This window comes from Rutidosis leptorrhynchoides, chromosome 4, assembly GCF_046630445.1.
Source record: "Rutidosis leptorrhynchoides isolate AG116_Rl617_1_P2 chromosome 4, CSIRO_AGI_Rlap_v1, whole genome shotgun sequence".
NCBI classification, from domain to species: domain Eukaryota; kingdom Viridiplantae; phylum Streptophyta; class Magnoliopsida; order Asterales; family Asteraceae; genus Rutidosis; species Rutidosis leptorrhynchoides.
In genome coordinates, this window is record NC_092336.1 from 615456016 (window position 1) to 615528104 (window position 72089).

The window sequence follows — 72089 nt, forward strand, 5'->3', positions numbered from 1 at the left end:
AACTAATGAACTCACCAACTTTTTGGTTGACACTTTAAAGCATGTTTATTCTCAGGTATGAAAGAAATCTTCCGCTGTGCATTTGCTCATTTTAGAGATATTACTTGGAGTCATTCATGACATATTTCAAAAGACGTTGCATTCGAGTCGTTGAGTTCATCAAGAATATTATTAAGTCGTTTATAGTTGGATATATTCTGAAATGGTATGCATGCCTGTCAACTTTCGATGTAATGAAAGTTTGTCTTTTAAAAACGAATGCAATGTTTGTAAAATGTATCATATAGAGGTCAAGTACCTCGCGATGTAACCAAATGTAATGTATTCGTCCAGATGGATTAGGACTGGGCATTTCAGATTAAACCCAACATCTTCATCTACTAAAGACGACCGCAACAAAACCATACCTGAAGCAACCTCTTGTCTATCTTGATTAACCTCATCACACAACACTTCATCAATCCCGTCATCAATCACACCACCAACAGCAGCACCTTCAACTTCTTTCTGTCCATTAACATTAAATAGTTCGTTTAATTCAATTTCCGCTTGTACCAGGAGATCTCGATTCAAAGAAACGATCCACTCCGAGGATGTTCCACCATAAAGCATATGATTCAACAAGATCGGATCGTTCAATTCATTAACCCATACATTGGTATTAAGACAAACATTTGACTCAATCAAGGCTACCTCTAATAATTCGTAAATATGTTTCACGGCTCTTGTTTCGACAAAAACAAAAAAGGCACCAACATTTCCAAATAAAGAAGAAACGTTGGCAACAAATACCACCTCTCCGAAGTGGTTAGCAATCACCGAAGCATTTTTTTCCAACAAAAAGGCAACTGGAACATCTTGAATCTCCAATCACACATATCTAAAAAAGCCTCTTGCTTTATTTGCTAACGACACTGTCAAAACGAAGTCTGGCTCGGTCGAGGAACCAATTAATCTATCATAACCACCAGCATCCTCAACTTCGACACCTCAAGTGGCAATTTATCAACAAGAATCACACCTCGATCGAGCCCCTTGACCACCAATTGGTTTGGTTCGAGATTAAAATAAGCGCGTTTTTAGTTACATGAGAACCTTCGTTCTGAAGAAGCACGGTTCTTTGGCCACCCGACATAAATTGCTCGACCAAAAAAACCCGACCCATTAAGTTTAGTAACAGTAGCCCGTGCAAACTCAGGTGTAGAGTACGTCACAAAAGCATATCTTCTTGCATTTCAGAATTTAATTTCAGAAATTTCTGTGACGACCCGGAAAATTTTGATTAATTTTAAACCAAACTCTCGATACGATTTAATATTTTTGACACGATAAGAAAAGTCTGTTAGATTGAGTCTCAAAATTTTTGAACTGTTTCATACATTCAATTGGCTTTCGACCATTCTCGACGATTTACGAACAAATATTTGTAAATAAATACATATATATTTAAATATATAAATATATATACTAATTTGAAAAATAATTGGAAATAATATATGATTTGATTGTTGGAAATAATTATGTAAATAATAACTTAAAACGTTAATAGATATTAAACGTATAATGTTATACTTGAAACTTATTTATTTCAATACGTATTTAATATATTTAATTATGTAATAAAATGTATTGTACAATGTATTTTTTTTCATAAAGTATTGTTATACTTAAGAGTTATGAATTGATTATGGTTATGATCTTAGGTGTCGTTGGATTAGGATAGATATGTACAATGTGTTTTGTTGTGGTCTCTTATTCGAATATCACGGACTATCTCTATTATTTATATAGCTCATCTATAAAACTAATCATATCAATTATACTTACTTGTAGTAAAGTGTTTACAGCTCATGTCAATAATTGTGTAACTAAACGTTAGAGATAGACTAATAGAGCTTGGTTGTTAATCAATCACTTTTTTTTATTATGCACATGGTAATAGATAGAGGATACTATATTTATGTTGTTTTTCTTTCTTTTCTTCCGAACACAAACAAACCCATCATTTCCTTGTTGTCTACCATCACCCAAAAGTAGTTTCTTTATTTGATTGACACTTTAACTTTTATATATAATCATGGATCGACATATACTCATAGATATTTATTCCTTTTTCATATCTCTTACATGCATAATGATAAAGAGAAAATCACAAACCAACTCAAAACAGTGTACAACTGTTCGAATTCTGTTTTCTCCCGAATACAAACAATCAGTGTTTCTATTTTTGTTTTCTAACACCCACATGTTATATGATATATTATATTATACTACTATTCTTATTATATTATATATATTACAATCATGCAACTAGTATATCAATTGTGTTTCTTGTTTGATCGACCAAAATCAAGACATCATATCATCACTTTAAATCCACCACCTTTTTCTTCTTTAAGTTTACTTGAAGCAAACCCATCACACTTGCTTCTTGTTTATTTGGCCAACCAATAACCCACAATTCCTTCTTGTGGTGCTCAACACCATGGTTCAACAACCATCACCAACTAACCACCCTACTTCTATTCGTCTCCTGTTCTTGTTCGAAGACCCAGACAAACACCCACAAAACTGCTCATGATGGTTGCTGATGATTGCCTACTGTTTCACTATTCATGTTCGATCGTTGTCATCATCAAACCACCACCTTCATCAACCATCACCACCACACTCGTACATGATCACAACCTGCAACCACATCGACTGTTACTGTTGCTGCATATTCTTGTTTACCTGTTATCTGAAAATCACCAAACAAACACCTTCCTTGTGACTTGTTCGAACCTAGCTATTACTGCTATACACCGTCCATTTCTATTATTATGTTCAAGCAAAACTGAACCCATCACATACACACCATCAACTTTGAACGAAAACCATTTGTCTTCTCCGATTATCAACACCATCTTATTCGGTTTATTTTTCTGGGTTTCAGTTTCTGATGATACGATAATGATGATGATGTAAGGAAGATGAAGATACGATAATGATGATGATATAAGGAGGTGATGATACGAGTAATAATGATAAAGATGAATCAAAGCTCCTGCCTTGTTTGATGTTGCTGCTATCGGTTTAATTTCAAACCCAATATCTCGAACCCTCATGGCTACTAACATGTTTTCTATTCAGTTTCGAACCCACAACTAAAACCATCGTATTGTTACTTGTTAGCTACTATTTCCTGCTTCTATTTTCTGTCCACTGCTCGTTGGATACTTGTTCCTGTTTCTTTTAAACAAATAATGATGGAAGCATGATGATAATGGCGATACAAGATGATGATGATGATGAGAAAAAGGATGGTAACGAAGTGATAAGATGATGAGGTGACGATATGAGTATGGTCTTATGATTATACTTTTATGCGTATGAATAAAGAAAATGGTTAGATGAAACTGGGACAAAAATTATTACGCGTGCACTCCTTTTATTTTTACAATCTGACTCCATTTATTTTGGGCTGTACAATTTAAAATTTCAAATTGGGCTCATGAACGTGTTGGGCCGGAATTCTTTTTGTGGATGAGCCAACGAGTTAAAACAAAATAAGCTGTGTGTTATTTCGGAAAAATAAACTAGCTCAGATGGTTAAGGGTGTGTTGGCTTGAATGAGAGGTCGCGGGTTCAAGCTTGGGCTTGGCCATTTTACTTTCTTTTTGGAAGCTTTTTCCTTTTAAGGTAGTTTTATTATTATTATTATTATTATTATTATTATTATTATTATTATTATTATTATTATTATTATTATTATTATTATTATTATTATTATTATTATTATTATTATTATTTTTATTATTATTATTATTATTATTATTATTATTATTATTATCATTACTATTATTATTAATTTTATCTTTTTATAAGTATAATTATTATTTTTATTATTATTATTATTATTATTATTATTATTATTATTATTATTATTATTATTAACATCATTATTATTATTTTTATCATTATTATTATTACTACCATTATTATTATTATTATTATTATTATCAATATTACTATTAATATTATCATAATTGCTACAACAAATATTATTTAGAAAAGAACATATTACCTAGTATTATATTTTAAAATATTAAATAATACTAATTATATAATATTATGTGTAGTGACCCGAACTTTTCCATGTTTATATATATTAATTGAGATTGATATTTACATGATTAAATGTTTCCAACATGTTAAGCAATCAAACTTGTTAAGACTTGATTAATTGAAATATGTTTCATATAGACAATTGACCACCCAAGTTGACCGGTGATTCACGAACGTTAAAACTTGTAAAAACTATATGATGACATATATATGGATATATATATAGTTAACATGATACTATAATAAGTAAACATATCATTAAGTATATTAACAATGAACTACATATGTAAAAACAAGACTACTAACTTAATGATTTTTAAACGAGACATATATGTAACGATTATCGTTGTAAAGACATTTAATGTATATATATTATATTAAGAGATATTCATACATGATAATATCATGATAATATAATAATTTAAAATCTCATTTGATATTATAAACATTGGGTTAACAACATTTAACAAGATCGTTAACCTAAAGGTTTCAAAACAACACTTACATGTAACGACTAACGATGACTTAACGACTCAGTTAAAATGTATATACATGTAGTGTTTTAATATGTATTTATACACTTTTGAAAGACTTCAATACACTTATCAAAATACTTCTACTTAACAAAAATGCTTACAATTTCATCCTCGTTCAGTTTCATCAACAATTATACTCGTATGCACCCGTATTCGTACTCGTACAATACACAGCTTTTAGATGTATGTACTATTGGTATATACACTCCAATGATAAGCTCTTAGCAGCCCATGTGAGTCACCTAACACATGTGGGAACCATCATTTGGCAACTAGCATGAAATATCTCATAAAATTACAAAAATATGAGTAATCATTCATGACTTATTTACATGAAAACAAAATTACATATCCTTTATATCTAATCCATACACCAACGACCAAAAACACCTACAAACACTTTAATTCTTCAATTTTCTTCATCTAATTGATCTCTCTCAAGTTCTATCTTCAAGTTCTAAGTGTTCTTCATATATTCTACAAGTTCTAGTTACATAAAATCAAGAATACTTTCAAGTTTGCTAGCTCACTTCCAATCTTGTAAGGTGATCATCCAACCTCAAGAAATCTTTGTTTCTTACAGGAGGTTATCATTCTAATACAAGGTAATAATCATATTCAAACTTTGGTTCAATTTCTATAACTATAACAATCTTATTTCAAGTGATGATCTTACTTGAACTTGTTTTCGTGTCATGATTCTGCTTCAAGAACTTTGAGCCATCCAAGGATCCGTTGAAGCTAGATCCATTTTTCTCTTTTCAAGTAGGTTTATCCAAGGAACTTAAGGTAGTAATGATGTTCATAACATCATTCGATTCATACATATAAAGCTATCTTATTCGAAGGTTTAAACTTGTAATCACTAGAACATAGTTTAGTTAATTCTAAACTTGTTCGCAAACAAAAGTTAATCCTTCTAACTTGACTTTTAAAATCAACTAAACACATGTTATATATCTATATGATATGCTAACTTAATGATTTAAAACCTGGAAACACGAAAAACACCGTAAAACCGGATTTACGCCGTCGTAGTAACACCGCGGGCTGTTTTGGGTTAGTTAATTAAAAACTATGATAAACTTTGATTTAAAAGTTGTTATTCTGAGAAAATGATTTTTATTATGAACATGAAACTATATCCAAAAATTATGGTTAAACTCAAAGTGGAAGTATGTTTTCTAAAATGGTCATCTAGACGTCGTTCTTTCGACTGAAATGACTACCTTTACAAAAACGACTTGTAACTTATTTTTCTAACTATAAACCTATACTTTTTCTGTTTAGATTCATAAAATAGAGTTCAATATGAAACCATAGCAATTTGATTCACTTAAAACGGATTTAAAATGAAGAAGTTATGGGTAAAACAAGATTGGATAATTTTTCTCATTTTAGCTACGTGAAAATTGGTAACAAATCTATTCCAACCATAACTTAATCAACTTGTATTGTATATTATGTAATCTTGAGATACCATAGACACGTATACAATGTTTCGACCTATCATGTCGACACATCTATATATATTTCGGAACAACCATAGACACTCTATATGTGAATGTTGGAGTTAGCTATACAGGGTTGAGGTTGATTCCAAAATATATATAGTTTGAGTTGTGATCAATACTGAGATACGTATACAATGGGTCGTGGATTGATTCAAGATAATATTTATCGATTTATTTCTGTACATCTAACTGTGGACAACTAGTTGTAGGTTACTAACGAGGACAGCTGACTTAATAAACTTAAAACATCAAAATATATTAAAAGTGTTGTAAATATATTTTGAACATACTTTGATATATATGTATATATTGTTATAGGTTCGTGAATCAACCAGTGGCCAAGTCTTACTTCCGACGAAGTAAAAATCTGTGAAAGTGAGTTATAGTCCCACTTTTAAAATCTAATATTTTTGGGATGAGAATACATGCAGGTTTTATAAATGATTTACAAAATAGACACAAGTACGTGAAACTACATTCTATGGTTGAATTATCGAAATCGAATATGCCCCTTTTTATTAAGTCTGGTAATCTAAGAATTAGGGAACAGACACCCTAATTGACGCGAATCCTAAAGATAGATCTATTGGGCCTAACAAACCCCATCCAAAGTACCGGATGCTTTAGTACTTCGAAATTTATATCATATCCGAAGGGTGTCCCGGAATGATGGGGATATTCTTATATATGCATCTTGTTAATGTCGGTTACCAGGTGTTCACCATATGAATGATTTTTATCTCTATGTATGGGATGTGTATTGAAATATGAAATCTTGTGGTCTATTATTATGATTTGATATATATAGGTTAAACCTATAACTCACCAACATTTTTGTTGACGTTTTAAGCATGTTTATTCTCAGGTGATTATTAAGAGCTTCCGCTGTCGCATACTTAAATAAGGACGAGATTTGGAGTCCATGCTTGTATGATATTGTGTAAAAACTGCATTCAAGAAACTTATTTTGTTGTAACATATTTGTATTGTAAACCATTATGTAATGGTCGTGTGTAAACAGGATATTTTTGATTATCATTATTTGATAATCTACGTAAAGCTTTTTAAAACCTTTATTTATGAAATAAAGGTTATGGTTTGTTTTAAAAATGAATGCAGTCTTTGAAAAACGTCTCATATAGAGGTCAAAACCTCGCAACGAAATCAATTAATATGGAACGTTTTTAATCAATAAGAACGGGACATTTCAGTTGGTATCCGAGCGTTGGTCTTAGAGAACTAGAATTTTGCATTAGTGTGTCTTATCGAGTTTGTTAGGATGCATTAGTGAGTCTGGACTTCGATCGTGTTTACTTGAAAAATGATTGCTTAACAAATTTTGTTGGAAACTATATATTTTTAACATGTGAATATTATGTGATATATTAATCTCTTAACGCGTTTGATATTATGTGATAGATGTCTACCTCTAGAACAAGTCCCATTGACTCACCTAATAATAATGAAGAGTCAAATGTAAATTGGAATGATTCGTGGACTGATTCACAAGTTCCCGAAGAGGAACTGGAAGAAGAGTCGGAACCGAAAGAAGAATCGGAACCGGATGAAGAAATAGAACCGGTGGGGGAAATAATAAAACGGTTAAGTAAAAGAAAATCCTCAACCAACCGACCAAGGTTAATTATGGTCAATGGTGTTTCCGCCAAGGAAGCAAAATATTGGGAGGATTACCAATTCTCCGATGAATCGGATTCCGACGAGAATTCCGATGATGTTATAGAAATTACCCCAACTGAATTTAAAAAGGCAAAAGAAAATAATAAGGGAAAGGGCATAAAAATAGAGAAATCTAATTCCAACCCCTATGAACTTTATATGTATCGTCAACCCCCGAAGTCCTTAAGTTGTAACAATGACCCGGGAACCTCTAAACCACCAGGTTTTTCTAAACCAATGTGGAAAACGACGGCTCGTATTAGGGGAACATCATATATCCCTAGAAACTTGGCAAAACGAACCAAAACCGAAGAAGAAGAAACAATCGAGTCGGAATAAGATAGTTGTATTCGTGTGGTGTAATATATGTAATATAGTGTGCTTATGCTTTATGATATATGTAAAAATTGCTTGTATTAATAAGTATTTTTTTTTATGAATTTAACTCTTGTCTATTTTACAGTATAAAAACACAAAATGGATAGACAACCTAATATTTTAAGAGACCTACCCGGAGACATGATTGATGAAATCTTGTCTAGAGTCGGTCAGAATTCTTCGGCATAACTATTTAAGGCGAGATCAGTTTGTAGGACATTCGAAGAACGTTCCAAGAATGCTTTGGTTTATAAAAGGCTTTCGTTCGAAAGATGGGGGATATCACATTGGGAAATCCATAAGTTACGATGTGTTTACTTTGACGCATATATTGTGGGGAACCCAAATGCTATTTTACGCAATGGGTTAAGAAATTATTTTGACTAAATATATCCGAATATTGGACTTCGTGATTTAGAAAAAGCAGCTAACATGCAACATAAAGAAGCATGTTATGCTTACGGATTAGTAATGTTCGCTTCTCACCAAAGTGAGAACAAGAACATCGGGCTACAACTATTAAACAAAACGTTTCCACAAGTAACGGAGTCGGTAATTGGGGTAAGAAATGAGGTTTTTAGATTGTTACGGGACTGTTGGACATTACGTAACCCTCATCCCTTTGACGACGTTACAACACGCTGTCTTATCAACGGCCGTAACGGTTATGTTCCACAAGACCAAGGATGGGAAGTAATCCTAGTAAAACCAGAATGCATGACTTGTTTCTGGACGTATGAATTACGTGTCTTTATTTCCTTTGCTGAACGACTTGTGTACTAGCTAGAATTATCTTCACAACCATCTTGTATCAAATTTATTGTGTGCTATATTTCATGCTATATGTAAAATAAGCGGTATTGTAAGTTTGTAAAATATTGTGTAAAAGTTTGAACGCGAAATATTATTATAATCAGTTTTTCATATAGAATTGTAGTAGTTGAATTGTATATTAGCTACTAAGTATGAACTTAACGGGTAGGTACTACCCGAATTTAAACTTATAAAACGCTAATATGAAGAAAAAGCTTTTATAAATGAGTTCATATTATGCTATGAAATACTATTAACTACTCTTAATATTCTGTATGATTAACTTGTTTCATTTGACTATTTTGAAGGAAATGGCACCGACTACTCGACACACCGTGAATATGAATGAAGAGGAATTCCGTACTTTTCTAGCTTCAAACATAGCCGCAGTACAGGCTGCGCTACATACCAACAATAACCTTGGATCTAGCAGTACAGGAAATTGTGTAGGATGCACCTACAAAGAATTCACTGCCTGCAAACCTTTGGAATTTGATGGAACTGAAGGACCGATCGGATTGAAACGGTGGACCGAGAAGGTCGAATCGGTGTTTGCCATAAGTAAGTGTACTGAAGAGGACAAAGTGAAGTACGCTACGCACACCTTCACAGGTTCTGCGTTAACATGGTGGAATACCTATCTAGAGCAAGTGGGACAAGACGATGCGTACGCACTACCGTGGTCAGCATTCAAGCACTTGATGAACGAGAAGTACCGTCCCAGAACCGAGGTCAATAAGCTCAAGATATAACTTAGAGGGTTACGAACCCAAGGATTTGATATTACCACGTACGAAAGACGATTCACAGAATTGTGCCTATTGTGTCCGGGAGCATTCGAAGATGAGGAAGAGAAGATCGACGCGTTTGTGAAAGGATTACCGGAAAGAATCCAAGAAGATATAAATTCACACGAGCCCGCCTCCATACAACAGGCATGTAGAATGGCTCACAAACTAGTGAACCAGATTGAAGAAAGAATTAAAGAACAGACTGCTGAAGAGGCCAATGTAAAGTAAGTCAAAAGAAAGTAGGAGGAAAACAGTGATAAGAATCACCAATACAACAACAACAGCAATTACAACAATAATCGCAACAATTATCCCAACAATCGCAACATCAATCGCAACTACAACAAATGGCCCAACAACAACAACAACAACAGCAACTACAACAATCATCCCAACAACAATAATAACCGTAACAATAACAACAATCAGAAGCAGCTATGCCAAAGGTGTGAAAAGTATCACTCGGGGTTCTGCACCAAATTTTGCAACAAGTGTAAAAGAAATGGCCATAGCGCGGCAAAGTGTGAGGTCTACGGACCAGGGGTTAATAGAACGAAAGGAACAAATGGTGTCGGAACGAGTAATGGCGGAGCAAGTAGTGTCGGAGCAAGTTATGCCAATGTAGTTTGTTATAAATGTGGAAAACCGGGCCACATTATTAGAAATTTCCCGAACCAGGAGAACACGAATGGACAAGGCTGCGGAAGAGTTTTCAATATTAATGCGGCAGAGGCACAGGAAGACCCAGAGCTTGTTACGGGTACGTTTCTTATTGACAATAAATCTGCTTACGTTTTATTTGATTCGGGTGCGGATAGAAGCTATATGAGTAGAGATTTTTGTGCTAAATTAAGTTGTCCATTGACGCCTTTGGATAGTAAATTTTTACTCGAATTAGCAAATGGTAAATTAATTTCAGCAGATAATATATGTCGGAATCGAGAAATTAAACTGGTTAGCGAAACATTTAAGATTGATTTGATACCAGTAGAGTTAGGGAGTTTTGATGTGATAATCGGTATGGACTGGTTGAAAGAAGTGAAAGCAGAGATCGTTTGTTACAAAAATGCAATTCGCATTATACGAGAAAAAGGAAAACCCTTAATGGTGTACGGAGAAAAGGGCAACACGAAGCTACATCTTATTAGTAATTTGAAGGCACAAAAACTAATAAGAAAAGGTTGCTATGCTGTTCTAGCACACGTCGAGAAAGTACAAACTGAAGAAAAGAGCATCAATGATGTTCCCATTGTAAAAGAATTTCCCGATGTATTTCCGAAAGAATTACCGGGATTACCCCCACATCGATCCGTTGAATTTCAAATAGATCTTGTACCAGGAGCTGCACCAATAGCTCGTGCTCCTTACAAAATCGCACCCAGCGAGATGAAAGAACTATAAAGCCAATTACAAGAACTTTTAGAGCGTGGTTTCATTCGACCAAGCACATCACCGTGGGGAGCTCCTGTTTTGTTTGTCAAGAAGAAAGATGGTACATTCAGGTTGTGTATCGACTACCGAGAGTTGAACAAACTTACCATCAAGAACCGCTACCCACTACCAAGAATCGATGGCTTATTTGATCAACTACAAGGCTCGTCTATTTATTCAAAGATTGACTTACGTTCTGGGTATCATCAAATGCGGGTGAAAGAAGATGATATTCCAAAGACTGCTTTCAGAACACGTTACGGTCATTAGGAGTTTATGGTCATGCCGTTTGGTTTAACTAATGCACCAGCTGTGTTCATGGACCTTATGAACCGAGTGTGTGGACCATACCTTGACAAGTTTGTCATTGTTTTCATTGATGACATACTTATTTACTCAAAGAATGACCAAGAACACGGTGAACATTTGAGAAAGGTGTTAGAAGTATTGAGGAAGGAAGAATTGTACGCTAAGTTTTCAAAGTGTGCATTTTGGTTGGAAGAAGTTCAATTCCTCGGTCACATAGTGAACAAAGAAGGTATTAAGGTGGATCCGGCAAAGATAGAAACTATTGAAAAGTGGGAAACCCCGAAAACTCCGAAACACATACGCCAGTTTTTAGGACTAGCTGGTTACTACAGAAGGTTCATCCAAGACTTTTCCAGAATAGCAAAACCCTTGACTGCATTAACGCATAAAGGGAAGAAATTTGAATGGAATGATGAACAAGAGAAAGCGTTTCAGTTATTGAAGAAAAAGCTAACTACGGCACCTATATTGTCATTGCCTGAAGGGAATGATGATTTTGTGATTTATTGTGACGCATCAAAGCAAGGTCTCGGTTGTGTATTAATGCAACGAACAAAGGTGATTGCTTATGCGTCTAGATAATTGAAGATTCACGAACAAAATTATACGACGCATGATTTGAAATTAGGCGCGGTTGTTTTTGCATTAAAGACTTGGAGGCACTACTTATATGGGGTCAAAAGTATTATATATACCGACCACAAAAGTCTTCAACACATATTTAATCAGAAACAACTGAATATGAGGCAGCATAGGTGGATTGAATTATTGAATGATTACGACTTTGAGATTCGTTACCACCCAGGGAAGGCAAATGTGGTAGCGGATGCCTTGAGCAGGAAGGACAGATAACCCATTCGAGTAAAATCTATGAATATAATGATTCATAATAACCTTACTACTCAAATAAAGGAGGCGCAACAAGGAGTTTTAAAAAAGGGAAATTTAAAGGATGAAATACCCAAAGGATCAGAGAAGCATCTTAATATTCGGGAAGACGGAACCCGGTATAGGGCTGAAAGGATTTGGGTACCAAAATTTGGAGATATGAGAGAAATGGTACTTAGAGAAGCTCATAAAACCAGATACTCAATACATCCTGGAACGGGGAAGATGTACAAGGATCTCAAGAAACATTTTTGGTGGCCGGGTATGAAAGCCGATGTTGCTAAATACGTAGGAGAATGTTTGACGTGTTCTAACTTCAAAGCTGAGCATCAGAAACCATCAGGTCTACTTCAACAACCCGAAATCCCGGAATGGAAATGGGAAAACATTACCATGGATTTCATCACTAAATTGCCAAGGACTGCAAGTTGTTTTGATACTATTTGGGTAATAGTTGATCGTCTCATCAAATCAGCACACTTCCTGCCAATAAGAGAAGATGACAAGATGGAGAAGTTAGCACGACTGTATTTGAAGGAAGTCGTCTCCAGACATGGAATACCAATCTCTATTATCTCTGATAGGGATGGCAGATTTATTTCAAGATTCTGGCAGACATTACAGCAAGCATTAGGAACTCGTCTAGACATGAGTACTGCCTATCATCCACAAACTGATGGGCAGAGCGAAAGGACGATACAAATGCTTGAAGACATGCTACGAGCATGTGTTATTGATTTCAGAAACAGTTGGGATCGACATCTACCGTTAGCAGAATTTTCCTACAACAACAGCTACCATTCAAGCATTGAGATGGCGCCGTTTGAAGCACTTTATGGTAGAAAGTGCAGGTCTCCGATTTGTTGGAGTGAAGTGGGGGATAGACAGATTACGGGTCCGGAGATTATACAAGAAACTACCGAGAAGATCATCCAAATTCAACAACGGTTGAAAACCGCCCAAAGTCGACAAAAGAGCTACGTTGACATTAAAAGAAAAGATATAGAATTTGAAATTGGAGAGATGGTCATGCTTAAAGTTGCACCTTGGAAAGGCGTTGTTCGATTTGGTAAACAAGGGAAATTAAATCCAAGGTATATTGGACCATTCAAGATTATTGATCGTGTCGGACCAGTAGCTTACCGACTTGAATTACCTCAACAACTCGCGACTGTACATAACACTTTCCACGTCTCGAATTTGAAGAAATGTTTTGCTAAATAAGATCTCACTATTCCGTTAGATGAAATCCAAATCAACGAAAAACTTCAATTCATCGAAGAACCCGTCGAAATAATGGATCGTGAGGTTAAAAGACTTAAGCAAAACAAGATACCAATTGTTAAGGTTCGATGGAATGCTCGTAGAGGACCCGAGTTCACCTGGGAGCGTGAAGATCAGATGAAGAAGAAATACCCGCATCTATTTCCAGAAGATTCGTCAACACCTTCAACAGCTTAAAATTTCGGGACGAAATTTATTTAACGGGTAGGTACTGTAGTGACCCAAACTTTTCCATGTTTATATATATTAATTGAGATTGATATTTACATGATTAAATGTTTCCAACATGTTAAGCAATCAAACTTGTTAAGACTTGATTAATTGAAATATGTTTCATATAGACAATTGACCACCCAAGTTGACCGGTGATTCACGAACGTTAAAACTTGTAAAAACTATATGATGACATATATATGGATATATTTATAGTTAACATGATACTATGATAAGTAAACATATCATTAAGTATATTAACAATGAACTACATATGTAAAAACAAGACTACTAACTTAATGATTTTTAAACGAGACATATATGTAACGATTATCGTTGTAAAGACATTTAATGTATATATATATCATATTAAGAGATATTCATACATGATAATATAATAATTTAAAATCTCATTTGATATTATAAACATTGGGTTAACAACATTTAACAAGATCGTTAACCTAAAGGTTTCAAAACAACACTTACATGTAACGACTAACGATGACTTAACGACTCAGTTAAAATGTATATACATGTAGTGTTTTAATATGTATTTATACACTTTTGAAAGACTTCAATACACTTATCAAAATACTTCTACTTAATAAAAATGCTTACAATTTCATCCTCGTTCAGTTTCATCAACAATTATACTCGTATGCACCCGTATTCGTACTCGTACAATACACAGCTTTTAGATGTATGTAATATTAGTATATACACTTCAATGATCAGCTCTTAGCAGCCCATGTGAGTCACATAACACATGTGGGAACCATCATTTGGCAGCTAGCATGAAATATCTCATAAAATTACAAAAATATGAGTAATCATTCATGACTTATTTACATGAAAACAAAATTACATATCCTTTATATCTAATCCATACACCAACGACCAAAAACACCTAAAAACACTTTAATTCTTCAATTTTCTTCATCTAATTGATCTCTCTCAAGTTCTATCTTCAAGTTCTAAGTGTTCTTCATATATTCTACAAGTTCTAGTTACATAAAATCAAGAATACTTTCAAGTTTGCTAGCTCACTTCCAATCTTGTAAGGTGATCATCCAACCTCAAGAAATCTTTGTTTCTTACAGTAGGTTATCATTCTAATACAAGGTAATAATCATATTCAAACTTTGGTTCAATTTCTATAACTATAACAATCTTATTTCAAGTGATGATCTTACTTGAACTTGTTTTCGTGTCATGATTCTGCTTCAAGAACTTTGAGCCATCCAAGGATCCATTGAAGCTAGATCCATTTTTCTCTTTTCCAGTAGGTTTATCCAAGGAACTTAAGGTAGTAATGATGTTCATAACATCATTCGATTCATACATATAAAGCTATCTTATTCGAAGGTTTAAACTTGTAATCACTAGAACATAGTTTAGTTAATTCTAAACTTGTTCGCAAACAAAAGTTAATCCTTCTAACTTGACTTTTAAAATCAACTAAACACATGTTCTATATCTATATGATATGCTAACTTAATGATTTAAAACCTGGAAACACGAAAAACACCGTAAAACCGGATTTACGCCGTCGTAGTAACACCGCGGGCTGTTTTGGGTTAGTTAATTAAAAACTATGATAAACTTTGATATAAAAGTTGTTATTCTGGGAAAATGATTTTTATTATGAACATGAAACTATATCCAAAAATTATGGTTAAACTCAAAGTGGAAGTATGTTTTCTAAAATGGTCATCTAGACGTCGTTCTTTCGACTGAAATGACTACCTTTACAAAAACGACTTGTAACTTATTTTTCCGACTATAAACCTATACTTTTTCTATTTATATTCATAAAATAGAGTTCAATATGAAACCATAGCAATTTGATTCACTCAAAACGGATTTAAAATGAAGAAGTTATGGGTAAAACAAGATTGGATAATTTTTCTCATTTTAGCTACGTGAAAATTGGTAACAAATCTATTCCAACCATAACTTAATCAACTTGTATTGTATATTATGTAATCTTGAGATACTATAGACACGTATACAATGTTTCGACCTATCATGTCGACAAATCTATATATATTTCGGAACAACCATAGACACTCTATATGTGAATGTTGGAGTTAGCTATACAGGGTTGAGGTTGATTCCAAAATATATATAGTTTGAGTTGTGATCAATACTGAGATACGTATACACTGGGTCGTGGATTGATTCAAGATAATATTTATCGATTTATTTCTGTACATCTAACTGTGGACAACTAGCTGTAGGTTACTAACGAGGACAGCTGACTTAATAAACTTAAAACATCAAAATATATTAAAAGTGTTGTAAATATATTTTGAACATACTTTGATATATATGTATATATTGTTATAGGTTCGTGAATCAACCAGTGGCCAAGTCTTACTTCCCGACGAAGTAAAAATCTGTGAAAGTGAGTTATAGTCCCACTTTTAAAATCTAATATTTTTGGGATGAGAATACATGCAGGTTTTATAAATGATTTACAAAATAGACACAAGTACGTGAAACTACATTCTATGGTTGAATTATCGAAATCGAATATGCCCCTTTTTATTAAGTCTGGTAATCTAAGAATTAGGGAACAAACACCCTAATTGACGCGAATCCTAAAGATAGATCTATCGGGCCCAACAAGCCCCATCCAAAGTACCGGATGCTTTAGTACTTCGAAATTTATATCATGTCCGAAGGAGGATCCCGGAATGATGGGGATATTCATATATGCATCTTGTTAATGTCGGTTACCAGGTGTTCACCATATGAATGATTTTTATCTCTATGTATGGATGTGTATTGAAATATGAAATCTTGTGGTCTATTGTTATGATTTGATATATATAGGTTAAACCTATAACTCACCAACATTTTTGTTGACGTTTTAAGCATGTTTATTCTCAGGTGATTATTAAGAGCTTCCGCTGTCGCATACTTAAATAAGGACGAGATTTGGAGTCCATACTTGTATGATATTGTGTAAAAACTGCATTCAAGAAACTTATTTTGTTGTAACATATTTGTATTGTAAACCATTATGTAATGGTCGTGTGTAAACAGGATATTTTAGATTATCATTATTTGATAATCTACGTAAAGCTTTTTAAAACCTTTATCTATGAAATAAAGGTTATGGTTTGTTTTAAAAATGAATGCAGTCTTTGAAAAACGTCTCATATAGAGGTCAAAACCTCGCAACGAAATCAATTAATATGGAACGTTTTTAATCAATAAGAACGGGACATTTCATTATGCATATAAAAATTTTTATGAGAACCTTACTATATTAATAAACTTATTATAATAACAAATGTAAGTACTTAAAATGTATGAAACAAATATATATAAACATATAAAGTATTAAAATTATATATCACTAGTAATAATATATAAATTTGTTCGATTACGTGCTTTAATATATATACTTGATATAGGTTCGTGAATCCGAGGCCAACCCTGCATTGTTCAGTATCGTCGTATGCATATTTTTACTACAAAATATCGTATTGTGAGTTTCATTTACTCCCTTTTTAAATGATTTTGCAATATATATTTTTGGGACTAAGAATATATGCGCTGCTTTTATAAATGTTTTACGAAATAGACACAAGTAATCGAAACTACATTCTATGGTTGGATTATCGAATTGAATATGCCCCTTTTTAGCTTGGTAGCCTAAGAATTAGGGAAATGGCACCTAATTGACGCGAATCCTAAAGATAGATCTATGGACCTTGACACGTCCCATTCGGGTTACGAATGCTTTAGTACTTCGATTATCATATCCGATGAGAGTCCCAGAATGAAGGGGATATTCTATGTGCATCCTGTTAGTTCGGTTATCAAGCGTTCACCATATGAATGATTTTTAATTCGCGGGTTAAGCGTATTATTTTTGTGCTCGGGTTACGTGTACAATTAAATATCTGAAAATCTTGTGGTCTATTAAAATGATGAAAATGTAGGATTATGATAAACTAATGAACTCACCAACCTTTTGGTTGACACTTTAAAGCATGTTTATTCTCAGGTATGAAAGAAATCTTCCGCTGTGCATTTACTCATTTTAAAGATATTACATGGAGTCATTCATGGCATATTTAGGACAGTACCTCGCAATGGGACCAAATGTTGATGACTTCGTCCGGATGGATTAGGACGGGTCGCTACAGTTGGTATCAGAGCGGTGGTCTTAGCGAACCAGGTCTTGCATTAGTATGTCTAACTGATAGTTGTTAGGATGCATTAGTGAGTCTGGACTTCGACCTTAGCTGCATATTATAAGTTTTGTTTATCATTCCTTGTGGAAAAATTACCTGCTTATTATTCCTAACTCTTGACACGTGTTTTTGCATTTATTGCATACACGGTGTATAGACAAATCATATCCTATCATATCTATTACCGTGGATCTTATATGGCACTTTCTGAAATTTTCTACGTAAATTACGAAATCTTTTTGCTATATATATGTATTTGAGAATACGGAGATATCATCCAATCTTCAGCCCTCAATTCATATCATGAATCGTTTCATAACAAATGTGTTGGAAACATAAGACGTCAATTAGACTCCATACATTCCAAACCATGAGAATACTACTTTGACAAGTGCACTAAAAGGAAATAAAGACCAACCATCACAGTAGCATCTTCTACGAGTATTTAACATCTCTTTAGCATCTCCTCTTTATCTTCTCTTTAGCATCTTCAGAGTGGCAACCATGGGCTATTTAACCAAACTTGGATCTGGAGACAATCGCACGATTTCGCAATCACTAACCATTGAAATACCTTTAGCTTAACTCTTGCCACTATATAAACCCAACACGTGTATGATCCATTTAGACCACCTCGTTCTTAGCCAACCAAATTGCTCAAAACGTAGCCAGGCCAATACGCCTCCATGCCTTTTCCGCCTAAATAATCAAATAATTGCAATAATCAACCGAAATTCTATAATTGACGAAGGCATCACTCAACAAATGTTCCACCACTCGAACAATGCCATCCAAATGTTATACGACCATGAACATTGTAACCACTCGAACAATGCCGTCCAAATGTTATACGACCACGAACATTGTAAGAGCATATGATCTATCTATTCCATATATCAAACACCAACCACACTTATCATCTATTTCATCTCTCAATCGATATGTTCTTTATCAAAATCATTAGGATTTTCATTTGATTGACTTCATACCAATTCAAAGGCATCATAACACCCGAGTCCCAAGTCGTACACCCACTATCATCGAGCAATCCCATTTCTGATAGTTGGCCACTTCTACACCATCAAAAGAAACCCCTTTCCACATCTCTTTTAGCTTCATAGGAGAAACATTTTCACCATCGTTTGTTAAACCGCAATAAGTTAAATTTGGAACTTACTAATCAAATCACCTACTCTACGTCCCTTATTCGTATTTTCGAGGCCTCTATTTTTTAAAGTAGCTAACTTGATTACTATAATTTATAAGGACGTTCGTTGCTATCGAACATACCTTTTAAAAACTACCAAACTCATTGAGGGTTTTTTTTTTAAAAAAAAAACAAAAAGAAATTATATTATAAAGCATTTCACAAAAAGTGAAATCTCACGGTACATCAAAGCTTGAACGATAAGCCCAAGCAACACGATAAAAACTAAAAGGTTTATGGACAAGCCCACGAACCCCCTTTACATATTCAATCTATAAGCAATACAAAAAAAAAAAAAAAAAAAAAAAAAAAAAAAGCAGCACACAAACATTAGAACTTCACACCTATGATCATACCAGAAACCATGGTTAGCTTTGGCGTTATGTTATTCTTTTAATGCGACATTTCCAACCACTTATTACGTAATCATCATGTGCAATTAAAGAGGATCCCTTCGACTCTCTGAAGCAAGTAGATCCTCAAAGTGGTTTTCAGAGGTGTCAACTTTAATACAGTAGTATTTATATATATATATATATATATATATATATATATATATATATATATATATATATATATATATATATATATATATATATATATATATATATATATATATATATTCATAGATTCACAGATTTTATAAAAATAAGGGTTAAGGCTAGTCAATGGTGATATATTTTTTTTTTATCTCGATGTAGGCCATATACTCAAAAAATACTAATGTAGGTCACATACTTTTAAAAAGTGTATCGATGTAAACAAAAGGTAATCTGTTACCGGCTAAACAGGTCAAATTTTGTTTGCATCGATACACTTTTTGAAAGTATGTGACTTATATTAGTATTTTTTTGGTTATATAGCTTAATTGGAACAAAAAAAACAAAAAAAATACTTTTTTTGAATCTCAATCTACAAAATCGATCAACGATGATTCTCTTAACAAATTGACTTCAGATTAGTGAGTCATAACATCAAACGAAGTTTTGCACATCATTAAAACTGATAATCAATAACAAATTCATAGAGTTTGATCTCGAGTTCATCCTTCACCGAAAACCGTGCCTGATTTGAGCACCGGATCAATCTATGAGGTTATAGTGAAATGTAAAAATACATATGTGATTGATATCTCTTCGTGAAACTATCTGTAAATTTACAGCTCTTAAATCGAAGAAATGAATCCGAATCTTGAAGTCAAGGTTTCGGAAAAAAGTCAAACGAACAACCTTATTTATCAGGTCAACATGTTAAGTTGGTTTAAATTAACACATTTTATTGTAGTTTATGGTCTACAATAGTATTTTTTTTAGATATATAGCCTACATCGGGAATATAAATATATATATATATATATATATATATATATATATATATATATATATATATATATATATATATATATATATATATATATATATAACCTTTGAGTAGTCTTAACCCTAAAAATAAAAGCATTTGTCAGTATTTTGTTAACTAAAAAATTCATAATATACCACTACATCTTGTGTAGTTGTGTGAGTGATCCGAGCGGGGGACTTTTATGCAGTGGCGGAACATAGGGTATTGCAAAAGGGGATATCCGCCCCACTTGGATTTAACGAGAAAAAAATTTTACACTAAAAATAATAATTTTTTACCAAAAAAATAAGGTTTTTTTAGTGTTTACCCCCGCTGGTAATGAAAAATTTATTAAATTTTTAAACTCGCCCCATCTGTAGTCAGGTTCAAGTTTTGCCACTGCTTTTATGAGTTTTGTCAAATGCAACACCCTTCAACGGGAAATTTTATATTTATTTATTTGAATTTAATTTCTCTAAATGAATATATATACAATAACTGAAATACTATATTTTGATTGGTCAATCATGAAAAATAGCTAACCTGATATTATAGGTGGCATTCGAGACTCATACTTTCAAATTTGAATCAATTGAATCAAGTTTTCGGATCAATTGGGTCTTCAAAAAAAATCAGTTCTTACAATGTAAACGAAAACTTTTTTAAAAAGTTCAATGATTTTTCCTCCAACCTATTGGTTCTATACCATAAATAAAGGAGCAAGTAAAATGGATATCAATTCTTAAAACTCAATAAATAGAGAGAGGTTTAATGAGTGTTGTGAATGAGTCGAATGTGTAAAATTTCTAGTCCTGTAAAAGAGGATACGTGTCAAGGTAACAGTTGCCGTAAATCCTGTGAAGATATTAAATCCAGATGCGTTCTTTTACCAGCTAACAAAAACTTTATTCTCCAACCAAAGGTTGCATTAAAAACAGTGGCAAAGATAAAAAAATCCAAATGGATTGATCCCAATCTTTCCAACATCTTTGATACTACTAATGAGGTTAAACATGTTGTTGGACAATATTCTTCTTTCAAAAACGGGTCAAATGGTAACCAACAGTTCGGGTCAAAAAAATTAACTTATAAAGAAGAATTGTACAATTTTGGCATTTTAATAGAAAATATGGAGGAAGCTTATACGCCACTCAAATCGTCTAAATAATGAGGCTCGCCTTATGGAATACCTGTGGCCTCGGTAACAAAGCAAGAGGTCGTATGGCGGGTTTGATGGCCAATCGTTTTCAAATCCAATTCCTTTCAAATTCTTATGGAATACCCGTGGCCTCGGTACATGAAGTAACTCAAATTGTGCTCAATGAAATTTGGAAACATTATGAATTTGACTCAACTCAAGTTGAAGCTAGTGGAAGATCGAGTGGTCTTTTATCTATTTGGAGAACAGATGTTTTTCGCTAATTATGTCTTGGAAGAGGAGACATTGGATCGCCACTGTTTTGAGATATGAAAGGATGCATACAAAGGTCTGTTGATTTAGAAATTCATCTTTGGTTTATAAAGATGCGAAAGAAAGATTGAGCTTTCTGATTAATGAAGCACAATTTCTTGTTGGAGTTAGCGTTCTTAAAAATCTCATTTGTGATACAATCCAAGTTCTCTATTAGGTGATATATTTGGCTTCAATCAAATTCAATTTCATTATGTGCCAGATCAAGAAATTATGGTAGTTAAAATGGCAAAGTTCAATGATCTTTTCCAAAGTGATGATGTGGTGTTGGGTTGGTATATGCGTGATGGGTGCAAAATGGGTGCTTTTTGTTATAAAGTTTCCATCTTGATAATGGCTCTTTCAAGTTTGAGTTTGTCTATGACTTTGATTTGAAGTGTTATGGAAGTTTTAGTTATGGTTTGGCACGATCAAACCCCTCAGCTTGGTTCAATTGCTGATGAGATTCGTATTCAAAAGCTTTAAAATACTGTCATTATTCATTAAGCATTCTTGATACAAATGACATTAATTATGGACCAAAGAGAAGGTCAAACATATGCTTATCAAAAGCTTAAGAGGAAAAAAAAATTCAAGATTTAGCCAATTAACCAAGTCAGTTCTATAATCAAAAATCCAATATCTAATTCCTACAACAATCATTATATTAAAGCTATATATATTCAAATGATCCGCAATTCAAATTTAAGCATAGAAAAACAATGAAATCGAGGAAAAAGAGAACTAATCATGAGACCAGAGGATTATAATATATGGTTTTTCAAATGCCACAAATGTCTGTCCTGGTGTATCATATGGTAAGGATTTTAATGGTTTTGTTGCTAATTCTTTAAATTCGTCGGCTTTTGATGCAAACAAAAAATCAGCACAGATTTTGTAGTCGATACAATTGATTACGTTCCATCGATCAAAAGTGATTGATTGCAGTCAATTTAGGTTTTTTTTTTTACGTTTAGTTAGAAAAATTAGGGTTTGTAAAGAAACCCCGTAAGTTATTTCGGGGATAAAAACATGGGTCAGGGTTTTTTGGCACTAACAGTCGTTGAGCGTTAAATCTCGGCGTTAAATTTAACACTGAGGTTAAAACAGGGAAAATCGTTCAGTGTTTAGTTTCAGTGTTAAATTCAATTTTATTTTTTAAATTTTAAATTTAATTATTTATTTTAATGAATATTTATGTTATTTAATATATAATAAACATTAAAAACATAAATAAATAATAACTAAAATTGTGAGATTCTTACAGCCTCTTTTTTTTTCTTCTCCCTCTCTCTCTCTCTCTCCATCTTCATCCTCCCTCTTCATCTTCAACACCAACAATGGTGAATTCAACAGCAACATCTTTAATTTGCCAACTACAAAAATCAAAACAAAAACAAAAAAAATAGTGAAAGAAAATGAAAAAAAGAAAAAGAAATAGAAACAGCATCGGGTGGGTAACGGTGAGAGGTGACGGCGGATGGCGACTGTAGATTAACGCCGGGACGGAGTGGCGGCCGGTCGACGTCCCCAGCGTTAAATGGTTTAACGGTGGTGACTTTACTCGACTTCTAGAGCTCTTATATAATAAGGAAATAGATAGATAGATAGATTAGGGTTTAGATTTGCATCATGTGAAACAGCAAATATCCTATCATGTGCCAATCAAGTGTTTAACTTAACGGGTAGATACTAACGAGCGTTTAAACTTTGGACTATTCGTGTATTATTTTTAAAAGTTGGGACCAACTGTGATCCTGTTGAAGTTTAGTCCATATCATGAAATTTTTTCTCTAAACAATACCTTGGACTACATTTAGGGTGAGTTTGATTACCTCTTTATTGAATGGTTCAATGCGAATGTTGAATCATTCAACATTTAGTGTGTTTGTTTCTGACCTCTGAATGATATAGTATGCTAAATGGTTAGACATTAAATGATGAACCATTCAGAGCTGCAATACCCTTTTAACCATTAAACACCTAAATACTATGTTATATCCTTGTTAAATTATATTATGAACACTTATTAAACAACTATATATTTTTTTTGTCAATGCAAAAAGTTACTAGTAATAAGTTAATTTTACGTCGTTCAGAACTAATCTCATTCAGAATTATTATCAAACAAATTATTGGTTATTTTCATTCATAGCCAACTTCATTCAAAACTTTTGAATCATTCAAATGATATTCAACACTAGATCATTCAATATCAAACGCAATCTTAGTTGTGTATGACTAAAAATTTGCCGTAAGAATCACCTATTTTTTTAAAGTTTAAATTATATGGATGGTCCGTGAGGTTCTACACTAACTTATACTTGTTCATCCTTATTTTCTGTAAATTATATAGTTAGCCCCTTATTTCAGTTTAGTTTTTTTTTTTTTGGTTATGTTTTGTATTTTAAAGTTCATATCTATATATATATATATATATATATATATATATATATATATATATATATATATATATATATATATATATACATATATATATATATATATATATGTATATGTATATACATTATATAAATCATGTGTCATAATGCTGACGTGTCGTGTTTTCATTGAAACTGCCAGGTGTCATTATGTTAGTCCTTCTAATTTATTAATTGATTTTTTAAAATTTGAAAAAATATTCATATTCTAAACACAATAAGTTAGTTATATATTAAATTAAATAAACAAATAATTTTTTAAATATGAAAAGTATTCATATTTTACAACATAAATGTGTTGATATAAATGAATAAACTTTAAATAAAACTTAGATATATAAATTAATTTAAATAAACAATCAAATATCTATATTAAACAAAATATGATATTTGAATAAACTTAAAGTATATCAAACTTTTTGACATTTGCGGAGGTGTATTTTAACGGACAGGCTCATAAACGTATATCACCATGTCTTCAAGAAACTGTGCGACATTAAATGAGAATAATTGATTGTTGTATTGTATGTGACGACCCGGCAATTTCTGACCAAATTTCAACTTAAACTTATTATATATTTCGACACGATAAGCAAAGTCTGAAATGACGAGTCTCAAAAAGTTTGAACTGTTTCATGTATACATTTTACCTTTAGACTGTGCTCGACGATTCACGAACAAATGTATGTAAATAAATGTGTACATATAATATAATATAACGAAAGTATATATAATAATTGGAAATAGTAAAATATAACTGAAACATTAGAATTAGGTATGTAAAATAAAATACAATTTAATCAATTGAGTTGTATATGTAAAGTAGTATATAAAATAATGAAGTGGCTATTAAAATAAATATCTATATATGTGTATATATATATATATATATATATATATATATATATATATATATATATATATGAATCTATACATAATTAATGTTGTATGTATATGATAATATATATAAAATGTATAAATATTAAATATTATATATATGTTATTATATCATATTAATAATAAAGACTAAGTACAAGTTAAAATATTTAAAGTTATATTACTAACCTTACTTTCATCATAAATGTTAATATTTGTATTATTAATATTACTTTATAAAATATATAGAATTTGATATGTATAAGTTATCATGATTAAAAGTTATTATTGTTAGTATTATGATTATTATTGTTATTATTTGTATTAAATTTTTTATTGTTATACCTATAAAGTATTATAGGAATTATTATCATTAGTATTACTATTATTTATAATATTAAGAGTAATATTATTATAGTTATATTTATTAACAAGATAAATTATAATTTATAAATACAATTATATAAGTAAAAGAGATATACAAATTTGGATATAAATACAGATACATGAATATTGAAATATAAATAGTTTATAATTAATTGTATAAGCCTAAAAAAATTACAGATATATTTAGAGATACAAATACGGATATATATATATATATATATATATATATATATATATATATATTATATATATATATATATATATAATTATATAAAAATATAAATACATGATATATAATACTAATATTACGCCAAAAATTCTGGTTACAAGTCTCCATCTTTCTTTATCTTTTTGTTATTTGTATGTTATATTTTTGCTGTGCTGCTCGTGATACCAAGTCAGGATTCAACAACCCTACAAAGGACTTTTGATCGATTTTTTTTTCTTTTTATAATTTTTTTTTGGACTCAATCATTCAAAGCACTTCATGTATACACTTCTGTTACAGAATAAGAAAAAGGGTTCCTCTTATTATTTTTTTTTCTCTTCTTTTTTCTTCTTCTGTCTCATGAACGAACCCAATTAACCACTAAATTGATCCGGAGCAAATTGAAGAAAAGTAGAAATGAAGCAATGTTCTAAATCATGTCGTGAACGTTTCCTCAAATTCTCAGGTCTTAAATCGCCATATCAAAGTCGAATTTTGAAGTCAAATATTTCGAACAAAAAGTCAAACTATTGGGTTATCACGAAATTTGTAATGGTGTTAGAGTTTCTGGTAAAATCAAGGATTTACAAAGTTTCTATGAACGATTTCAAAAACAATTCATGTTGTAATGATTATCTAAAAACATCTTAAATTCAAAAATCAAAATTCTTCTTTTTCTACATATGCGACGAACAGGAGCACTCTTTATATCTTTTAAATTTTTTTGTTGTTGTTTGCGAGGAGTAAAAAAACATTGGATATTGATTAATTATATATATTTTGAAGTGTCTAAACTAGTGTTTTGATGATTTTTTTTTGGATCGACTAATCTTGTGGAAGAAGGAGGATAGAGACTATTAGATATAGCATATATGTTATTTACGGGGTATAATATTCAGAAAAACAAGTATAGCGGAACAGTTAAGGGGTATTGGGTGTGAGCGGGAGGTCTCGGGTTCAATTCTGGGCTGCAACATCAATTTCTTTTTAAAGCTTGCTAAGGTAGCCTTTGATTTCTTTTATTATTATTATTATTATTATTATTATTATTATTATTATTATTATTATTATTATTATTATTATTATCATTATTTTTATTGTTAGTATTATCATAATAGTTATTATTACTCCTAAAGTTTAGTAGTATGACTAATATTATGGTTGATATTATTAAGTAGTGTAGTTGTAATTATTAATATTATTATAGATATAAGTATTAGAGTTATTATTATTATTATTAATATAAGTATTACTAATTACTAATGTTATGATTACGATTATTACTATCATGAACATAATAAAATTTATTATCATATTCATTAATATTAGTACTAGTATCATTATAAATATTAGAATTTTTATTATAAACATAAGCATTATTAATAAGATTATTATTATTAGTATGTTATTATTATTAAAAGTTGTTATTTTTACAACTATAGTAGAACTGAAAGAATCATTATTAGTAAAACTATCATTTTATCTTTATTACTAAAAACATCATTGTTAGTAAAATTATTATTATTATTAAAGTTATTATCTTTATTAAAATTATCATTTTTAAAATTAACATTTTTATTATTATTATTATTATTATTATTATTATTATTATTATTATTATTATTATTATTATTACCATTATTACTTTCATTATTATTACTATCCTTAATCTAGTATTATTGTTAAATTAACAAATAAATGATCTTTATATAAAAATATATTTAATACATATAACTTAACTATATCAATATCTTTAATTACTTTAAATATATAAAATGAATATATTTAATTAAATAATGAAACCTATAAGTTATTAATATAAAAAAAATTATATCACTAATAATAATATACATATATTTTGTTCGTTTACGATTATATGATTTAAGAGATATACAATTAATATAGGTTCATGAATCGGAGGCCAACCCTGCATTGTTCAATATAGTCATATGTATTTTTACTACAAAATACATTTGGTGAGTTTCATTTGCTCCCTTTTTAAATGCTTTTGCAATATATATTTTTGGGACTGAGAATACATGCGCTGCTTTTATAAATGTTTTACGAAATAGACACAAGTAATCGAAACTACATTATATGGTTGAATGATCGAAGCCGAATATGCCCCTTTTTACTTGGTAACCTAAGAATTAGCAAACCAGTCTACTAATTGACGCGAATCCTAAAGATAGATCTATTGGGCCTAACGAACCCCATTCTAAAGTACCGGATGCTTTAGTACTTCGATGTTGTTTTATCATGTCCGAAGGATTTCCTGGAATGATAGGGGATATTCTTATATGCATCTTGTTAATGTCGGTTACCAGGTGTTCAATCCATATGAATGATTATTTTTGTCTCTATGCATGGGACGTTTATTTATGAGAACTGAAAATGAAAATCTTGTGGTCTATTAAAATGATGGAAATGATTATTTATGTTAACCTAATGAACTCACCAACCTTTTGGTTGACACTTTAAAGCATGTTTATTCTCAGGTACGAAAGAAATCTTCTGATATGCATTTACTCATATTAGAGATATTACTTGGAGTCATTCATGACATATTTCAAAAGACGTTGCATTCTAGTCGTCGAGTTCATCAAGATTATTATTAAGTCAATTATAGTTGGAGGTATTATGAAATAGTATGCTTGCCATCAACTTTCGATGTAAAGAAAGTTTGTCTTTTAAAAACGAATGCAATGTTTGTAAAATGTATCATATAGAGGTCATTTACCTCGCGATGTAATCAACTATTATGAATCGTTTGTAATCTATATGGACTTCGTCCGGATGGATTAGGACGGGTCATGAAAGTTGGTATCAGAGCAGTGGTCTTAGTGAACCATATCTGCATTAGTGTGTCTAACTGATAAGTCGTTAGGATGCATTAGTGAGTCTGGACTTCGACCGTGTCTGCATGTCAAAAGTTTTGCTTATCATTTCGTGTCAAAAATCATCTACTTATCATCCTTTGGAAATTACCTGCTTATCATTCTTAATCTAGACACGTTTTACTGCATTGACTGCATGAATAGTTTATATACAAAATTCATATCTTAGCGTATCTGTTCTTGTTGCCTTTGCCTGACAGCTTCCGTAGATTCCTCCGTAACTTATGGGATTTTAGTATTATATATGCATATGTAAATTAGGTATTGCAGGGTACTAATCTACATCCTATAATCTATTTCTTATCAAAAATCCTTCATCTGATAGTACGAGATGAATCCCTCAACCAGTTCGAGTCCCTCAGATTTCGATAGCTATTCCGATAGTTATTCCTACAGCTATTCCGACATGGATATTCACCTAAGCTCCGAAAGCGGTGTCACCTGAATGAATCAATCAATCAGCCATCCATAATTCATCTGATAGGTTCGTAATCGACTTAATCAATGGAAACGAGAAGAAGGCGATCCTTTCCACCAACCGAATTCACCACTTGACGGAGAACCCTAAGCACTTACCGTCAAACCTGTTCGAAACACCATTTTCTCTCTCATTTCCAGAGTATCTCGCCACGACTATATCATAACTCATATTCTAAACCTTATTCATCCGCTTGTTCCGACCGACAATCATTCCGGAATAATAGAAAAAGTCAACGAGCTTCGCGCTCGAGTAATCAATTTGGAGGATATGGTGCAAAACTTATCAGCTTCAGCAACATCACATGCCTCAACATCTCATTCTGTACCTCGAGTATAATCATCATTCTACGTATCGTTTTACATTAATTATCTTCATTCTTCATGGCGATTATGTAATCTCTAATGTTCTAGAGATTATGTATTCTAGTTTTGACGGTAAATCAAATGAGTTTAATACTATATTAACTCATTAAATCCATGATTACATCTGAAGAAAATATAAATGTAAGTATATTTTCACAAAGATTGTAATTAAAAATTCTTTCGTATAAACTGTTAATGGTGAAAATATTTTAACGGGTAGGTAATACCCGAGGAATATTTAGATTTCACCTTAATAAGTTACACTGTACATTCGTCGAAGCTGATTCAACAGTCATTTACTATCCTACTTACAACCACCGATAATCGTATCCGTTCACCACCGAATAACCATTTTCATCCAATTTCATATTTGAATTTTGACCTATCAGAATCCAACAAGTGGCATAATGAAGAAATAATGGACACAATAAAAATTGATTAGAAACAGACTAATTAACAATATGAAATTTTGTTAAGAAACCACGCTAACAAAATCCTAGCTAACTGTTCCTAGCTAACTGTTAACTCCGTATTACATTTTATTTTATCGCAATTTATTTATCGCAATTTATATTCTCGCAATTTTATTTATCGTCATTTAATTTCTTTTATTTACTTTATGCACTTTATTTATCGTCATTTAATTTCTGTTATTTATTTTTTACGCACTTTAAATATCGGGACACGTATACAAGGTTTTGACATATCATATCGACGCATATATATATATATATATATATATATATATATATATATATATATATATATATATATATATATATATTATTTGGAATTACCATAGATACTCTATATGCTGTAATGATCGAGTTAGCTATACAGGGTTGAGGTTGATTCTATAATAATATATATACTTTGAGTTGTGATAGAGTCTGAGACATGTACACGGGTCACAATACGTATTAATTAATTTGAATATTATATATTAAATTATATATGAATTATTAGACTGTTAATTGTGGACTATCGACTGTGGACTAATGACATTGGATAATTAAAATATTGATTATAACATATGAAACTAAACATTTCTTCAAGTTTGCCACTTGATTTCATCTTAAACCTCATTTGTATCTTGACGATTACAATCTGCGTTCAAACCTATCATGATTCTTGACAACACTTCAGTCGAGAGAACGAACCAACCGCACTCCATCTACGGAAGAAAAGAATGATGAATATAGATATGCATTTGAAAACACTCGGAACCTGAGTAAAACGTTTAACCCGTATCTGTGTTAGCTCCTTTAGCATTATTATTACCCAAAATAACTTTACAATTCCTTTTCAAGGTAGCAAATTTTGTCACAGCTCCAGCAAGTCAACTTCGACTTTTCAATCGGACTAGCCTTACTATAACCTTGATATATATGCGTGCTCTTTTATTGTTATCGGGGAACCTTTCATATTCTACCATATTACCAGCAGACGTACAAGCAACCTCGTTGCTTCTTGGTTTAAATCCCTCTGATAAATCATTATATTTATTCATTGAAACCCTATCATATACTCATCCCCATCTTGTAACGAGAATTGCCATACCAATTACCGGGAATCAGCAAATCTGTATTGTGAGTCTTGCAACGTTTCCACATCAACAGTTATATGTATACATATAACATTTACCTCTTAGAATTATGATCTTCCATTCTGAAACCCTGAAAAGCACCAAGTCTACGAATCTATACACTAAATGTTGAAAAAGCTGAAGGAACCAGCAAAACTGTAAATCACCTTAACAGTCGAAAGTTTGATGATAAATAATGGAGTGTTGGAAACGTTCAATAGAAAATTTAGTACCGAAAAACGGATTATGCGAAACTATGAAGGAAGCCGTGGACAAATCACAAAGACTAAGTTTGACTTCAAAGAATTCGAATGATTCAATACCTGCTGAAGTCTTTAGCGAATATCTTGCTCCTTACTCTAAATCCTTGCGGACAATAGTCTCCATCATCCTCTGATCTTAGATATTCAAAGATATTATCGTATCTTTCATTATAAATATCCTCGAGATTTCTGAATATATTTTCATAACTAATCTTATCTGAAATCATTTATCCCTTTGAGCTATCAGTGTTACATCATATGAGAAACTATTAGTTTCTATATTCTGTAAACTTTCGAGTTTAAAATACGAATGTTTTGAAGTAGTGTTGGGAGCTGAAGCATGAGTTAGTATAATATAATGACACTTGATCAACGTGATTATATTACAGTAAGTCATGCCGAGTTTCTAAATGGAATGTGATGATTCACAGATCATAACGTCATCATGTGCCATGTTACACGACTCCTACGTTCTGTCTAATCTATAAACATATCAAGAACATATTTTCTTGATAGTCCTATCTTTCCTTGAATTCTGGTAATTTGACAAGTCAAATTGTGCTATTACCGTTTCTTTCTTAAGACATTAACAATGTTCATTCTGAAACTTATATCTACGAATTCTGGACCATTACAAGAGATGCCCAATCGCAAGAAGAAGAAACGAAGGGACAAAGCTCCGAAATAGAAATTTGAGTATAAATCGCAGCAAATAGGGGGGAGTATTAACTGGGGATGACAATGATTATAGAAAGCAGAAGCAAGAATTTCGAAGTATAAGCGAAGATATAAAGCCCGATAACAACACATAAACTACAAACCGTGTATATCAATGTTTATCGCAACATAAAGACACGGGAGAATTAAAAACACTGTAACCCCAAGGGCGAGGTAGAAGAAAACAGATTCCTCTGGTGGAAGTTGGAAAAGGAGGATGATTGTTGTGATAGTAAGGATAAGGACAAGAATCAGGACTGGGTTAAGCATTCTTTACAATCTTTTGAATTTGGGAATTGAGTATAGGAATGGTAAAAGTTACGGAACAGAAGAAGTTATTTTATAATGAAATATCTGATAGAGAAATCAAGGCAAATCTCCGCATTTAATTAGAGAGATCCTAAATTCCTGATTTGCCGAAGAATCAAATCTTTTAGATTTCGAAGATTTTCTTTAAATCTCTTGAATTCCGGAATTCAAACCAGACTACATTAAAAGTCAAGACAAATCCTTAATTTTCTCATTTCACAATTTTGCGATAGCTTCACTCGTACTCTTCACAAAATCAAATGGTTTTATCTATATTAATCAATAATGATAAAACTCTCTTTATCAACTCATATTCGTCATGAAAATATTTTTATTGTTAGCCATGACCACCTTACTCAAATTTCGGGACGAAATTTCTTTAAGGGGTAGGTACTGTGACGACCCGGCAATTTCCGACCAAATTTAAACTTAAACTTATTATATATTTCGACACGATAAGCAAAGTCTGAAATGACAAGTCTCAGAAAGTTTGAACTGTTTCATGTATACATTTTACCTTTAGACTGTGCTCGACGATTCACGAACAAATGTATGCAAATAAATGTGTACATATAATATAATATAACGAAAGTATATATAATAATTGGAAATAGTAAAATATAACTGAAACATTAGAATTAGGTATGTAAAATAAAATACAATTTAATCAATTGAGTTGTATATGTAAAGTAGTATATAAAATAATGAAGTGGCTATTAAAATAAATATCTATCTATCTATCTATCTATATATATATATATATATATATATATATATATATATATATATATATATATATATATATATATATATATATATATATATATATATATATATATATATATATATATATATATATATATATATATATATATATATATATGAATCTATACATATTAATGTGGTCTGTATATGATAATATATATAAAATGTATAAATATTCTATATTCTATATATGTTATTATATCATATTAATAATAAAGACTAAGTACAAGTTAAAATATTTAAAGTTATATTACTAACCTTACTTTCATTATAAATGTTAATATTTGTATTATTAATATTACTATATAAAATATATAGAATTTGATATGTATAAGTTATCATGATTAAAAGTTATTATTGTTAGTATTATGATTATTATTGTTATTATTTGTATTAAAATTTTTATTGTTATACCTATAAAGTATTATAGGAATTATTATCATTAGTATTACTATTATTTATAATATTAAGAGTAATATTATTATAGTTATATTTATTAACAAGATAATTATAATTTATAAATACAATTATATAAGTAAAAGAGATATACAAATTTGGATATAAATACAGATACATGAATATTGAAATATAAACAGTTTATAATTAATTGTATAAGCCTAAACAAAATTACAGATATATTTAGAGATACAAATACGGATATATATATAAATATAATTATATAAAAATATAAATACATGATATATAATACTAATATTACGCCAAAAATTCTGGTTACAAGTCTCCATCTATCTTTATCTTTTTGTTATTTGTATGTTATATTTTTGCTGTGCTGCTCGTGATACCAAGTCAGGATTCAACAACCCTACAAAGGACTTTTGATCGATTTTTTTTTTCTTTTTATAATTTTTTTTTGGACTCAATCATTCAAAGCACTTCATGTATACACTTCTGTTACAGAATAAGAAAAAGGTTTCCTCTTATTATTTTTTTCTCTTCTTTTTTCTTCTTCTGTCTCATGAACGAACCCAATTAACCACTAAATTGATCCGGAGCAAATTGAAGAAAAGTAGAAATGCAGCAATGTTCTAAATCATGTCGTGAAAGTTTTCTCAAATTCTCAGGTCTTAAATCGCCATATCAAAGTCGAATTTTGAAGTCAAATATTTCGAACAAAAAGTCAAACTATTGGGTTATCACGAAATTTGTAATGGTGTTAGTGTTTCTGGTAAAATCAAGGATTTACAAAGTTTCTATGAACGATTTCAAAAACAATTCATGTTGTAATGATTATCTAAAAACATCTTAAATTCAAAAATCAAAATTATTTTTTTTCTACATATGCGACGAACAGGAGCACTCTTTATATCTTTTATATATTTTGTTGTTGTTTGCGAGGAGTAAAAAAACATTGGATATTGATTAATTATAAATATTTTGAAGTGTCTAAACCAGTGTTTTGATGATTTTTTTTTATCGACTAATCTTGTGGAAGAAGAAGGATGATAGAGACTATTATATATAGCATATATATTATTTACGGGGTATAATATTCAGAAAAATAAGTATAGCGGAACGGTTAAGGGGTATTGGGTGTGAGCGGGAGGTCTCGAGATTAACTCTGGGCTGCAACATCAATTTCTTTTTAAAGCTTGCTAAGGTAGCCTTTGATTTCTTTTATTATTATTATTATTATTATTATTATTATTATTATTATTATTATTATTATTATTATTATTATTATTATTATTATTATTATTATTATTATTATTATTATTATTATTATTATTATCATTATTTTTATTGTTAGTATTATCATAATAGTTATTATTACTCCTAAAGTTTAGTAGCATGACTAATTTATAGTTGATATTATTAAGTAGTGTAGTTGTAATTATTAATATTATTATAGATATAAGTATTAGAGTTATTATTATTATTATTAGTATAAGTATTACTAATTACTAATGTTATTATTATTATTATTTTATAATTCTAGCATTAATCTCACTATTATGATTACGATTATTACTATCATGAACATAATAAAATTTATTATCATATTCATTAATATTAGTACTAGTATCATTATAAATATTAGAATTTTTATTATAAACATAAGCATTATTAATAAGATTATTATTATTAGTATGTTATTATTATTAAAAGTTGTTATTTTTACAACTATAGTAGAACTGAAAGAATCATTATTAGTAAAACTATCATTTTATCTTTATTACTAAAAACATCATTGTTAGTAAAATTATTATTATTATTAAAGTTATTATCTTTATTAAAACTATCATTTTTAAAATTAACATTATTATTATTATTATTATTATTATTATTATTATTATTATTATTATTATTATTATTATTATTATTATTATTATTATTATTATTATTATTATTATTATTATTATTATTATTATTACTATCCTTAATCTAGTATTATTGTTAAATTAATAAATAAAGGATCTTTATATAAAAATATATTTAATACATATAACTTAACTATATCAATATCTTTAATTACTTAAAATATATAAAATGAATATATTTAATTAAATAATGAAACCTATAAGTTATTAATATAAAAAAAATTATATCACTAATAATAATATACATATATTTTGTTCGTTTACGATTATATGATTTAAGATATATACAATTAATATAGGTTCGTGAATCGGAGGCCAACCCTGCATTGTTCAATATAATCATATGTATTTTTACTACAAAATACATTTGGTGAGTTTCATTTGCTCCCTTTTTAAATGCTTTTGCAATATATATTTTTGGGACTGAGAATACATGCGCTGCTTTTATAAATGTTTTACGAAATAGACACAAGTAATCGAAACTACATTATATGGTTGAATGATCGAAGCCGAATATGCCCCTTTTTACTTGGTAACCTAAGAATTAGTAAACCAGTCTACTAATTGACGCGAATCCTAAAGATAGATCTATTGGGCCTAACGAACCCCATCCAAAGTACCGGATGCTTTAGTACTTCGATGTTGTTTTATCATATCCGAAGGATAACCCGGAATGATAGGGGATATTCTTATATGCATCTTGTTAATGTCGGTTATCGGGTGTTCAATCCATATGAATGATTATTTTTGTCTCTATGCATGAGACGTTTATTTATGAGAACTGAACATGAAAATCTTGTAGTCTATTAAAATGATGGAAATGATTATTTATGTTAAACTAATGAACTCACCAACCTTTTGGTTGACACTTTAAAGTATGTTTATTCTCAGGTACGAAAGAAATCTTCCGATGTGCATTTACTCATATTAGAGATATTACTTGGAGTCATTCATGACATATTTCAAAAGACGTTGCATTCGAGTCGTCGAGTTCATCAAGATTATTATTAAGTTAATTATAGTTGGATGTATTATGAAATAGTATGCTTGCCGTTAACTTTCGATGTAAAGAAAGTTTGTCTTTTAAAAACGAATGCAATGTTTGTAAAATGTATCATATAGAGGTCATTTACCTCGCGATGTAATCAACTATTATGAATCGTTTGTAATCGATATGGACTTCGTCCGGATGAATTAGGACGGGTCATGAAATTGTAATTGTATTCAATACTAACGTTTACGATAATAATATTTTCAATATTAATGCATTCATACTCATGTTATGAATAATAAAAGTTTTTTCATTGTAACTGTATTATACATTTGATCTTTATAAATAATAATGTTATTAAAAATTAATTTATACAACTGTCGTGTAACACACGGACTCATAAAACTAGTACATAAAAGAAATTTTATTAAAAAAATAATAAACAAGCACCAATGGCCACAAAACACATCTCAAAATCGTCCAAATTCATATGTTTTTATATCAACGATTGTTCCTGTATATTGTAGCTTCAAGTTCAACAAGATATATGGGAGTTTGCTGAAAGATTCTCATGATCGCCTCTGAACTGTTTTAATGTTGCTTTCCAACCTTGCCAAGCTTTTTGATAAGATATGTTAACGCGATAAATATCAACCACATGGTCCAATAGTCCATTATATCTTTTAGCCTTAAAACTCTATAGATCTTTCATTTTTTTCCATTATCATATCTCCCACTACCGCTCTATCGCGTTACGATGCTTTGTTTTGCTTTTTGATCACGTATGATTGTCATGTATAGCACTAACACAGAAAGTACCTTCATATTTTGCCCGAAGAGTGATTATCTTCCAGTCGCATAAGATCGTACCTAGTTTAACATCACACAAGTCTAATGCTAATTTGATGAAATCGTCATCCTATTATCCAGTGTTAGAAGCTTCGCCGAAAGCAACAAGATGAGGTCGCTCTGCTTCGTATACAAGGCTCATGTACTTTACTTACGAGCTCGTGTAGTACTTACCCTTATCTTTTCTCTAAAGGGGCGAACACTCGTTGTCAAATAAGCTCACGAAGCGATCTAGGAGCGAAGCCAAAGATCTTCCATTTTGTTTACAATCAAAAGCTTCATCAACAAATGGACAAGATCCAACTTTATATATTCGGTATTGTTTGTCTTTCACCCATGATCCAGAATAAAGGTAGAAGGTTTTCCCTGTTCGAGCTATCTGGGAGGACGAGTAATTCGACCCCCATACTTTGATGTACGTGGTCTATCATGATTACTCTCTGGTTGTTTTTAATTAACCCTGGCCCCACTAAATATTCGTCATAGACGGGATTTGAAACTAAGACCTCTTGTAAGGAACTCAAGGCCCCAACTACTAGGTTATCTTGTAAGGAACTCATGACCGCCGCCCCGTATTACAATTATTAACCAATCCCCAACTACTAGGTTATCTTGTAAGGAACTCAGGACCTCAATCACTCATGACCCCCCCCCCCCCCCCCCCCCCCCCCCGTATTACAATTATTAACCAATTCAGTTTCATTTGTTTTGTTTTCGAGAAGTGGTTGCTATCTATAGACTCAGAATCAACAGGCCCTGTTCCATTTTTTGAAATTGAGTCATCACCAAAATAAATGAGAAAATAACTATTCAAGGATTTTCCAATTAACCAGGAAAAGAACCCGAGAAGAATTCAAGTAATAGTCTTTTATACTCAAACATAACCCTTCATAGGTTTTGAACTCATATTGTACTGAAATCGACTAGATCAAATTCAAATCAATTTTATTAAAGAGAGTGCTGCACTTGACCACCTACCTAGATATAATTAAGAGCACCACCTGGTATCAGTATGGTATATGCTTACACATCATATGCATTATACTTCATTGTTGGTATATAAACCACTACAACTTTATTGTTTTTTTTGACTTCTTGTGACATTTCTGACAAATATATATCAACTTCTATGTATATATATTCCTTGTTTTTTTTTTTTTTTTTTTTTTTTTTTTGTAGTAAAAAAAAAAAACTCTTACTTTATTTCAATTTGTAGATGACAGCATTTTGTATGCCAATCACATCTACATTTTTGGCACTACTAGCTCCAATTTTTAATGTTTACTGCAACTTTTTTATCATTATTATTCGCCACATAATGTTTTATACTTTGTCTCAGTCTTAATTTTATAATTTGAAATGTAACTTTGAATACTCCGATAAACAACTTTTGACTTCGATCATCACCATGTTGTCTTTAGTCACTTACCCTTTTCTTTGTTTTTTTTTTCTTGATTTCAACTGGATGATAGTGGTTTATTTAAAGCTTAAACACTGCACCCACCTTTTTTATTTCCTCTAATAAAAACATTGCACAATAAATATTGTGTTTTGTAAAAATATTGAAGAAATGCGTCGCTTACTTGAAGGTTTTAATACACATATTATCATCATCTTCTTACTATTTTAATTAAGTTACCATGTTTGCATTAAGAAACATATACTATGTTGTAATACATATTAAGCATTTGAAACCTTGGATATAGATATTGATTGTAACATCACTTGTGGATGTTTTGCAGCAATATCGTCTAATGAAGATAGCTCCGCTAAGAAACACCATTCATCGCCCATGTTGTTTTTCCTTGGAGGGCTAATTGTGCTGCTAATATTGTTGATTATCTTATACTTTTTCTGGAAATTTGTCAGACCAGCACAACTTAAAAAGTCCGAAAAGCGTGAAAACATGTGCAAAGGTTGTGACTTTATCATGCTGTTTTCAACTATATTTTTATCAAGTATTTGTGCTAAACCTATGCTAGTTGAACTGATCATTTTTTTTGTGGCTTCAAAAGGTTATTTCAGTGGAAACCTTAGGACGATAAGCTGTTTTACATTCCAAGCGCTAAAGAAGGCGACTAAAAACTTCCATGAATGTAACTTTCTTGGAAAAGGTGGTTTTGGGCCCGTCTATTTGGTAAGTTTTTCCTTAAACGATACTAACTAATAGAGTAATAATCGTTGTTCAACCAGTAAAAACGAAAAAATGAAAATCGACAAGTAGCATAACTACTTACATTAAGGGGAGGCGATTCATGAATTTTGAGAAATGATGGATGATTTTTATTTTTTTTTGTTAACGAGGAACCCTCCTATGAACGAGCACATTGACTCCCCATACCAGGTAACCTCAGACATCGGGGAATCCAGGTGTCACCCCGATGACAGGTAAATCACCTTCCACTGTAAATCCCTAATTAGGCTCCAGAGGACATTGTCAAGGATTGAACCCAAGACCTACAGCTTCACTAGGAGTCCTGGTGGCCACTTGAGCAAAGCCCAAGTGGTTTGGATGATTTATTAATGGCTTAATGGACTTTATGATGATTTATTAACTACAAAATGAAAATCGACAAGTAATATATATGATTTTACGTGTTATTATAGGGTAAGTTACAAGATGGGAGACTAGTTGCGGTAAAGAAACTTTCTCTTGATAAATCACAACAAGGAGATGCAGAATTTTTAGCAGAGGTGCAAATGATCACTAGCATACAACACAAGAACCTTGTACGTCTTCTTGGTTGTTGCTCCGAGGGACCTCAACGAATACTTGTATATGAATACATGAAGAACAAGAGTCTTGACCTCATAATTTATGGTACGAGTTTATTAAAAATCCCTTTCCGTTACACGTTAACTTCCTTTTAGATGCTAGAGGTGACAAACTATGTGGGTTTGGTAACGGGTCAAATGGGGCTGTGTCAAAATCGTTAGCTTAAATGAGGGCCAAAATGGGTCTGGTTGGATCGGGTTAGATACTAGAGATGACAAACTGTGTGGATTTGCATCGTTTAGCTTAACCCATTTGACCCCTTAGAGATTAAATTTAACCCAAATTAACCCATTTAAATGGGCTGAAATTGCCACCTCTACTTGCTTCTTAAGTACAAAAATTGCTATGTTGGGCTGTCACTTCCCTATGTCCAGTGCACTGTGCACTAATCGATGGAAAATGTATGATCGTAGTAATTGTAGTTTACACTCATCGTGTGATATCTAAAATGTTCGATGAAACACATATATACATGGTTTACGACAAGTTTCATCACTAAAATAAAAAACGCATTGAATTCCCAAGTCAGTATGACCCATACCGGTGTTTCGATCAAACAGGCCAGAACAATCAGTACCTGAACTGGAGCACACGTTTTCAAATAATTTTGGGTATTGCTCGGGGATTACAGTACCTACACGAGGACTCACACATCAGAATCGTACACAGAGATATCAAAGCCAGTAACATTCTTCTTGATGCTAAGTTTCAACCTAGAATCGGAGATTTTGGCCTCGCAAGGTTCTTTCCTGAGGATCAAGCTTATCTCAGCACAGCATTTGCTGGCACACTGTAAGTTAATAATCCTAAAATATAAAACTATAATCATCACTTAAAGTATAATGCGTGTATTATTTATTTGTAGTGGTTATACAGCCCCGGAATACGCTATTAAAGGAGAACTATCCGAAAAAGCTGACATATACAGTTTTGGAGTTCTGGTTCTCGAAATTATTAGCTGCAGGAAAAATACTGATCTTACTTTACCATTAGAAATGCAATACCTTCCTGAATATGTAAGCTTTATTTTTTTTTTACTAATATTCGATTCTAAATCGTCAAACAATAATGAAATATAATAATTTTATTTATTTATGTTTCTTTGATGGCGATAGGCGTGGAAGATGTACGAAAAGTCAAAGATGGACAATCTTATAGATCCGAGAATGCAGAACGATGGTTATGTGGAGAAAGATGTAATGCAAACGATTCGTGTGGCTTTATTATGCCTTCAACCTCATGCAAACTTAAGACCGCCGATGTCAGAGATTGTATCGATGCTGACGTGGAAGGTCGAAATGGTTAAGTCACCGATAAAACCAACGTTTTTGGAAGGAGGAAGACGCACGAAGGTTGATGATAAGCAAACTTGGGAAGTCATCTCGGATTATTTCCCTTCTTCTATCATAAGTGAATCACCTAACTTGACCCAACCTCCAAACTCTATAGATTTCAGCGTTAGCCAAAGCATTTCAACCAACTTTGGTACGAATTTGGTCTGAGAAGGATTTATTTGTTTTTTTTTTTTACATAATATATTTCTTCGTAGGATTTTTTTAAACTCTGTACTTCATCTAAGCTTGTAAATGAGTGGCATCTCTTGATAGAACATAAAGCATAAATGTATGTACCATCTATTAGTGTGTATTTGTGTATTGTGTATATATATATTAATTAAAAACGGCAAATAGTTCAAAAAGGTAAAGTAAAAGAAGAAGCTTAAGTTAATGTAAAAATGTTCGTTAAGGACATCTCAACTGTGAAAATATCATAAAACGAAACTCAACTTAATGCAAAAAAGAATCCCATCACATAAAACTTGTAGACAATTCAAAAATACCAGAAGAAGCAGTTCTTATTACAAAATTATGCGTGTGGTTAACTGGACATATCCTACGCATAACATAAGAAAATAGAAGGGTTATTTCTTTTAATGCTCAAACTTGAAGGTCTTAAATATAACTTTGTTATTGGGTTGTACTCAAGGTCGAAAAAGACGCGAGACGGGATCAAGACGGTCAGGACCTTGAAACGTTGAGACAGGGTCGAGACGGACGTTGACCAGTTTGTACCTATAATCGTTATTATCGTTAATATAATAAAAAAAAAAGTAACACTAAAATATGTCAATTTTGATCGATTTGACCGATTTTAACCAAACTTTTGACTTTTGACCTCCTTCGACTCGACTTTTTCCGCATTTGACCTGACTTTTGATCGTTGATCGACTTATTAAAAGACGGGACGGGGTCGAGGAGGGCTAGTTACCAAAACACCGCGTCGCAACGGAACACTGGCCGTACCAATTAAACTACGGAGTACAGTAGTAATTAGTAAAGTGTAAACTCTGAGCAAGTTTTTAAATGTTGCCCTTAAGATGTAAGTTGTTCTTTTTTAACCCTAAAAAAGCAAAACTAAATAAAAATAAATAAGATACAGCCATTAAAAAAAAACGGTTGTTTCCTTTTGTGGTAGGATGACGATTGTTCTTCATGAACATTCCATATTTCTCGCCTTTCTCTGAAATTTTTATCTCTTCTCTCCAATTTTCCTCTGTTTCTCGATTCTGTTTATAACATGCTCCGAATGATTTCGCACGTTTTGATTGGATTAACACGTTCATAACTACAGGTAATGTAGTAATTCATAAGAATATGTTACGCATTTGTCGATTTGTTATTTGCATCGGTACATAATAATAAATTATTTTTAAATTCATGCCGATTTTAGGTTTTGTGTGACGTTTGATATCGTAAGTTTTACGCATTTATATATCTGATTAATATAAACTGTGAAAATGCTGTGAATTTCATTTTACGTGAAGTTGGTGACGTTGGGATGAAGATTTAACGAAATGTTGCTGATTAGGGCATAGTTTATTCTATAATAATAGACAATACATGAGATTATTGTATCATATTAATAATTATTATCTGGTAATGTGTATATCATATGACTTAATTAATGAACTTAATTAATTAATAATTATTATCTGGTAATGTGTATATCGCTTATGCTCTTCTCGGGTTTTAGTACTGAACAGGCAAATTGAAGGAAGCATAAAGTAACAGCAAAATGTCTGTTTCTATGAAAGAAGTTGATCCAGCCTTTCAAGGAGCTGGGCGAAAACCGTATCCTTTGTCTTATCATCATTAGTTACTCTTAATAGACAATTTTATTTTACATACAAGTTAGCTTCGTTAAAAAATAAAATGCCTATATATAAAATATTGAAGAAAGCTATATATAAAAAGAAATCATACAACAAGTAAAGCAATTAATTATGATTTAGTATGTGGGTAGATTATCGGATTTTTCTATATGGACGTTCTCCTTGACAATTCATAGAGGAATTGAGGTATGGCGTATCGAGAATTCTAACCCGGTAGCTGTCCCAGAGGCTTCTTATGGTAAATTTTTTACAGGGGAAACCTATATGATATTAAAGGTGCGTTCTCTTATTATCTTATTATAATAATCTGATCATTTGATTTGATTGTTGGCTGTCATTATTAGATTATGTGCATTGCAATGGCATCTTTTGATTTTACTAAATTCTGCATTTTCCATTTATTTTACAGACCAGTCCTTCAAAAAGTGGCACCTTCCGCTATGACATTCATTACTGGGTAGGTAAAGATGCAAGTGAGGTGAGTTTTGACACAATACGTTTTTTAACTTCACGAATTTGTTTGTTTTTGTAACACTTGTTATTTTCCATCGTCAAAGGGTGAAGCTGGAATTGTAGCCATAAAAACGCTTGAACTAGATGCAGCTGTTGGAGGACGAGCTGTTCAGTACCGTGAATTACAAGGTCATGAAAGTGACAGATTTCTATCTTGCTTTAAACCATGTATTATACCTGAAGAAACTGAACCTCAAGAACACAAAAATCGCATGTTTGTTTGCAAAGGAAAGCACGTGGTTCATGTACAAGAGGCATGTATCTCTTATACTTGTACCATCGCTAGTCAATACATATATATGATCATGTATATCATATATAATATAATTTATAACTTATTGAATGCAGGTTCCTTTGGCTCGATCTTCACTCAACCATGATGCCATCTGTATATTAGACAGTAAAAATAAGATTTTTCAGTTCAATGGGTCAAATACTTTGATACAAGAAAGGGCTAAAGCATTAGAAGTTGTGAAATATATTAGAGATACTTACCATCGTTCGAAATGTGATATGGCTACAATTGGTAAGTGGATATTAGATTATGTAAATTTTATAAATAAGTTTAGAATATTGAAATCTTGTTTTTGGTTTCATGAATAGAGGATGGGATGCTGATGGGTGATGCTGAAGCTGGTGAATTTTGGGGTTTCTTTGGTGGATTTGCACCTCTTCCAAAGAAAACCGCAACCAATGATGCTCAAAGTACCGACACTTTTCCTAATCAGCTATTTTGGTAATATATATATATTTTTTTTTGAATATTTTTTCTTTAGAAAAACTGAAATAGATTCTGCTAAATTGTTTTATTTACTTGAAACTTGATAAATGTTAATTAGTTATCCGGTTATGTGTCTGAAAATGTATGACGCTTTACCCAAAACTCTCTTCTATGTATCCAACTTTAAAAGTTTCTAATGCATCTATCAAACGCTCCACATTAGGTAACTTGTATCCATCTTTGTGTGCATGCAATGACTTCATTAGCTAACCAGTTTCAATTTCTTCCGCCACGTCTCTGGTTTACAAGTTACAAAAGAACTTAAGATAAATTCTGATACATATCAGATACCTAACTCTTGTATATATCCCCAAAAACATTTGAGCATTTTACTCAGAGTCCTGACAAGCTTTGTGTTTGGTATACCAGTGTGAACAAAGGGAAGGCAGAACGTGTTGCGGCTGATTCGTTGACAAAGAAACTACTAGATACACACAAATGCTATTTTCTGGACTGCGGATCAGAAATTTATGTGTGGGTGGGACGAAGTACTCCTTTTGATGAACGGAAAGCTGCAAATGGAGCTGCAGAAGTACAATTCATATAATTATATTTATCATAGATTGTTTTAATAATGTACGTATCTAATTTCAACTTATTTTGCCCTATTATATAGGAACATCTACGTGACCAGGAAAGGCCAAAATCTAAGATAATCCGCATGATTGAGAATTTTGAGACGGTATCTTTTCGGTCAAAGTTCAATTCGTGGCCTCAACCTGGTGATGTGGTAGCATCTGAGGAGGGTAGAGGCAAGGTGGCTGGTTAGTTATGCTATACTTTTTAACAAATTATTGTGATGGATTATACTTGAAAATTAATAGTTACAAATCTTTGAATGTTTGTGCTTGGTGTTTTATAGCACTCTTAAAACGCCAAGGGCTCGATGTTAAGGGTTTGGTTAAAGGTGCTCCCGAAAAGGAAGAACAACAGGAGGACCCTGAACCGTATATAGATTGCAGTGGAACCTTGCAGGTTTTACAAATTTTATTTCTTTAACAAAGATATAAAATATTAATATGTCAGCTTTATAACATATTAATGTATTGCTAACATGGTTTCTTAGGTGTGGTGTGTGAATGGTCAAGAGAAGAGTCTCTTGTCAGAAACGGATCAGTCAAAACTTTACACCGGAGATTGCTATATCTTTCAATATACGTACTCTGGAGACGAACAAGAAGAGTGCCTTATAGGGACGTGGTTTGGAAAGAAAAGTGTAACGGTAATTCTTTTGCAATTATTTTTCTTCAAATTTTTGTAAACATTGTGTCGATATAATGAACTAATTTACTTTTTTAGCTACCACTTGCGTTAAAACTGCAGTGGTACCCCGGGGTATGGGTTCATGGGATGAGAACGTCGTGGGTTCGAATTCAGGGGGAGTCATCTTCAAATGTGCCTTGTGGGCAATTAATTTGGGGTTTCTCCTAGGGGGTTTTATCTAGATTGTGCCTTCTAGGCAGTTAATCTGGGGTTTCCTCTTGACACGTGGTCCGGATATGATCGGGTGGGTTGCTTCTGGCCCCCGTCATTGACTCCTAACATCATGTGTTAAAAAATGTATTTATTTAGCTAAACATGTGTTGTAGGAAGATAAGGATTCAGCTCACTCACAGGCAAGCAAGATGATTGAGTCAGTCAAGTTCTTGGCAACTCAGGTATTAACTTCTTAGTATTATAATACTGTTTTGTTAATTTTAGCATTTGATATACTCATAACTTGATTTGATGGATCTATAGGCACGTATATATGAAGGACATGAACCTTTACTTTTCAAAGCGATATTTCAGAGTTTTATGATTCTCAAGGTGTGTTTCAACTTTCAACTAACAAGGAAAGAAAGTACATTAGCAATTATATTTTTTTTTTTCTTCTTATAATTGTCTGATTTTCAGGGTGGTCTCAGTAATGGATACAAGAAGTACATATCAGATAAGGGATTACCAGATGATACCTATAAAGAAGATGGAATCGCACTATTTCGAGTTCAAGGTTCTGGACCAGAAAACATGCAATCAATACAAGTTGAACCTGTAAGTTACATATATAACGTTGTCCCATATTTTGTTCATCTTTTGCAATCAATACTGTTAATCCTCGAATAATATATCAATTTGGTTTCAATTGGCTCAGGTTGCTTCGTCCTTGAACTCCTGCTACTGTTACATATTACACAAGGATTCACTCGTCTTTACATGGAACGGGAGGCAAACTACCGTTGATGACCAAGAACTTGCTGAGAGACAACTGGATCTCATAAAGGTACACATCAAATGGTTCTTTTTTTCAATCTGTAATGTTTATATCAAGGCATACATTTAATACGTTATATATGTCTCTATATAATTCTAGATGTGTAACTTTGTTAATTCTAGTGACACTCAATGTTCACTTGTAGCCCGATTTGCAAACCAGAGTTCATAAGGAGGGTGCAGAGTCTGATCAGTTTTGGGAAATTTTGGGTGGGAAAAAAGAATATTCTGCTCAAAAGATTCCAACGGAGACTGAAAGTGATCCTCATTTGTTCTCATGCACATTGTCCAAAGGTTATATGAACTCTTTTCATACGAACTATTTTCTCTCCTTTATCATCTTTTACTAACTGATTCTACTTTTATTGTTTTTTTTTTTTTCTTCTGGAATTTTGCTTGCCCAGGAGATGATATGAAGGTGTGTGTTATTTCATAAGTTAATCCGTTTCTGTTCACTGTTGATAGTTCATGTGTAATTTGATTTATACAAATTGTTGATGCAGGTGACTGAGATATACAACTTTGATCAGGATGATTTGTTGACAGAAGATGTATATATCCTTGACTGTCACACAAGCATCTTTCTTTGGGTAGGGCAAGAGTTTCATTTAAAGACCAAAACACAAGTATTACCTATCGGCGAGGTATTACTTAACCTCTAACTGACATTTTTCTGAAAATTATAAACAGCATGACTTAATTATGTACTAGAATGTTAGACTGTTCTTGGTTTCTAATGAAAAATCGTACACCATCAAATCAATGAAGGAGCAGTTTAAGTATTGAATAACAAAACTTTATATATATGGATATTACAGAAATTTATCAATCGTGATGTTCTTCTTGAGAAATTATCTCTTCAAACTCCTATATTTATCTTAATGGAAGCAAGTGAGCCGCCATTCTTCACACGTTTCTTCAAATGGGATTCAAAAAAGGCTGCAGTAAGTTATATTCGCATGATCTTATATTTGGAGAATACACACAATTTTAAAGTTTGTTACACTTTAATTTCTGTTAACATGTCTACAGATGCATGGAAACTCATTCCAAAGGCGACTCTCTCTTATAAAAGACGGAGGGCTGTCAACTATGAATCTTGTAAGCTACAATTTCTATATATGCCATTTTTTCTCTATATATGCCATTTTATAAGACATAAAAAAGGTAGTATGGCTTCTAATTGTTTTCGTTACGTGCTTAGAAACCGAAAAAGAGAGCACCGGTATCATTTGGAGGACGGTCAGCGTCTGAAAAACCACAACGGTCAAGGAGTGTGTCAGTCAGCTCTGACCGACCACGTGCCCGGGGCAGATCTCCAGCCTTCAATGCCCTTGCTTCCAAGTTTGATAATCCAGGTGGACGGAATCTTTCGACTCCTCCACCACAGCTAAACAAGCTTTATGCCAAATCTGGAGGCACTACTGAAACTGGTGGTGGTGGTGGTGGCGGCAGTTTTGATACGTCTAGAGTTCTTTCCAAGTCCAGGGCTATAGCATCACTAACCGCCTCTTTTGACAAACCAACACGAGAAAAACTTATGCCCCGTTCTGTTAAAGGTAATATTTCCTTTAGTTATCTTAACATATTTAAAGGATTTCTGGAAGTTGTTGTATTATCTTGTAATGTAACAGTGAGTTCCGATTCAACTGCAAAATCTGAGCTGAACTCCAAGGTTAACGTAGCGAGCAGTAGAAAGGAGCCATTACCAGAGAAGGAAGATGTAAAAAAGAATGAGGCTGAAGATGAGGAAGGTGTCACAGTGTACCCATATGATCGTATAACAACATCATCAACTAACCCTGCTCCAGATATTGATGTAACCAAACGAGAGGTACTTTTGTTGCTCAACACTCTTGAAGAAAGTAACTTTAGATTCTTGTACCTCAAGGTGGAAAAATGGGCTGTCGATAGGGTTGGGTAAAGGATAACAACAGTTCAGGTCAAACCCAACGAACTGGGTCATGTTGGGTTGACCAAAAACACTTTAGTTAACTTTTTAATAACATTTACTCTGTGTAGTATGATTATGTATTCATAATACTTCAACACTGTATGTTTTTTTTCTTTCTAATAACATGATTTAGGAGGTTTTATGCATTGGATATAAAAATTGGAAGACTTTCAAGACAATTGACATGTTCAACACATTTGATCCTGTTTCATTCTAAGCTGATTTTTTTACTTTGATGCTACACCTTTGATCTATGAAATATAAAAACCCAAGATGGGTTGAAAGTTCCACCTTGACAAGTGACTTAAGTTTCTAAATAATATATGCACAGGTGTATCTGTCGAAGGCTGAGTTTAAGGAGAAGTTTAATATGACGAAAGAGGCTTTCAACAAGATGCCAAAATGGAGACAAAATAAGATGAAAATTTCACTTAATCTTTTCTGAGTCATCTGCACTTCGTTTCAGTGACATATGAAGGAAAGCACTTAATCTAACATCCTTTTGATCAACTGATTAGCAGCTCTTCATCTGAAACCCATAAATTACTCTTAACGTATGCAGTTTTTTTAATATGTTGCAGCTGATCCATTTTTTATTCTTCCACTAGTCTGATATGATATAGGGGTCCGCATTATTCTAGGACTAGTTACCACCATTCTGTATATCACATATTTTTGTTCCGTTTCTTATTTCTGTTAGTTGATCAATCTTTTGAATGGAAGGTTATAAGGAACAAAGTGAGTGTAAAAAACCTGTCATTTTTTCAGTAATAAAATTCGATTATGCTTTTCTAGCGAAAAGTGACGTTTCAATTGGGATATCTGCACCATTTTTTTCTGCAGGTTGATTGAACTTTGTTACGCAGGAAATGGTTGTGTTGTGTGTTAATGTTTGTATGGACCCAAAGTTTCATGAGACATGTATATAACAGGTTCAATTCGTGAAACACTGTATTCTGTAATCTGTAATATACATGAATACATACATAATTGGTCTTAAGAGAATTTGAATTACAAGCAACTTTGCATAATTTTGTTAAACATTTGGAATCAAACAATGTACAACAACGGAATTATTTTGCAGCATACATATCCGTATCAAATAAGCCTTATTCGCATAAGACGTACCCACAAAGGAATTCAAAAGTACGTATCGTTGCCGATAGGAAGCAGGAAAACAGTTAAAATTAAGCCGGTCGCCGGACACATGGATGACGTACAAGTCACCTGGACGATGGCCGGATAAGCATACGACCGGGCAAAAGCCGGATAAATAGTGAGCCATTTAGAAGCTAGCCGGATGGAAAGTGTCGGATATAACTCTAACGTGCATTTCTGTGACGATCGCTCCAAATTCATATGGACGAACACGTCATTCATAAATTTCATAGCGAGGTATTTGACCTCTATATGATACGTTTTGTAAACATTGCATTCTTTTGAAAAGGCTCACCATAAATGAATATTTAAATCAAAGGTTTTCGATATCTGATGATTTCTACATATAGACAATCACCGTAAATAATAGTTTACAATAGTACTTCCGTTGACAATACAGTCAAAATAAGATACATGGTGATGATTTGGTGAATGCAACGTTGCCTTGAAAAATATGCCATGTAAGACTCCATGCACATAGCTTGTCTAACATATAAGCAAACAGCGGAAGACTTCTAGGGAACCTGAGAATAAACATGCTAACAAGTGTCAACACAAAGGTTGGTGAGTTCATAGTTTTAATGTTTTGCATAATCTGTACATAAAGGTGGATCACAAGATTTCAGTTGTTTCATCCAGAAACGTTTATCAAAATATTCTACGAAATTGAGCACCCTGGTAACTAAACTTAACGTATATGTAATTTATACTGAAACGTCCGCGACTAATCCTCTCGGACGGAATCTTCAACAGTTGGTCCCATCGCGATGATCGAATCCAAGTAATGTCCTTAACATGAGCTTATGCACAGCGGAAGACTTAATTCATACCTGAGAATGACATGCTTTAAAACGTCAACATAAAGTTGGTGAGATATATAGGTTTGATGCTAGCAGCGTTATAACAATGGACTACAAGATTTCATATTTATACATAATACACTCCTCGTGTATGAAAAGTCGTTGAGCACTTGGTAACCATACTTAACATTTAAATCACAGCAGCATATTCTTAAATAAACCCTACACCGTACCAAGTGTAGTAACGAAACGAAGTACTGTGCAACCGTTAAAAACTGGTCGTCCAGCCCGGTTGGGGTTGTCAGGCCCGATAGATCTATCAACAGGATTCGCGTTTACGCTCCTCACGTAAATATTAGCTACCAAGTATAAAGAAATATGCCATGGTACAACTCAACGTAGAATTTATTTTTGATCACTTGTGTCCATAACGTAAATCATTTATAAAAAAAACAGCGCATGTATTCTCAGCTCAAAAATATTTAGAGTTCAAAAGGGACTATATACTCACCTAATGTATTTTGTTGTAAAAATACATATAACATCATTGAATAAGTGTAGGGTTGGCCTCTGATTCACGAACCTTAAGAAAAGTTGCAGCTCCTATTTGTAAAAAAATAAAAAAAATATGTCCAAGCCTAGTATCGAACCCACAACCTTTAGGATACGCATGCACTCCACTAACCACTGTTCCACCATTTCTTTTCTGTTTTAAATCTTATCTACATAGTACATAACCCATATGATTCGATTTCCCTTATCAATTCTTGACCCAGTTTCATTTTGGCCCAATATAAATTGAATTTGTGGACCGTTTTAATAACCCAAGTAATAGCTTGTGGCCTGTTTTGATCCCACTTGATTTCGACCTGGTCAGAGATAAAAATATAGCGTATGTATTCCTTAATACCTCATCAATTACCTCAACTTGATTTAATTAATTCCCCAAATACTAACGTCCTAATCCCTACACTTTATTCGAAGAATTTGAAAAGCCATCGATTCATTACAGCATGTATTAATTATTTATTATATCCCAAACTCCTTTACAGCTCATAACCCCAATTAGGAATTGATTTATGGTATCCAATTCCATATATATCACGGCGTAAATATAAACAAAATATAGTGGCCCCAATATATATTAATTCAGTTTCCTCAAAGGTAAAATAGAGTAAACTAAAAGCAGTAGTCGTTCGATGGTGGTGAGGTGGTTAACGATTGAAGGAGGTGGTAGTAGAGTGGTGATAGGTGACGGTTGTGGTTTTAGTGGTGGTTGTCGGTGTTGGATGATTCAGAAACATGAATAGATACGAGTAGCAGTTTCTCAAAACTCTTTCTCCTGGGGTGATTCTCGATATTACACCAACTCAGTTACAGAAACCTGGTTCGATGGGATTTGATTGATTGTGTGTGGTTGATGGTGGTTATCAAGGAAAAAAAAATATGGTAGCAATGGTGGCCGGTGTGGGTTGCAAAAACAAAAGTAAGCATTAATATAGAAGGTTGCTTCTTGTAATGTGTTCTTGCTTCGATCAGAAAATGGAATTACAGAAATAGAAGAAGTGAGAAAGAAAGGATGAGAGTGAGATAGGTGGAGGTAGGATGGTGTTCGAGGTGGTGATCGTGGGTGTTGGAGATGGTGGGTTTTGATGGCGGTTATGGGTTGTTATTGTTTGTCGATGGGGTGTTTGGTTGGGCTGTGAACCGACAACAGACAAAGCATTGATTGGTATGCAGTTTTATGGAGGTGAGGGTTCGATTAAGTAGGGTGATGGTGGTGGTGTTTAGACAAACAATGGAAGCTTGAAGGGGTAAGTGACGTGTGGTGGTGTATCTCGGCTTCAACAAACCGAGAGTGTGGTGGTGTGGCGATACACTTTGGTTAGTTTGGGTGATCATGGTGTCGTGGTTATGGTGTGGATTTGAGGATGGACCAAAAGCAGGGAAACAAATAGCGATGGTCTTCGAGTTAGGCTCATTATGGTTCGATAGTGATTCTTGGGTCTTTGATCAACAAAAGCAAAGATTTAAAGACTTGGTGAGGAGTTTAATAGCAAAAGAAATATATAACACATGTTTTGGTGTAATATGTACATGTATATATATAATAGAATGAGGGAATGATGATGGTATGTTCTTGGGTTATCAAGCAGAAAACAAAAATAGTAGTATAACTTTTAATAATTGATTCACGGGTAAGCAGGACATATAAGAAAAACAAATCTGATGGAAACAGATACTAACAAATGCGTTTTTTTTATATATTATTTTTAATTATACTAAAAATATAAATATATTAATAATATTACATAATAACAATAATAATAATAATTAATGATAATACTAATCTTATAAATGATAAAATTAATAATTTGTATTATTTTTATAAATAATAATAATAATGTTATTGATAATTATAATACTAATTATACTAATAATAATAGTAGTTATATCAATTATATTAAATTTATTATACAAAGTAATAATAGTAACACTGTTATTAATATTAGGTACATATTCTAATAATAGTAATGAAAATAATATAATATTAATAATAATACATTCAATAATACCAATGATTGTAATAACAATACTATAACAATAAAGTTCATATCTATAACTATATATTCATATCGGTATACTCTTAATTGTTCGTGAATCGTCAGACATGGTCAAAGGGTAACTAATTATCCGAATAGAGATTTCAGGCTTTCTAGACTCAATATTACAGTGTTTTTGCTTATCGTGTCGGAGACATATAAAGATTAAGGTTTAAATTTGGTCGGAAATTTCCGGGTCGTTACAGTACCCACCTGTTAAAGAAATTTCGTCCCCGAAATTTGAGTGAGGTCGTCATGGCTAACAATAAAATTGTTTTTATGACGAATAAGAGTTGATAATTAGAGTTTTATCATTATTGATTATTATAGATAAAACGATCCGATTATGTGAAGCGTACAAGTGAAGCTGTCACAAAAGTGTGAACTGGAGAAATAAAGGTCCGTCTTAACTTTTGACGTAGTCATGTTGAATTTTGGAATTTAAGGGATTTAAGGAAATCTTCTAATCGGAAGGAAGATATATTAGCATGAATTATTAGTAACTGTGGAATAACGGGAGAACGGAAATATCAAGGAAATATTTCCTGTGATACGCTTAGAAATTAAATAGAATGAAAGAGTCGTGTAACATGGCACATGATGATGGTACTGTGAATCATCACATTCCATTAGAAACTTAACATGATTTACTGTAATATAATGAAGTTGATCAAGTTTCATTATATTATACTAATTCATGTATCAGTTCCCAACACTGCTTCAGAACATTCCTATTTTAAACTCGAAGGTTTTAGAACTTAGAAACTAACACAGTTTCTTTTATATTGTAACGCAGATATTACGGAGAAATACATGATTTCGGATAAGAACAGCTGTGAGAATATCTCCAGAAATATGGAGAATATGTATAACGGTAGATATGAAAATACCTTATAATATCTAAGATAAGATGATGATGAAGAATATCATCTGGAAAGGTTTAGAATAAGGAGTAAGGTTCTTTCTAATGGGTTCAGCAGGCACTGAATCGTTTGGATTCTTTGAAGTCAAACTTATTCTTTGCGATTTGTCCACAGCCTCCTTCATACTTTGCTCAATTCATTTTTCAGTTCCCAACCTTCTCTTTTTCTGAGCTTTACCAACATACTGTACTTTATCGTTAAACTTTTGACTGTTAAAGTCGTTTACGGTTTTTGCTGATTCATCAGTATTTTAAGAACTACTTCATAGTTCAGGGTGTTTTTCAGAAACTTCATATTCGAAGTATGAATTTCTTAGGGATAAACGTTATAGGTATAACTGAAGAAGTTCTACGAGATTTTCAAAATACTGATTGTTGATTTTGCCAAAGGGATGACGAGCTGCCGGTACATGATGTCGTGGAATATAAAAGATTCTCCGGTAACGATGGCGAAAGAACAACGTGTATATATATTGAAGTTGTAATGAGAGTAGTCTTGCTGAGAAGTCGAAATGGGGCTGTGAAAAAATTGGCTACTTGAAAAGGAATCATATGGTTGTTTTTGCTAATGAATGATAAGGAATTCGACGCGAATAGGTTTTAACTATAACTTCGATTTCGAAAGTTTTTCAGGTGCATAACTGTATGCATGAATCTTTCTTCCATAGACGAGGTGCAGCTGGTTCAACTTCTCGACCGAGGTGTTTTCAAGAATCGTGAAAGATCTGAACGCGAATTGTAATTGTCAATGTACAAATGAGGTTTTAGGATAGAATCAAGTGGCAAACTTGAAGAATTGTTTAATTTCATATGTTATAATTAACATTTTAATTCATTTTAATTGTCCCAAAGTTGGCAGTCTAATAGTGCGATTGTCCAATAGTCCAATAGTTCAACAGTTCAATATATTCATATATAATTTAATATACATAAATAATACGTATCGTGACCCGTGTACCGGTCTCGGTGTCGATCACAACTCAAAGTATATATATATTTTGGAATCAACTCCGACCCTGTATAGCCAACTCCCACATTCACATATAGAGTGTCTACGGTTGTTCCGAAATATATATATAGATGGGTCGATATGATAAGTCGAAACCTTGCATACGTGTCCCGTTATTTAAAGTGCGTAAAAATAAATAACAGAAATTAAATGACGATAAATAAAATTGCGAGAATGTAAATTGCGATAAATTAAATGTTAATCAGTTAGCTGGGAACAGTTAGCCGGAACAGTTAGCGTGGAATCCTTAACAGATTTTCAATTAGTTAATTCGTGTGTTTCTAACAATTTTTAATTTGTCCAATGTTTCTTCTTTATGCCACTTGTTGGATTCGGATAGGTAAAAATCCAAATATGAAATTTGAATGGAATGGCTATTCTGTGATGAACGGATACGTATATCGGTGATTGTAAGTAAGATAGTAAATGACCGTTGAATCAGATTTGAAGAATGTACAGTGTAACTTGTTAATGTGAATTTTAAATATTCCTTGGGTACTACCCACCCATTAAAATATTTTCATCATTAACAGTTTGTACAAAAGAATTTTTAATTACAATCTTTATGAAAATATACTTGTATATATATTTTCTTCAGATGCAATTTTGGATTTAATGAGTCAATAAGATATTAAACTCATCAGGTTTATTGTTAATACTAGATTACATAATCTCTAAAGCATTAGAGATTACTTAGTCGAAGATAATGAGGTAGAACAATACGTAGAATGAAATTAATCGATGTAGAATGATATGTAGAACGAAGATCATGTTCGAAATACAGATGGTAATATTGAGGCGTGTGATGTTGATATTCAAGGTACAAATTGTGATGTTGAGATTTACGACGTGATTGGGGTTGGGGTGATAAAAGTATTGTCGGCGTTGATGAAGATGATACGGATTATGCTGCTGGTGCTGCTGCTGATGTTTGTAACCTCCGCACCAGATTCTCCAAAGCCATTACTCGAGCACGTAGTTCGTTAACTTCTTCTAGTACTACGGAATGATTGACGGTTGAAGTGAGTGAATGAATAAGATTCGAACTATGGGATAGTATGTAATCGTGATGGGATACTCGGAAAAAGGGGAGAGAAAATGGTTTCTCGAACAGGTTCGCCAGTAAGCGCTTCAGGTTGAAAAGGGCAATTTGGTGGATGGAAGAGATCTTCGACGTGAAATGATTTTCGGATATCGGATGATATTATAACTATATATAATATCCATATGTATTTCGTAGACTACAGAGGAATTTACGGCATATATCAGGCAAATCTACAGATACGCTAAAATATGATTTATCAGATACGCTAAAATATGAATTTCGTCTATACACTATCGATGCACTAAATGCAGTAGAACGTGTCTAGACTTGAGAATGATAGGCAGGCAATTTCTTAAGGATGATAAGCAGATGGTTTCCGACTAGAAATGATAAGCAAAACTTTTGACATGTAAATACGGTCAAAGTCCAGACTCACTAATGCATCTAAACGACTAACAGTTAGACACACTAAGGCAAGGCCTGGTTCGCTAAGACCAACGCTCTGATACCAACTGAAACGTCCGCGACTAATCCTCTCGGACGGAATCTTCAACAGTTGGTCCCATCGCGATGATCGAATCCAAGTAATGTCCTTAACATGAGCTTATGCACAGCGGAAGACTTAATTCATACCTGAGAATGACATGCTTTAAAACGTCAACATAAAGTTGGTGAGATATATAGGTTTGATGCTAGCAGCGTTATAACAATGGACTACAAGATTTCATATTTATACATAATACACTCCTCGTGTATGAAAAGTCGTTGAGCACTTGGTAACCATACTTAACATTTAAATCACAGCAGCATATTCTTAAATAAACCCTACACCGTACCAAGTGTAGTAACGAAACGAAGTACTGTGCAACCGTTAAAAACTGGTCGTCCAGCCCGGTTGGGGTTGTCAGGCCCGATAGATCTATCAACAGGATTCGCGTTTACGCTCCTCACGTAAATATTAGCTACCAAGTATAAAGAAATATGCCATGGTACAACTCAACGTAGAATTTATTTTTGATCACTTGTGTCCATAACGTAAATCATTTATAAAAAAACACCGCATGTATTCTCAGCCCAAAAATATTTAGAGTTCAAAAGGGACTATATACTCACCTAATGTATTTTGTTGTAAAAATACATATAACATCATTGAATAAGTGTAGGGTTGGCCTCTGATTCACGAACCTTAAGAAAAGTTGCAGCTCCTATTTGTAAAAAAAATAAAAAAAATATGTCCAGGCCTAGTATCGAACCCACAACCTTTAGGATACGCATGCACTCCACTAACCACTGTTCCACCATTTCTTTTCTGTTTTAAATCTTATCTACATAGTACATAACCCATATGATTCGATTTCCCTTATCAATTCTTGACCCAGTTTCATTTTGGCCCAATATAAATTGAATTTGTGGACCGTTTTAATAACCCAAGTAATAGCTTGTGGCCTGTTTTGATCCCACTTGATTTCGACCTGGTAAGAGATAAAAATATAGCGTATGTATTCCTTAATACCTCATCAATTACCTCAACTTGATTTAATTAATTCCCCAAATACTAACGTCCTAATCCCTACACTTTATTCGAAGAATTTGAAAAGCCATCGATTCATTACAGCATGTATTAATTATTTATTATATCCCAAACTCCTTTACAGCTCATAACCCCAATTAGGAATTGATTTATGGTATCCAATTCCATATATATCACGGCGTAAATATAAACAAAATATAGTGGCCCCAATATATATTAATTCAGTTTCCTCAAAGGTAAAATAGAGTAAACTAAAAGCAGTAGTCGTTCGATGGTGGTGAGGTGGTTAACGATTGAAGGAGGTGGTAGTAGAGTGGTGATAGGTGACGGTTGTGGTTTTAGTGGTGGTTGTCGGTGTTGGATGATTCAGAAACATGAATAGATACGAGTAGCAGTTTCTCAAAACTCTTTCTCCTGGGGTGATTCTCGATATTACACCAACTCAGTTACAGAAACCTGGTTCGATGGGATTTGATTGATTGTGTGTGGTTGATGGTGGTTATCAAGGAAAAAAAAATATGGTAGCAATGGTGGCCGGTGTGGGTTGCAAAAACAAAAGTAAGCATTAATATAGAAGGTTGCTTCTTGTAATGTGTTCTTGCTTCGATCATAAAATGGAATTACAGAAATAGAAGAAGTGAGAAAGAAAGGATGAGAGTGAGATAGGTGGAGGTAGGATGGTGTTCGAGGTGGTGATCGTGGGTGTTGGAGATGGTGGGTTTTGATGGCGGTTATGGGTTGTTATTGTTTGTCGATGGGGTGTTTGGTTGGGCTGTGAACCGACAACAGACAAAGCATTGATTGGTATGCAGTTTTATGGAGGTGAGGGTTCGATTAAGTAGGGTGATGGTGGTGGTGTTTAGACAAACAATGGAAGCTTGAAGGGGTAAGTGACGTGTGGTGGTGTATCTCGGCTTCAACAAACCGAGAGTGTGGTGGTGTGGCGATACACTTTGGTTAGTTTGGGTGATCATGGTGTCGTGGTTATGGTGTGGATTTGAGGATGGACCAAAAGCAGGGAAACAAATAGCGATGGTCTTCGAGTTAGGCTCATTATGGTTCGATAGTGATTCTTGGGTCTTTGATCAACAAAAGCAAAGATTTAAAGACTTGGTGAGGAGTTTAATAGCAAAAGAAATATATAACACATGTTTTGGTGTAATATGTACATGTATATATATAATAGAATGAGGGAATGATGATGGTATGTTCTTGGGTTATCAAGCAGAAACAAAAATAGTAGTATAACTTTTAATAATTGATTCACGGGTAAGCAGGACATATAAGAAAAACAAATCTGATGGAAACAGATACTAACAAATGCGTTTTTTTTATATATTATTTTTAATTATACTAAAAATATAAATATATTAATAATATTACATAATAACAATAATAATAATAATTAATGATAATACTAATCTTATAAATGATAAAATTAATAATTTGTATTATTTTTATAAATAATAATAATAATGTTATTGATAATTATAATACTAATTATACTAATAATAATAGTAGTTATATCAATTATATTAAATTTATTATACAAAGTAATAATAGTAACACTGTTATTAATATTAGGTACATATTCTAATAATAGTAATGAAAATAATATAATATTAATAATAATACATTCAATAATACCAATGATTGTAATAACAATACTATAACAATAAAGTTCATATCTATAACTATATATTCATATCGGTATACTCTTAATTGTTCGTGAATCGTCAGACATGGTCAAAGGGTAACTAATTATCCGAATAGAGATTTCAGGCTTTCTAGACTCAATATTACAGTGTTTTTGCTTATCGTGTCGGAGACATATAAAGATTAAGGTTTAAATTTGGTCGGAAATTTCCGGGTCGTTACATATACCCTTTGTATAATCATCTTAATAATACACGCAAACCAACGTATACGCTTCTCAAATAGCATACGTCCGTTAAAAGGCTAGCGCTCTAGCTTGGACGGGGATATCAAGCCCTATGGATCCATATACTACTACTCGCGCCCACCAGTTCTTATAACTGGCAGTTACTAGTTACCAAAGCTAAGGGATTTTCGGTTCAAACTCAGTGTAGAATTTAGTATGTACTTGTATCCATTGTGTTTAAAATAAAGTGCATGTATTCTCAGCCCAAAATATAGATTGCAAAAGCAATTAAAAAGGGAGCAAATGAAACTCACATCAGCAGCATATAAAGTCGTTCACCAAAATGTGATCGAAACTCGAATTACCAAATAATCGTAGATCTCAACGTATCAATATTGAGATTCAATATTGTAGGAAAGTACGTAGACGTAACGGAGATGATAAACACTAGGTTTGACTTGTGAATATTACCCACGAATATTACCCATAACCTCCATAGCTATAACCCATAGTTTCCTTAGCTTTATCCCGCTCGAAAACCATTTTTGAAATCGTTTGGACATAACCTCGTCGTAGTATTTTATGTATAATACTAATAATAATAATAATAAGATTAATAATAATATTAACCTTAAAAATAATATTAATAATAATAATAATAATAATAATAATAATATAAATAATAATATAAATATATATATCAGAGAGAAAGAAAGAAATAAATATGAAGGTGTAAGAATTCGGGCAGAACTCGTGGCCTTTTATAGACTTGGCCAGATTTTTGCCTCCATGCGATCGCATGGATTTCTAGGCTTGTGGCCATGCGATCCCACATATGATTTTGTCATAACTCTTGTCGACATATTAAATAAATATAAATATAATATATATAATATATATAATTTATATAATTAATTATATATTATATTAAATTCACGTGCATAGTTGACTTGTAATTTTTGTTCCGATAAGTCGTACGTCATCACTCGACTTATGTCCCGGTTCTGGTTTTTCGAATGTATATTCGTACACTTAGAAAACTTGCATTTTACGTTTTGTGACACGTACCTTTGTCAAAATATAAACTTAATCATTGATAACTATGTCACTCTAAGTGTAGCTTTAATCAATTAAGTGTTTTGGTTATTTGCTTCTATAAATCATCGTCTCGTAGTATATACATATACATATATATAAAAAAAATTTATTTATTTTGAAATAGTGTTTGAAAATCAATTTCACTGTAGCAAATAGTGATTTCACTGTAGCAAATAGTGATTTTCGAAAACACTGTAGCATTTTGGGTACTGTAGCAATTTAAAAATACTGTAGCAAATTAGTGTTTTACTTGTTCATCTTAAACGTTTTAGTTCACTTATCTAAATATCAATCGAATTAACAAACGAATATTACTATCGTTTACTAAATAACTTGGAATCATATATATACAAATAGATATATAAACCAATAAGTTTAATGTACGGTATCATGCAATTAAAACTTTGTTACATTTTCAAGTTATAGTAAATATATATGTATCTATTTACATATAACGGTTCGCGAATCGTTGAGAACAACCGAAGGGTATTTAAATATATAAAAGTAGTTCAAAAATTTTGAGATTCAGTTTTACAGACTTTGCTTATCGTGTCGGAAATGTTAATCATACAAAGATTAAGTTTAAATTTGGTCATAAATTTCCGGGTCATCACAATTTCATATAAGAAACCATCAGGTTGAAGAATGCCATGAAGAAACATTTGACGACATTGTGAGGCCGTGTCTCCATTCCACTTGGACAAGTGTGTAGGATACCATGTAGCCTGCACACGGATACCAAGGATATATGGGCATCAACACACGAATGGAACGTCTGTGCCACGTCAGCACGAATCTTCACGAAAGTTTGTTATGATAGTTTGTTACAATTATGAAAGGGAAAGGTGTCACGTCATCATTCCCTCTAACAAACTATTGACATCTATAAATACACCGTCGGGTCATTCATTACACACACAATAAAACAAACAATTAATACGCCGTTACTCTACTCAACCATCTACAGACAATCACATTGAATTACGGTCATCATCAGAGTTCGATTACCTCAAGATATTAACCTATTCGATCCAATCGAGTAGGTTAATCTTATTGATTGTTGTACGCCCTTGTGAATTCTTAGATTTCGATCGGGTTTGCACGATTGCCGAAGTTAAAATAATATATATCACTTTTTTCCCAAATCTATAAATACGTAAGATAGATAAAAGATATTTCATAGTACTTTTATTAAATAAGAATTAAATGGGAGTAATAATAAATTAAATAATAAATACTGTTATAAGTCAAGTGTCATGGTGTAGTGGCCGACACTTTTGATAAAGTAAAATTTGGTGAATCAATATATTTGGTGGATCACGGATATTACTGTTCCACCTAACTGCACAGTGAATTATTGTACTATAAGTATGTTATCGATTGTAATCAGTAGGTACACCATTCTTGAATAAGAATTTAATCTCTTCTTTCTTCTTTCATATTTCTTCAAAATAGGTATTACAATATATGCCATATACAATATTAAATTATAACACGTTATCAGCACGAAGAACTTCGTATAATCAAGGTTATCCAGACAATCACAGGTCACTAATTAAAGGACTAAAGTTGCAGTTGATTCCGCTGAAGATGTAGCAGAAAAATTTAGAGATTGAGACGCCATTGAAGTAGTACGTGTTAATTCCGGACATGATTATAGTCTCACCTGAATCAGATAGTAAGCATATCTATTATCCATTCTTCATAAATAAAGCCTATATCTACAATTAACAAATTTGACAGTTTTTGTTCAAATGATTTCAAGATTAATTAACAAAATTGTTTTATTATTTTAAGGATTTCATACCATAACACGATTCATGAAATCCATATCCAAACTATGATTAAAAAAAGAAAAATTTGTAGAGAAAGATATATGCCCAAAGTTCAAACAAAGCAATTTAAAGGGTTAGAAAGTTCAAACAAAGCAATTTAAAAGGTTAGATATGCATACCTTTGTTGATCTTTGCAAAAATCATATGCAGAAGAAATTTGACTACTTTTAACAAACGTGGTTTCTTGATCTGAAGATCTTGAAAATCTGGATTCTAGATTTCTGGATGAGAGATACGGAGTAAAACCTTTGTTTTAAAACAAGTGTGTTTCAAATAGTCTTTCAAGAAAAGAAGTCAAAAAGTTTGCTACAGTAAACTATTACTACACAAAGTTAAAAAAGTAGGTCAGATGTTACCTCCGATATTGAAGTGTCAAGATCACAAAATTATTTAAAATAAATGGGAAAAAACAATGGTTGACAGCAAGTGCCCCTTCATAGTTCAGTTGAGTCAAAAGAAAGGGTGGTCAAATTGCCTTTAAAAAGGTGAAAAACTATCAAATTATTTTGTCTTCAAATAATTATAATAATTAGGAATATAATAAAAAAAATCATTTTGAAAGTAAATGGACAAACTAAACTCGAGAGTTTGACAAAAACATTTTCGAGCTATTACAAAAAGAAAAAAAACTTTAATTTAAAGTATATGTTTTTTATTTAACCTTTGGTTAAAATGTTTAAATGAGTGAAATATGGAGTTATTTTCATTAGAATACAAATAATGAAATACAATTTTCACTCACAGAAAGTTTATTTTTCATTCAACCATGTGCACTTAATTTTTTACGTAGTACAATATATAAAATTTAATGATTCTATTAAAAGTATTACGAAGTAAAACTCACATCCTTTTTCAGAGAAGAATTAGACGTACCATTTAAAAAATACTACTCTGTATTATCATTTTAAAGTATTAAAAATATAATGTAAATAAGGGCCCATTTTTATATTTTTCGAACAGGGCCTTCAAAATGAACGAGACGGCCCTGGGCAAAAGACAACGAAAATTATAACTTTTTAAGCATACATGCGTTTATAATTTAGTAGGTTTGATGCTGAAATTTAAATTTATAAAAGTTGATTTATTATATTTATAGTTATAGATTACTAAATGATTAAATAAAAGAATAATTATTATTAATTTCTTGAAATATCTTATGAGTTACTCATATGTTCGTAATTCTAATCGGATATTAATTTACATGTCTTATGCCTTACTTGCTAAGAATTCACAGTACAATGACACCTAATTGTGTCTACAAAATAGCTTTGGTGAATTAAGATGTTTTTACTTTTTGATTGGGAGCTTCCCAAGCTCTATGTTCTTGGAGAACTCCGCAAGGATCTTACCACCTTCTTTATTTACTATATTTGAGTCTTTAGAGTACTTTGTGGTAATGAATAAATAGATATACACATGTAAGAATAAACGGGTCTGGAAAGATCTCGAAAATATAATATATTAATCGTGGATATTTCAAGCGGGCTTCACGGGTACGGATATCTGCTGGTTGCGGGGTTTTTTTTTTCTCACCTATTGTCATCCCGAATTATTATTCTATATTAATTTTTTTTTGTAATACAATATTATTTTCTATTATATCACTCTAGTATTATGAATATCTCAACATCTTATTTAGTCCTATAAAAAATTCACAAATTAAAAGAAAATGATAGTGAATCTTTTGAAAACCTTGATTAAGTAAACCCTGAGCAACCTTGGACTTAAATGATCTAAATTTTCTAAGATACCTAGTTTGTTATGTGTCACTCCTAAATAAATAAGTTTAGACCATAACACATATATGTTTATTAGGTGATATCTTTTATGTACTGCGGAATGTAACTTGTTTGCAGGTAATACATTTTGATTATATTGCTGAAATTTTAATATGAATACTGCTAGAGTACAAAATCAATCAAATGGTGAAAATTTATGTATTGCAGATAGTGGAACCACACACATTATAATCAAATCTAGGAAATATTTTGTTGATTTGAAATCAACTGACAGAATTATAAATACTATATCAGGTCCTGCAAACTTGATAAAAGGAACGGGAAAGGCAAAATTCATATTACCAAATGGTACGAATTTTCTGATAAACAATACTTTGTTTTCTCCCAAATCAAAGAGAAATTTGTTAAGTTTCTCTGATATATATCATAATGGATTTGATTAAAAGCGCATATGATAAAAAGCGCATATCATGAAATGCGCATATGATGAAAAGCGCATCACATATGATTAAAAGCGCAGCGCATATAATTAAAAACCGCATATGATGAAAAGCGCATCGGATATGATTAAAAGCGCATATGATAAAGAGCGCATATGATGACAAACGTAGCGCATATGATAAAAAAGCGCATATGATGAAAAGCGCAGCGCATATGATTAAAAGCACAACGCATATGATTAAATACGCATATGATTAAAAGCACAACGCATGCATATGATGAAAAGCACAACGCATATGATTAAAATCACATATGGTGATTAATGAAAAAGCACATATGATGATTAATGAAAAGCACGTATGGTGATTAATGAAAAAGCACATATGATGATTAATGAAAAGCACGTATGGTGATTAATGAAAAGCACATATGGTGATTAGTGAAAAGAATATTAAGAAAGAATCACCAATATTTCTTGAAAGAATTCAAGGTTATATATATGGACCAATTCATCCATCATGTGGACCATTTTGATATTTCATGGTTCTAATAGACGCATCTAGCGGATGGTCTCATGTTTGTGTGTTATCAAGCCGTAATATGGCATTTGCAAAGTTTATTGCACAAATTATTAAATTGAGAACACATTATTCTGATTACACCATTAAAAGGATGAGAATTGATAATGCTGGTGAGTTAACATCTGTGACGATCGCTCCAAATCCATTTGGCCGAATACATCATTCATTGATTTCATTGCGAGGTATTTGACCTCTATATGATACGTTTTATAAACATTGCATTCTTTTGAAAAGGCACACCATAAATGAATATTAAATCAAAGGTTTTCGACATCTGATGATTTCTACATATAAACAATCACCTTATATAATAGTTTACAACAGTACTTCTGTTGACAATGCAGTCTAAATAAGGTACATGGTGATGAATTGGTGAATGCAACGTTTTCTTGAAAAATATGCCATGTAAGATTCCATGCACATAGCTTGTCTATCATATAAGCAAACAGCGGAAGACTTCTAGGGAACCTGAGAATAAACATGCTAACAAGTGTCAACACAAAGGTTGGTGAGTTCATATTTTTAGTGTTTCGCATAATCTGCATATAAAAGTGGATAACAAGATTTCAGTTGTTTCATCCAGAAACGTTTATAAAAATATTCTACGAAATTGAGCACCCTGGTAACTAAACTTAACGTATATATAATTTGTACCCTTTGTATAATCATCTTAATAATACACGTAAACCAACGTGTACGCTTCTCAAATAGCATACGTCCATTAAAAGGCTAGTGCTCTAGCTCGGACGGGGATATCAAGCCCTATGGATCCATATACTACTACTCGCGCCCACCAGTTCTTATAACCGGCAGTTACTAGTTACCAAAGCTAAGGGATTTTCGGTTCAAACTCAGTGTAGAATTTAGTATGTACTTGTATCCATTGTGGTTAAAAAGGGAGCAAATGAAACTCACCTTAGCAGCATATAAAGTCGTTCACCAAAATGTGATCGAAACTCGGATTACCAAATAACCGTAGATCTCAACCTAGAGAACATATATTGGTCAATAAATGTCTATCAAGCTAGGTTAGGTCATAGTGTATAACAATCCTAATGCTCGAGATCGACATACAAAAGTTATCCAAAGTCGTTTCAAAAAGTCAATTTTGACAATAATTCAACAAAACGAGACGTGCCATATATATGGATTCATTTACTTGCCTGGTAATATTCAAAAATCCAATTTATCATTCTTACAAACAAGTTTCAAAAGCAATTTCAATCAATGTCAATCATAATTCAGTTGATCATATCTTTTAATTCGTTCACCGAAATTACGCGATTTCTAAATGAAAAGTTATTGAATTTTCGCCAGCTTTCCAAAAACATGCATATCATATACCTTTTATCAGTAATATATGTATTTACTTCGTGATTCATCATAACTGTTTAACGACAAAATTTAGCGTACAATAATGTATAAATATATACACTCGAGCACTAGTATGTATACACTATTAATTTATAAAATATAAAATATAAATGCTTACGTATTAATATTGAGATTCAATATTGTAGAAAAGTACGTAGACGCAACAGAGATGATAAACACTATATTTGATTCATAAATATACCCTCGAACATTACCCATAACCTCTTTGGCAATAACCCATAATTTCCTTAGCTCTATCCCGCTCTTAAAACCATTTTGAAAGTGACACACTCATAACCTCGTCGTAGTATTTTATGTATAATACTAATTAATAATATTAATAATAATAAGATTAATAATAATATTAATCTTAATAATAATAATAATAATAATAATAATAATAATAATAATAATAATAATAATAATAATAATAATAATAATAATATAAATATGGAGTATGATATGTATGTGTGTAAGACAGAGACCAAAATGCTCGAGCTTTTATAGGTGTGGCCTGATTCTGATGCCCATGCGATCGTATGAGTTTTATGCCTATTTGCCATGCGATCGCATGGCCGTCAGATCCAGCTCACATATTTTTTGTAATTTTGTTTGTCGACATAATTTAATATAATATATATAATATATTTAATTTAAATAATTAATTATATATTATATTAAATTCACATGCATAGTTGACTTGTAATTTTTGTTTCGATAAGTCATACGTCATCACTCGACTTATGTCCCGGTTCCGGTTTTTCGAGTGTCCCTTCGTACGTTGAGAAAACTTGTACATTACATTTCGCGACTCGTACCTTTGTCAAAATATAGTCTTAAATTATTCCTAAACTATACCACTCAAAGTATATTTTAAACTTTCGAGTATTTTGGTCATTTACTTCTATAAATCATCGTCTCGTTATTTGTTATTATATATATAATAACAGATTGTTTTATGACCAAGTTAATATTATATTTAAATATATATATTCAATATTTAATAAACACGTTTTTAAAATACATAACACAGGTTATTCATATATCTAATTCCAACAGTTAATATTCCTTATTATTGTATGTGTCCAAGTTACGTTATTTAAACAAACACTTTATCATTTGTTCCGAATACCGTTAAAAATGAATGATTTCTCAAATCAACGTGGACCTCTCAATAGAGACCCGTAATGATATCATAATCCTTAAGAGACTCAGTAAATGTCTTTTACTTGAATCGTTTGGCATAATCTTTTAACTCCGTAGTTAAATATATCAATCAGGTAATCAATCAAATAAGATTAATGCACAGTATCATATACCCAACACTTAGTTACGTTTTCAAGTTATAGTATATGTATCTATTTACATATAATTATTCGTGCATCATCGTGAATAAACGAAAGGTAATTGAATAGTTCAAGAATTTTGAGATTCAGTTTAACAGAATTTGCTTATCGTATCGAAATCATATAAGATTAAGTTTAAATTTGATCGAAAATTTTCGGGTCATCACAGTACCTACCCGTTAAAGAAATTTCGTCCCGAAATTTGAGTGAGGTCGCCATGGCTAACAATAAAAATGTTTTCATGACGTATATGAGTTGATAATTAGAGTTTTATCACCGTTGAATAATATGGATAACACAATCCAATTACTCGAAGCGTATGAGGGAAGTTATCGTAATAAAGTGAAATAGAGAATAGAGATGCGTCTTATCTCTTGACGTAGTAACGATTGATTTCCGAAATTTAAGGAATAGAAAGTCTTAATAATCTAAATAAGATTTGATTCTTCGGAATTTAAGGAAATTAAGATCTTCTTTAATTAAATGAGGTCACCTGCCTCGATTGCTCTGTCTGTTATTTTGCTTATAAATTAACCCCCTTTCGTCTCATTATTTTCACCACTCCTACATCTTCTTTCTCATTTCATACTTCCAAAAGATTGTGAAATACTTCATCCAGTTCTTATTCTTGATATACTCCTAACTTTCATATCTGTCATTCTTCTTTTTCATCTACCACCAGAGGAAGTTACTTTCTTCTACCATTACCTTGGGGTTATAGTGTTTTTCATTCTCCCGTGTCTTTATATTGCTATACGCATTGATATACACGGTTTGTAAATTTTGAGGTTGTTATTGGGCTTTATATTCTCCATTATATTTCGGAGCTTCATGCTTTAGTTTTCTCTTCCTGACCTTAAGTCAAGCGGATAATGGTCCAGAATTCGTAGGTATGAAGTTTCAGATGAACATAACTAATGTTCTAAGAAAGAAATGGTAATAGCACAATCTGACTTGTCAAATTACCAGAATACCTAAAAAAAGACCGAATCATTAAGAAAATATTTTCTTGATATTTTTAGAGATTATATAGAATGAAAGAGTTATGTAACATGGTTCATGATGAGGGTATGATATGTGAACCTTTATCACGTTCCATTAGAAACTCAGCATGACTTACTGTAATATAATCACGTTGATCAAGTATCATTGTATTATATTAACTCATGCTTCAATTCCCAATATTACTTCAAAACATTTATATTTTAAACTTGAAAGTTTCAGAATTTAGAAACTAAAATAGTTTCTTTTATGGTGTAACACAGATATTGTAAAGAGAAAATTGATTTTCGATAAGAATGATTATGAAATTATCTCCAGAAATATGGAGGATATTTATAATGAAAGATACGATGATATCTTAGAATTTCTAATATCAGAGGATGATGAAGAATATTGTCTGCAAGGGTTTAGATTCGGAAGCAAGGTATTCGTTAATGGCTTCAACAGATACTAAATCATTTGGATTCTTTGAAGACGGGTTTCGTCCTTGTGATTTATCCACAGCCTCTTTCATACTTTGCTCAATCCGTTTTCCAGTTCCAAACTTTCTCTTTTTCTCAGCTTTACCACCATACTATTCTTTATCATCAAACTTTTGACTGTTAAGGTCGTTTACAGTTTTTGCTGCTTCATCAACATTTTTCCAAAATTCGGAGAACTAGTTTCGTAGTTTGGGGTGTTTTTCGGAAACTTCACATTCGAAGTATGTAAGTCCAAGAGGTAGACGTTATATGTACACATATAACTGTTGGCGTAGACGTGCTACAAGATTTCAAAATACTGATTGCTAATTCCTGATAGTTGGTATGGCAATTGCCGTTACAAGATGTGAATGAGTACATGATACGGTTTCAATGAGTATAAGGATTTTTCGGAAGGTCAAAGATTAATGAAGTTGTTGGTAAATTTACTGCTAATGTGGTGGAACATGAAAGGTTCCCCAGTAACAAAAACGTATATGCCAAAGTTACAAGTCTGAAAGGTCTTCGTTGACTGGTTGAACGGTTGATAATACTGGATACTTTTGAAAAGGAATTGCAAGGTTATTTTCAGTAATAACAATGCTAAAGGATCTTTCACATTTTTGAAGTCAAAGTATAGCTTTGAAAGATGTAGAGATCTAAGAATGATGTCACCTGTTAAATCTTGACTTGGATTCTGATCCGTCAATATCAGAATATGTAATTGAATTTGTATGGAAACGATTGTATATCGCTGTGAGCATAGTTAATAATTTTTGAATCAAAGTTGAAGAATGTACAGTGTAACATATTAATTGTGAACTTAAATATTTTCCGGGAATTACCTACCCGTTAAAGATTTCACAAGTAATATTTTGTACAAAAGAATTTTTATTACCGTCTTTATGAAAATATATGTATGTATATTTTCTTCAGATGTAATACAGATTTGATGAGTTAATATCATATTAAGCTCATTTGATTTTTGACTTGAATTAGAAATGAATAAAACATTAAAGATTTAATAATCTTTACGGAGTATTTCACTAATGTAATCAATACTCAGTTTTATTGATATTTTCTCAGTGAATCATGTTGGTGCTCATGGAACTCTTGCTAACTTCGCAAGGTACGAATGATGTTTTCTAGAAAGTTTCGAATACATCGAAGATGAAAGTATAAAATCAACCATATAATTGAATAATATACTTAGTTTATTATGAAATGGAATTCATTGAGTTGGAAACAGAGATTGTAGTTAACGATGGTTAAGTCATTAACGAAGTATGTACATCATAGCATATTAGTAATATGAATTAACCGAGTAGTACCTACCAGTTAAGATTCACACGTAATAACTTGGTACGAAAAGATTTATTTTGATTTCAAAATTCATATATATTAAATATACATAAAATTTCTTCAGGGGAAATGAGTTAATACTTCATCGGTTATTGTTGCTGGTATTTCTTGGTAACTACGGTGCGTATGACGTTGATGCTCGTGGAACAGATTGTGAAGTTGAGGTTTGCGATGCGGATGTTGTTGGTGGTGGTAATGGTACTGTTGGTGTTGTTGTCGGTGGTACTGTTGATGCCGGTGATGCTGCTGGTGCTTGTAACCTTTGCACTATATTCTCCAAAGCCACTACCCGAGCGCGAAGCTCGTTGACTTCTTCTACTACACCGGAATGATTGTCGATTCGGACGAGCGGACGAATAAGATTTAGAATGTGAGATAGTATATAATCATGACTAGATACTCTGGAAATGAGAGAGAAAATGGTATTACGAACAGGTTCGCCGGTAAGTGCTTCAGGTTCTTCGCCAAGAGGGCAATGTGGTGGATGGAAGGGATCGCCTTCTTCTTGTCTCCAATAATTAAGTAGGCTATGAACCCATCTCCAATTCATCCAAAATAGATGATGGCTAATTGGTTGATCCATTCCAGTTACACTTTCTTCAGAGTTCAGGAGAATATCCATATCGGAATAGCTGTCGGAATTTAAGGAATTTGAACTAGATACGGGATCCATCTTGTATAATTAGATAGATGATTTTTGATATGAAATAGATTATAGAATTTAGTTTGGTATTCTTCAATACATAATTTACATATGTATATATAATACCAAATTCCATAAATCACGGAGAAATTTTCGGAAGATGTCAGGAAAAGTTTACAGTAACAGAT

General features: G+C 32.2%; 2 protein-coding genes across 5 annotated transcripts; both read left to right on the forward strand.

Annotated features, from left to right (window-relative positions):
* The first annotated feature begins 3265 nt into the window (after positions 1-3265).
* On the forward strand, positions 3266-41898 carry LOC139843042 (cold-responsive protein kinase 1-like). Its single transcript, XM_071833125.1, has 7 exons — positions 3266-3305; positions 39363-39536; positions 39603-39757; positions 40228-40441; positions 40957-41188; positions 41262-41412; positions 41512-41898. Exons 1-7 carry the CDS (start codon positions 3266-3268, stop codon positions 41896-41898), a joined length of 1353 nt encoding a protein of 450 aa, XP_071689226.1.
* Positions 41899-43471: 1573 nt separating this feature from the next.
* LOC139904085 (villin-5-like) lies at positions 43472-49723 on the forward strand. 4 transcript variants are annotated; one of them, XM_071886019.1, is made up of 22 exons: positions 43472-43527; positions 43745-43844; positions 43978-44046; positions 44126-44335; positions 44430-44607; positions 44685-44817; positions 45232-45394; positions 45479-45626; positions 45725-45837; positions 45929-46084; positions 46452-46520; positions 46603-46671; positions 46759-46896; positions 46997-47125; positions 47262-47409; positions 47520-47533; positions 47619-47759; positions 47934-48059; positions 48148-48216; positions 48320-48674; positions 48750-48949; positions 49401-49723. In XM_071886019.1, exons 1-22 carry the CDS (start codon positions 43472-43474, stop codon positions 49512-49514), a joined length of 2898 nt encoding a protein of 965 aa, XP_071742120.1. In that variant the 3' UTR covers positions 49515-49723. The 4 variants fall into 4 exon arrangements, with proteins under 4 accessions (XP_071742120.1, XP_071742121.1, XP_071742119.1 ...); XM_071886020.1 differs by having other exon boundaries at positions 47523-47533; XM_071886018.1 differs by lacking the exon at positions 47520-47533 and having other exon boundaries at positions 47262-47418; positions 47617-47759.
* Positions 49724-72089: the final 22366 nt, after the last annotated feature.

Coding starts and splice junctions, on each gene's coding strand:
- LOC139843042 (XM_071833125.1), top strand. CDS start 3,266: ATGGCGATACAAGATGATGATGATGATGAGAAAAAGGATG. Junction 41,189..41,261: donor ACAGCATTTGCTGGCACACT/GTAAGTTAATAA, acceptor ATTTATTTGTAG/TGGTTATACAGCCCCGGAAT. Junction 41,413..41,511: donor TGCAATACCTTCCTGAATAT/GTAAGCTTTATT, acceptor TGATGGCGATAG/GCGTGGAAGATGTACGAAAA.
- LOC139904085 (XM_071886019.1), top strand. CDS start 43,472: ATGTCTGTTTCTATGAAAGAAGTTGATCCAGCCTTTCAAGGAGCTGGG. Junction 44,047..44,125: donor TAGGTAAAGATGCAAGTGAG/GTGAGTTTTGAC, acceptor CCATCGTCAAAG/GGTGAAGCTGGAATTGTAGC. Junction 46,897..46,996: donor AATCAATACAAGTTGAACCT/GTAAGTTACATA, acceptor CAATTGGCTCAG/GTTGCTTCGTCCTTGAACTC.